This window comes from Harmonia axyridis, chromosome X (assembly GCF_914767665.1).
Source record: "Harmonia axyridis chromosome X, icHarAxyr1.1, whole genome shotgun sequence".
Lineage (NCBI taxonomy): Eukaryota > Metazoa > Arthropoda > Insecta > Coleoptera > Coccinellidae > Harmonia > Harmonia axyridis.
Genome location: NC_059508.1, coordinates 18,244,773 through 18,309,643, shown reverse-complemented (window position 1 = coordinate 18,309,643; position 64,871 = coordinate 18,244,773). Strand labels below are relative to the sequence as shown.

Sequence of the window (64,871 nt, the reverse complement as noted above, 5' to 3'; positions counted from 1 at the left end):
TGTCTCCTTACAGTGCCAGACTAGAGTCAAGCTCAACAGGGTCTTCTTTCCCCGCTAATTTTTCCAAGCCCGTTCCCTTGGCAGTGGTTTCGCTAGATAGAAGGTAGGGACAGTGAGAATCTCGTTAATCCATTCATGCGCGTCACTCATTAGATGACGAGGTATTTGGCTAATAAATCTCTTTATTCATTCAAAAGTACAAATGCTGGGCTTAACATTTTACATAAGGGCCGCCCTGCTCCGCCCATAAAGAGAACATATAAATAGAAAAATATGTAATACAGAAATATAAGCGATTGTAGAAGAAATACTCGCTCTGCTCGCCGAAGGGGCTCCGCCCCTTGGACCCCGTCACTATGCCGGTAGATCCTTCACTGGGTATCCCTCTAGAAAATAAAATATTTTTTTCGGAAACCTTGTATCGTTAGCTGATTTTAGACGATTCACTCGGTATCCTATGCTGATTCTAGGGTAGAATTCTATATGACTTCTTTCCTAGAACATACCATTTCGCCCTTGCTCACATGAAAATATTTGATGCAAATAACTTTCCATGACGACAAATCAAGGGCGGTCCTAGCCTTAAGTTTGAGGGGGTTCGCCGTTAAGGGTTTCGAGTTTTTCTATGGTACCAAATCCCAGATTACACCGATATCGAGCTTAACCTCTCAAAAATATTTATATTTAGATATTTATATGAATATTTATACAGGGTGTTTCAAGTTCGAAGGCCTATTAGACGTTTCTGGAGAACGGGGCCGATTTGAATTCTGAAAATTCAGAATATGACATTGTTCATGATGCCCTATTCAGCTAAAATATTTTAGAAGTTCTGGCACTTCCGGTTATACAAGAAAGATTTCCATTCTCAATTACTCTCTGCTAAAATTATTGCGTTAGTTCTCATAGTTTTCAAAATATTAAGAAAAAACCGTAAAAAAGAGAGAATTTCCATAGTCACTATCACGTGAATTATTTTCACTGTGAATATCCTATGCGTATACTCAATTCACTTTCACAAACTAGAATGATGTTGGAATATCGTGCATATCTTGAATTTGAAAAATATCATCACAGGGTGTTTCAAATATTGTGCCAAAAATTGTGAACAAAATTTGATCATAACTTTCGATTTTCAAATCAGAACCCTATTTTTTTTGTGATTTCGTTGAATTCTACGGTAAAAATAAGGGTAGTGTTCAAACATAATTATGCTCTCAAATTCAAATAATTGACAGGATCATTAGGACTACAAGCCATTTCAAAACGCCTGAAAGTCATAGGAATGATTCAGAAACAAGAAAAGTGGGTGCCGTACGAGTTGAAGCCGGGAGGTGTTTGAACGGAGTTTGTTTGTTTGTGAACAGCTGCTTTCGAGGCAAAGACGGAAGGAATTTCTGCATCGGATTGGGACTGGAGACGAAAAACGGGTTCATTACGATAATCCCAAGCACATAAAATCATGTGGATATCCCGGCCATGCTTCCACGTCGACTGCTAAACCGAATTTTCTCGGTTCTAAGGTCATGCTCAGTATTTGGTGGGAACAGCTCGGCGTAGTGTATTATGAGTTGTTAACTGAAACGATCACAGGCGATCGTTATCGAACGCAATCAATGCGTTTGTGTCGAGCATTGAGAGACAAACCGCCGCAATACGACGAGAGAGTAGATGAATGGATTTTACTGCATGACAATGCTCGACTCCATGTTGCGAAAGTCAAGATATACTTGAAAAAGTTGAAATGGGAATTCCTACCCCACCCGACGTATTCACCAGACGTTGCTCCCTCGGACTATCACTTGTTTCGATCAATAGCACACAGCCTGGCTGACCAGCACTTCCTATCTTATGAAGAATTAAAAACTTGGATCGATTCGTGGATCGCTTCAAAAGATGACCAGTTTTTTCAATTCGTACGCTGCCCGAAAGATGTGAGAAAGTATAATGACCAGCGATGGGCAATATTTCGAATCATAAATGTATAACCAGTGTTTTACAATAAAGCCTCAAATTTCGGTAAAACAATTTGTACGCTTATGTATTTGTTATATTATAATATATTTATTTACTTATCACGGTTTTAGCCATTCAGGTAGAAATTAAAAAAAAAATAGTAAATCTATTGTTTCATATGAAAAAAAAAGAAGACAATTGGCAAGTATAACACAAAATCTAATTTGGTCTGTGAACCCTTTGAAAACCTTGTAATCACAGCGTCCTCGTCAACATCAATGTCCCTGTATATGTTCAGGAGGACTAAACTGAATCCTATGCCAATATCGAAAAAACCAGAATAACACCATATGAACTACCATTTATTCATTTCGAAAATAAATTTGCCGAATTTTCTGCTCGAATAGCTGTGCGAAAATTATGAGTTTCCATACAGTTTTATAATACGTCATAATCTCAAACAATCTATTAATATGAATTTCCACCAAGTAAAAAACCGATCCCATCAAGAAGATCTGGCATACAGGCAACGTCGCAGATTATTTCGCATCTGACCATAGACCTAATATCCGTATTAGGATATTAGGTCTATGCATCTGACAAACGTTACGTATTAAACATGATGGCCGCCGCCATATATAAACAATCGATAAAACCATCGATTTTGACGAAAAAAAGGCATTTTTATGTCAGGGAAAGCTTGAAATGTGATTAATTAATCATTTCTAACGAGAATCAGTTAATAAAATACAAGAAAACTAGCTATTAATGTGGATAACCTCACCTTCATTAGGCCAATTTCACAATTAAAAAAAAAAAAATCACAATAAAAAAAAAAACTAGCTGGATTAAGGAATTTATGACAGCGGATTCGTGATCTAAGACCCGAAATAAGTAAGTCTACAAAATTTCAGCACTTTTGAATCATTATTAAAATTAATTCTATATAGTAAACATTGTTTTTCCTTTCAGAAGATGGATTATTTTCGTTTGTATGGATAATTATACAGGATACTTATTTGTCGAATATCAATTAGAAGTATCGAGAGATGTTGGACCAATTCAAGTCTGAAAATTGAGATTAAAACTTCAAATTATTAACTAATTTGTAAAGAAATACACAATATTTGATCAACAATTATATAAGGTGTATATATATTTGAAGTAGTAATTAGACATTTTGAAATCTGAAATTCTCATTTCTCTAGAAATGGCAATTTCTTTCTTCTTTAAAAAATTTGGGAAAAATGCATAATCAAAATGTGAGAGTTATTATCAGTCAATAGAAATACCACCTGAAATAAAGAAACTGCATTCAATGTTTATTTTCAGTTTTGACAAATATAAGATAAGATCTATGAAAAGACCTACAGTGAAATTTTGTTTTAGGAATATTCAGTATAGCTCTAATGAACTAAAAAGAGGCAGAATGAATAGATCTCCTTTCAAAAACCCATGGCTTATGTTGCCTTACAAGCAATCATATTTTTTAGGTGTAACATCTTTGAGAAATCAGGTTATAAGAAGTCCCTCATTTCCAAGGTTCATCAATACTTTTTTCAGTTGAGCAACAAATTATTCTTCTATTCCATAATTTATTAAGAAATACAATATATGATCAACAATTATATAGGGTGTATATATTTAGAATATAAGGAAGGACACCTTTTGAAATCTAAAAATTTGGTTAATAGTAGGTTATTTTCAATAATTTATAATATCGAAAGACCAATTGGACATTCCTGAAGAACTAAGGCGTTTTTAGAATCTGATTATTGTATCGATGAATTTTGCATACTTTTCTGTTGCATATTTCTTGAAGGTATAGGGACAAAAATGATTTTTATGGGTTCTGGTGAATGATCAAAGGGATACAGGTAACAACTTCATTAATACCAGTCGAGATGTAGTTATCATAGATAAGGTATGATATAGAAATTTCACTAGATAATTCTGATTTAGTGGAGGACATCTGAATGATGGTTCGCTACGTTATAGAGTAAGCTTGTAGCTCTGGGTTTTACTCAGAAGTAAATTGAACAGGGCAATATATGTAGTAAATAAAATTTTGATAGATATTAGTTAAAAAAGATCAACAATTGAGCATTGTATCTACATAAAATCAAAAAATAACTTGCTAACTGTTGTTGCATTGTACGTGGATGACTTTTTCATTTTAACTAATGTTAATTCTGAATGAATATAATATCTGATAGAAAATTCAAATGATAATTTTATCATAAAGAATTTATGGAAAGCTAAAAAATGTTTAGTGCTGAATATCACTCCTTTGAAAACTCAATTGAAATTTGATTCAACAAAAGAGAGTTGTAATGATGAACCATATAAGAAATTAATAGGTTTATTAACGTCTTTAGCAGTATCAACTAATCCTGATAAAGCATACTGTTAATTTCTTGAGTCAATTTGATAATTATCTCATTATTGAACACTGAAAAAGTGCAAAATTCATTTCAAGTTGCAAGTAAAAAAAGGTCATTGTTCAAGTTTTACTTCAGTCAGAAGATGTGTTCAGTATTTGAAATGACTGCCTCGGTACTAAAATTGTATCAGCCAATACTATTGACCCATGTTAGTGGGTTGATTTTTTTCAAATGTTAACTTAGGATCTGAATCAATTAATAATTTAATTTTTACCAAAATCAAAAGCAATGAATAAATCAGTAGGATAGCATTTTCGAACTGGCCATAGAGCAACTATTCCTATAACGATTGAAAACTTTAGTGAAATAGGTATCTACATGTTTAATCATTCATTAATGAAATGGAAAGTTTTGATGAATAGTTACTTTTTAAAGTATTTTATACCTACATTGAATTGCTGGAAAATTGATACCAATTTCAAAAGTAACTGCCATGTTGAAATTCTTCATATACTGAATGATCCTTTAAATTTTATTTCTGTCGTAACATTTTGACTAGTATTTCAACTGATTTTTTATATGTATATCCTAGTATAGCTTTAATAAACAAACTAAAAAGAGACAGAATGAATAGACTTGCCTTTCAAATACCCATGACTTATGTTACCTCATAAGAAATTTTAATTTCTTATCTTGGTGGAACCTTTTTGAGAAATCAGGTAAAAAGTTTGAGTCTCTAATTTCCAAGGTTTATTAATACATGTTTCAGTTGAGCAGCAAATAATATAATAGATAATATATAGTTGAAATTATTCGTATGGAAGATTTCAAAACGACTTGACTTATTCATTATAAATTCAACAGCACTGCACTCAAATTCTTCAAAAACGGATGAGTCATTTATATTTTTGCACTCTCCTGTCGTAAAATTTTTGAATGTCATCTGACTAACTTGGCTCTTTTTCCAGTAATAAAGCCAATTGTGAATTATCTATAAGGAGTTTTTCTATCTGTTTAATACATGATCAGATGAAACTTCTGTTCTCTTTTGTAGTTCCATCTTCTGTCGCAATAGATTCAAATTCTCACGAAAGAGAATGTAGTTTTATAGTTTGTGGAAAATAAACGAAAAATTCCTGAAATGAAGTAACATTCATATCCAATTGAATGATACAAACACTTAAAACAAACCTGAATTGAGGAAAATGCATTCGATGATATAAATGTTCATTTCTAAATTTTGACAAATATCTATCGAATTTTTGATTCGCCGAAGACTTTGCATTTTATCTGTCGGCATTTATTTAAATATTGAATAACAATTTTGGAAACTGCAAACTTTTTCAAGAACTTTCATATATGGAAATGGAATATTTATTATTAACATGACACTGACAGTCAAATTGTCCACAGATACCACAGAAATATGGGACTTGAAATGTCAAAATGATCCGAAACACCCCGTATACTCGAAAACCGCGAGGAGAATCGAAGGTTTGGGATTTTTCCCGGGATCTCCAGACGATTTTGAGGGGGGTCTTATTCTTGTCATTTTTGCTCTAGATGGTCCCGTTTGGGCTGTGATTTTACGTTTAAAGTTTGACGTATATGTGCAAGCGGTTTTATATATACTTAGATACAGACGTAAACAAACAGTGAAATATAAAAAAATATATAATCATACAGGGCATTTGTATAAGGTGGAAAAGACATCTATTATTATCAATATAAAATGTTATCATACATGTTTTCAAAATTAAACACAGTACCAGCATGGAGATATTTCCTCTGTGACGTTGGCCAGAGGTAGCGTTCGAAAAAAAAACTACTGCCATGCGCGAGGCGAGAAATCACCATGAATGTGCCAGCCACCGCGCAAGGCTGTGTACACCAACTCGCACCTATTGCTCTTGATATTAATACCGAGCGCATCCAAGACCGCACTACTGTCGCGGCACCACATACCACGTGCTCCAATTATGAACGGCAGCACTTTCACGTTCTTACCCGCGTACCGAACCGCAAGCACTGATGTAAATTCTGGTTGGTCATAGACGAGTCGCTTGCATTCATATGTCTCCGTTAGATCCCTCGGGTGCTCCCAACTGACCCCAACATCTAACACTACCACCTGATCGTCGTTGGAAATAATCAGGTCTGGCTTTTTAATCAGCCCACGGGCATCTCTGATGTTAGGTTGTTCTTATACTTGCCAAATTTTCTTGAGAGCCATCTTTTTAAGGCGCTTGACGATGTAGTCATGTCGGTTCCTTCTTAGAGTGTGTCCTATCGGGCGCATTTCTGCAGGACATGGGAGAGGCCCTCCACTCTATCACATCCTGCTCTACATCTCCTTTCTTTCTGGGAGTTGTAAGGAAGACCCTTAGTAGGAAGGCAGTTTAGTCTAAGTTGTATGGCCTTCACGTTTTCTTCCCCCTTCCAAAAACGAGGTGGATTATTGATGTAACTATTGGCTGCAGAGTCGTTGACAAAATGCATCGTGCCACCCCATGGAAAGAGCCAGCCAGCATTAATCCATTTAATCTATCCACCTGTTCTTTGGTGGATGTATCAGGTCCAATCAATCTTTGTACTCTACATGCCCAGTCGCCAGCCTCATTTAGCAGCCTCTGGAACATGGGGCAGGCCGCAGAAAGATTTTTGCATCTGCTTTGTATTATGATGAAAGAGAAGACCCCGATGCCACCCATTTTGGCTGGTGCGTATATGGCCTCATTTTTTATATGACTTGGCATATGTAATATCTTTTTAACGCTAATTCTGATATTCTTATCAACCTCTCGAAGAATTTTCTTGTTCATTGATGGGCTCTGCATGCTGATTTCCAGCTTTTGTTGTGGCTTCAATGGGGCTCTCTCTATTCTTCTTAGCTGATCGGGCAAATTCCTGGTTGAGCATTCTACAACACCAGTGGACGAAAAACGGAGTCCCAGATATTTGAAGGTGCCATCGATGTCTATCGGCTTAATAGGTCTACCTCCGATATAGAAGAGAGGGGTGGAGACAACAAAGATCTTCTTTTTAGATGGAAGGGTCCTGGCAGTGAGTGAACCGCATTTGCCGATGTTCAAAGCTAGACCTCTCTGCTCGAATAATTCAGCAGCTATTTTCAAGAGGTTCTGTGCACTCTCAACCGTGTCAGCCATCAGAATGAGGTCGTCCGCGTATGCCAGCACTGACGATCTATAGTCTCCCAACGTGAGACCTCTAACCTGCTGCAGCTTCACCAACAACTCATCCATAACGATGTTAAATATTATGGGGGATAAGGGATCGCCCTGTTTAAGACCTCTCTTTATATTTACCGAAGCCATCTCTTCTCCAAGGCAGGATATCGTTGTGTGGCATTCTGTCAGGTTGTTCATGACATAATTTATCGTTTTTCATCAACGTTGAATCTTTTTAGTGCTCGTTTCACAGACTCGTGTGAGACGGTATCAAATGCCCTACGGTAATTCTTGATTTTTTGAGACAGACCGGGACGTATTGCGTATATAGCATGATGTTGAAAAGCAGTTCAATCTTCACTGCAGGTATCTTTATTATGTCTCTCCTGGTCATACCGTCTGGTCCTGGGGAGGTACGAGGACAGTTGTCAATCAGCCTTCCCACTTCCTCTGCTGTTATAGGACTATAGATGTTCATTATTTCCTGGAATCTGCATTGAGCTGGTTTTTCATCAGTTCTTGACTCTGTTCCCATTATGTTGTCATAGGATCCTTTTATTAAAGCATCAGGTGGTCTTTTGATATTCTCCTCCGTTAATTCCGGGATTCCTGATATTATCTCCTGTGCAAGTTCTCTTTTGTTGGTCATATAGCGTCTTTGTGTGACCACATAGTCGTGGATCCTTTGTTCCTTCTTTGACATTGGTGGAGTTTGACCTTTCTTGGTAATGGAATGCTTTTTCTTCAATGGTTTTGCGAATTTTGAGATTAGGTCTCCAGTCCATTGGTTGAGTGTATTTTTATAACCCGGCTCCATCAAACAAATACTCTTTGCTAGCTCAATGTCTTCTATATCTTCCAGATTGGGGCTTATTTCAATTATGTGTCGTTTTACTGGGTCTAGCTCTTCCAATTCTATGTCTTCCAGTATAGTCTCTTCGAGGTTTACATCATATTGTGGGATGGAAGAATGCGCATCTCGAGAGCAGCCAGCGACTTGGATGTTGTCATCGCGGCATGGAGTGGAAGTTTGCGGCTGAGCAAGGGTGACTGCCAAGGATGATCTATTCATAATCCTTTCATCTCTCTCTTTCACATATTTCTCGACTGGGGTAGTATATTCTGGGAGTTGCCTTCTCTTTTTGATGGCCTCTTTAGTTCGTCCAGTCACCTGCATCAGTCTCTCCATTAGTTCTGTTCCTCGGTGCTCCGCCTCTTCTTTCGCCATCTGCTCCATCTCTTCACCAGTCCAGCGTCTGTATCTTGGTCTCGACTCATATTCTTCTTCTGCCTCATGATTGTAATCTGCCGGGTGGGCAAGTCGCATGTGCTGGCGCATACCTGGGTGGGTCTCAAAGTCCCTTGGGCATATAGGGCAAGGATTCTGTCTATTGTCATCATCTTCGGTATCCGTTGTTAGTGGAACTCCTGTGCAGTATCTTCGTTGGTGGGATTTCAGATTCGGGATTGAGGAGAACTGCTTCCCACACACGCACAAGGACGGGTTCTCTGGAGGCGTTGATGGTCTGCCTCTACAGTTTCTTCTCTGGTGGTCTCTGAGATTTTTCTGACTCGCGAACGCTTTACCGCACACGCAAGGAAGAGTCATTGTTTATGGCACGCGCCCGATGGAATTCACACCGAGGTTTAATTAAAAGTTCACACGTGTCACTATAAGTTCGCCCACAGCGCGTCTCCAATGGTGTAACCGTCAAGAGTTTCCGATTAGAAGGGAAGGGTGTATAGTCCCGGGGGATCGGGGGCGCGGCATGACGAACCTGGTCAGCATACGGTGGCAGGACGCATCAAGAATTCAGTCAAAGTCCCTCTCACCTTGCATTCATCATTTTCCATATTGAGGCACTTCCTGGCAGCATTTTAATCTCCCTCCATTTGAATGCGCTACTACGACATGAGTTAGATGTTCAACTGTTGATTACTCCTTGCGCCGTCCAAATCGTGTCATCCCTCGAGGAGCAACTTCGAAATTCCCTTGGGAGCTACATGTGCGCATGCGCATTAGCATCATTCGATAGAGCCTTTCTTTAGCTTCACATCGATGTGCAGATCATCAAAATCGGACCAGCCATTCAGGAGTAATAATAGTTTTAGTTTGCGCATGCGTGTTGTGATTTGACGATGCTAAGAGTTAGAGATTTTTCCCAGCTATCCAATGACACCATTGCGGTCGAAATCTGACCATCCGTTCCGAAGATATTAAAGATTTTGTCCACGCATGCGCAATCCGAAAACGGGATATGTGGGTCTGCGTCATTCCAAAAGTGTTCGCTAACGCCCATAGAATATATTTCTCACCTTCATCCCTTGAAATTCGATGTTTGCTGGTCCTCCGCTTCCGGATAGCGATCCCAATTTGGTCGATAATGACATATGTCATAAAGGGCTTCCTGAGGATGTTAAAATCTCCATAGGCCTTTTGGATACGATGTTATGAGTTGTTGAATTTGGACATTTTTATGCTAGTGTATTGAAATAAACAACGATTTGGACGATGCAGTATATACTTCGCGTAGACTCCAGAGCTCGAAGAAGTTCATGAAAAAGTTGTTGTCTTGCAGTTTTTATGATTTTCATGTTTATAATTTCGAGAAATTTCCATTCTGAATGTAATTGAGTGTTTTAATTTCACCTGATATCTCGGCTTCTATTAGGCCGTTTTCCATGAGATAAACACCATCTTGAAGAGGAGATCCTGATGTAAATTTTGATGTTTGTTTCAGCTGTCCAGGAGGTCCAAATTGGCACTAAAGGACACTGAATATTCAGGTATTTCATGTATGAATCGAATTCAACGGAAATTTAACTGTTTTGTTCATATTTTCCGCATTTTTGAACCGATTTTCATGATTCGAACGTTGATGTGATGAGCACTTTTTCCCGATCGTTCAAGCCATGACACACACCTCAAAACCCCCGTGAACCAACTGAATTTACGCAGACATCCGGGAGCGATGTCCCGCACATCTGCTCTCTTTGACGACACTTAAGAGAGTCAGAATGTTATCAGAACAAATCCTCTGCCTGATCTTCTTTTCCTCTTTATAATCGTTTGGACAGTCAGGTTGTTAGCCAAGCAACCATCAACCTCCGAGAAGCCACGCTGTGCATCATTGAGTCTTATGGACTTCAATCTCTCTGCCATCAGTCGGTTTATTAATCGAAGAAGAATAGAGGAGATGGTTATCGGTCTCCAGTTGTCAACATTTTCTCTCTCTGATGAACTCTTTGGAATCAAGGTGGTCCTTGATTCTTTAAGGCAGGTGGGTACATATTGGGCATATAGCATCACGTTGAAAATAAATTCGATTTTAATGATAGGAATTCTTCTTACGGCAGACACGGAGAGCCCATCTGGACCAGGGGATGTCTTCGAACCTCTGTTAGTCAGATCTTCGACTTCTTGAGTGGTAATTGGTCTATAAAGGTCATAGTTAAGCTAAGTCTGATCGGCAACAGGATGTTGGTCGCTGCAAGATGATATGCCGAGTATATTCTGGTAGGCTTCGTTGACAGAACTCTTAGAGGGTTTGGGCGCATTGCTATCATCTCTGAGCGGTACCCCGGAAATAATTGACTCAGCCAATCTTTTCCTATTATTCTGGAAGACATATTGGGTCCTTTTGTAATCAAATGACCTTTTCTTTTTATGTGGCATATTGCCTGGTGGTGATATTGTCGGCCTAGCTGTCCTGGCCTTCAGAGGGCGTCCATATTTCTGGAGGAGGTCACTGGTCCACGTGTCTATAGAGGATTTATATCCGGGCCTCAGCAGGCATACATCCTTCGCCAGTCTAATATCCTCTAGGTCTAATTGTGGGCTCAGCTCTATGAGATGTTTTTTGATTGGATCCATCTCTTCGAGGTCTAGTAATTCTAATCCAGATTCTTCCATAGCTTGTGATAGGGGCGAGGAGCTCACCAAGGGATCAAGATCTCGGTCTATAGGTGTCCGAAAGAGATGTGCAGAACGTGCAGCAGATATATGATGTGAGGGGGTTCTGTTGATGCTTCCGCCACTTTGGCTAGAGAGGTTAGAAATGAAGTGAGTATATCCTCCTCTGCTGTTATCTATCTGGCTTGTTGTTTGTAAACTCTCAAAAACTTCTTCTTCTATGGTGATGCCAGGTGTTCTCATGGGTGAAGCACCCCATAAGCTTTGTCTTCTCCAACCAAGATATTCGGAGGAGATGTTATACGTTTTCTTTCAAACTTCTCTCTTTGATATTTCGAAACCATCCTTATATAATGGTAACTGTCTTTTCTTCTTAAGACCTTCCCTTGGCCTGCCTGCGAAACTCATCAGCCTCTCAACGAGTTCAGTTCCTCCGTATTCTGCCTCTTCCTTAGCCATGTTATCCAACTCTTCCTCGGTCTATCTTGTTCCATGGGGCTTAGATGCGTACTCAATTTCCATTTCCTCGTTATATTCCGTAGGATGGGCTTGCTTGAGATGTTGACGCATTACGGGATAGGTTTCAAACCCCCTATCACATTCAGTGCACTTGATCGTCTCATCTTGTCTCGGTTGTCCAGAACAGAATCTTCTCTGGTGGGAATTTAGATTTTTAACGGAGCTATAAGTCTTCCCGCATACGCAGGTGGTATTGGTATCCGGAGGAGAAGGCGGCTCTTCGCGACAGTACCTAGTTTGGTGGTCTCTAAGATTCTTCCTGGATGCATAGGATCTCCCGCACACGCATGGGTAGTCCATGTTATTGACGGCACTCACCAAGTGGTAAGACTCACTGGTAATCAAAATAAAAAAGTTCCACAAATGCCGTATTATGGGTCACTCTGAAAGTGTGGCTTCTCTTAAAGTTGTATAGGAAATTCGCCGAGGTGGTATACACGAGCTCAAGGAAATCCGACTGGGCGTGAAGCGTCATCAGGTTTATGGTGGAGCAGTCAGCGAGTTGAAATAGTATTTGGTGGTCCAAAGGGTGCAGTAGCTAATTTCGTTCCTAGGCGAGTATTAATGCTGATTTGTAGTTATGAATCAGTGGATGATATCGGGAAATATGGATATGTTTCTCAATCCAGCATTGAAATCTCCGAAATCATGATTTTCTCGCCTAACCCAGCATTGAAGTCACCAAGGAACCAGTTTCGTTCTTAACGCTGCATTGAAGTCTGCGGGGATGTTGTTCCTTAGTATAACTCAGCGTTTAAATCTCTGATGGTCGAGTAATTTAGTGGAACGGTTCATCTTGGTACTAAAGCTCAATAGGTCGAAAGCTCAAAGCTCCAACCTAGCGGGGGACGAAAAAGCCCCGTGAGCTTTGAAAGCTCAAAGCCCAACTGTGGCGAGGGACAAAAAGCTAGGTGAGCTTTGAAAGCTCAAAGCCCCTTTTAGGCTATTAATTGGGGATGTTGCGTTGGTTATGCCCTTTTGGCACCTGGAAATACTCAGCCTTCACCATAGGATGATGTGTAGGCATTTATTCTTCTAGAAAAGGGGGCCCTAATGGGGGCCCCCATTTCAAAGTCAATTCCATCTGAATTTAGTGTCTTGAGGAATATTATTATATTTTACGCATAGGCACTAACAGAAGAAAAAAACAGGTAAACACGCCGAAGATGTAGTTTTTATGATTTCAACTGAATTCTGATGACTGAAATCGACACGAAAATTGTGAAGAATGCATTGATTTAGTATGGAAAAACGGGTCAAAACGACAAATTTTTGAATATCTTCGTTAATCCAGGATGGATTTTCACCGTTTTTTTACCATTTTATAGAACACCAAAAACTCCTCTAGATAGCACACAGCACAAAATTTCCCGAGCCCGCGAACCCGTCAAAAATTAACTCAGACGGCGGAACATCGTCTCCTACGTCTGTACTCCTCGACGACCGCGCTTTTTTGAATTTCTTCACGTTGACATTCAGACCACTGGGGAGAAATCACATTGCGTCAACACTCGCTGCGGCCATCGCAATGCTTTGTTTTAATTAGACAGTCGGATTCTCCCAGTCCGTGCCAGTTCTGAGTTGATTGTTAGATGACGGCCGCAGAGATTAATATACAGGGTGGCCATTTGAAAACGAAACAGACGAGATTACAGACGAAATTAAGTTTTTCGATAGAAATGCTCGGACAGGTCGATTTCTGTTTCGAGGGGGACAACTTAAGATGTAGGTTACGGACGCATAGCGCTTCAACCCTTGCTGCTACAACCCCCACCCCCAATTTTTGAAAAGGGAAGATGGGGTGAGTGATACCTCAATTTAAAGGTATTTTTATAGTGATTTCAGCACAGTAATTGTTTTTTCATTTTATGCATTAGTTCTCGAAATATTCATGCGTTAGTTAGTTAGGAAGGAAGCCACAGTCATGGTTGTTTTCAATTCAATTCAATTCTTTATTGATCCCTAAGACACAGAATAATGTATAGGACAAGTCAACATCAGGAAAAAAAAATAGCATAGTTACAAACTTTGAGATGCAAAATTTGACATTAAGAAACAATATAGAGGATTAAATCAATGAGTCAGAAAGAAACTCCTGAGTGCTGTAAAAGCATTTATCAGCTAATATACATCTGATCTTTTTTTTGAAAGTTTTGATATCTAGCGATTTCAGCTCGTTCGGAAGATGATTGTTAAACTTGATTCCCGCAAAAGTAGGCGAGGTCTCATATTTGCTTGTGTTATGTCGTGGTATGCAGACGATGCTACTATGTCTTGTCTGATATTCGTGAAAGTCAGAACATTTCATAAGGTTATTAATGTTACATTTTACATGCAGGAGACAGTTCAAGATGTAAAGAGATGGAAATGTCAGGATTCCAAAATTCTTAAATGTCGGTCTACAGGACTCTTGAGGACGCAGATTGAAAATTAATCTAATTATTTTCTTCTGGGCAATGAAAACTCGGTCGCTACCAGAAGACCCTCCCCATAAAACTATATTATAGCAAAGGTGACAGTTTACCATACCGTAGTAAATATTTATTAATGCATCCATGGGTAGTGAGTGTTTTAGACGATGAATGGCGTAAAAAGACCGGTTCAATTTTTTTGCTAGATGTTCAATATGGAAATTCCATCTCAGAAACTCGTCTACATACAACCCAAGGAATCTGATGCATTCGAGAGATCTCAGAGCTCCCCCCTGAGTACTGAGAACCAACGGCGAAGCTGATGACGAATCCCGTAAGCGGAATCGGATCACTTGAGTCTTATCCACATTCATGATGAGTGAATTAGTTCTGCACCACTTATTGAAGAGATGGATCACCATCTCACATTTCGATATTAATTCGATTTGGCTATTAGCCTTGATAGCAAAAGAGGTGTCATCTGCGAAGAGAATCAGAATGCACTCTACAAGATATTCAGGCAAGTCATTCATGAACAGAATAAAAATAAGTGGCCCAAGAATTGATCCCTGAGGGACACCTAGATTGTTCTCATACTCGGTAGAAACGTGTTCCCCTACATGGACATATATGGAACGATTAGAGAGGTAGCTCAGAATCCAATCCAGGATTATGCCTCTAAAACCTATTTGGTATAATTTATCAGTGATGAATTTATGTTGAAGACAGTCGAACGCACGTGAAAGATCAAAAAAGATCCCTGCGACATGAGCACCCCCATCCAGACTACCGTACACAAATTCCACGAATTCAGTGCATGCCGTCTGAGTGGACCTACCAACTCTAAAGCCATGTTGTCTCTCAGATAGCACTGTAAATCTGGTCAGGAATTCACTCATACGATGGTGCATTATTCTTTCAAAAACTTTCGATAATTGACTCAAGATGGATATAGGTCGATAGTTAGCAATGTTGTCCTCGGCGTTTTTCTTGTGCACAGGAATGACCTTGGCCTGCTTCAGTATAGATGGGAAAATTCCAGCCGACACAGACGAATTTATAAGATGTGCGACATGTTCTGAGATGGAATGCGCCACTGATTTGAGAACTCTCGCCGAGATATAATCTAGCCCTGGGCTTTTGCTGTTCTTGAGACTTCTTATAATTGACAGTACCTCATCCGCTGTCACCGGGAAGAAATAAAAGCTACAGTTGAGCAATTTCTGAGTGGTACAATTTTTCGAGATATCGTTCCCGTAGAAGTCAAGAATGGACTGTTTATTAACTTTTGTGAAAAATTTTCCAAATGCTTCTGCCAGAAGCTTTGGGCACGAAACGCGTTCTCCATTCTGAATGATGGATAAAGATTTGAATTTTCCACTATCTTTTCCAAGCTCATGACCAACCATATGCCAAACAGTTCTGTTTAAATTCTCGGATGTGAGAATGATGTTTTTGTTAAAATTCGATTTAGTTCTTCTTATTAACTGGGAATATTCGGATTTTGCAGTTTTGTAGACTTCTCTCGAATCTGATGTTCTCAAATTTTTAGTGAGCCAGTGAAGGTTTTTCAGGCGCTCCCTGGCCTCCAGAACATCGAGATTTATCCATGTGGGTCTCTTACAAACTGAATAACGATTCCTCCTTGAAGGACAAGCTAAGTCAATAAGCGTTTTAAGTATATAAATGAAATGTTCAAACTTAGTGTCAATCGATTGGTGACCATATATGATCCCAAAATCTGCCTGCCCAACAAGCAAAGAAAGGTATTCTAGGTTGTCCGGCGAGACACATCTGGAGACCCTGGCATAGTCATTATCAAGGTCGAACCCACTTTGTGAGCAATAATCAAGAATCACAGCTCTGTGGTCACTGATAAACGATTCCCTGACATCTACACAGACATTTTCCTGTAAAGAATTATTAACAATGTAGTCCACCTTAGTGGACGATGTATTACCCCATTTATCAGTAAATACCCTTGTGGGCTCAAGAGATTCTACATTTAAATTAAAGCTTAAAAACAAATCTTTCAAGAGCTTCTTCCTGGTATCATCAACAAGATAATCTACATTCAGATCGCCACAAAGAAAGATAACATCAGAGATAGTAGCACAGTAATTTAGAACATACTCTATAGTTCTCAGAAATAAATGGTAGTCACCTGAAGGTGGTCTATATACACTGAGCACAATGAAGAGGAGCTCACCAGATCTTATCTTGATTCCGCACACCTCGCAATGCATTTCGACGGAGAAGCGGTCCACATTTAGGGGTAGTATCTGGAGACTGGATAGCACAAACAAAGCACTTCCACCATGCTCTCGCTTGGGCCTGCAGTAATGGGCAGCAATTCGATATCCAACCGGAGCCATAAAACCTATCCTCTCACTCGAACACCAATGCTCCACTAAACTTACACAATCCGGCCGAATAGAATCAACAAAGACCTCAAGACGAGCCACTTTATTAGCAATGCTTTGGGCATTTATTTGGATGATCTTCAGATTTGTACTAACACTAAGGCCAGATTTAACGTTGTTTTTCGTCAATTTTAACTGCTGTTTGGTTGGATCGACGAAAAAACTTGTTCACCATGATACCTTCCGGCCAAAAGGATGGTGCCATAATCTGTGTTAGGAATTCAGCCGGAAATGACAGCTTGAATGATGCATAAATTTCGGGCTGCTTAGAATTCAATTTTTCACACGACAGATCAGGAATACCATTATTGAAAAATTTTATCAAGTTCTCAACTGTCGTTGAGGGACTCAGCCGGGAGACATGAATATGGGACAATCTCCTCTTCGGAACACCTACAAGTGCACTCGAATTCAAGGAGCCTATAATTGGTTTGTTCAATTTTTTTGATGTTCGATCTTTCAGTTCTGTTTTAGCAGCAGTTCTCTCCTTACTTTTTATTTTAGAATTAGATTTCCTTACATAATTGACGATCTTCCAATCTCCTGCACCAGAAGAGGCTTGATTTGACTCTAGTCCCCCATCGACGTGTACAACCGGAATTGGTCCGGCCGATACAGAAACGTAAGAAGTTACCCGCTCTGTAGGTTGGATCATTGGAGATACTCGGTCTATAGCATCTTTTCTCGAGTCATCGGTTGACTCAGGAACGTCAGAAATTTCCCGTACTGTAGGTGGGATCACTGGAGATACTCGGTCTATAGAATAATCCGTACGGTGTTCATTCGAATCGTTGACGGTATTCCCTTCAGATGTTTCATTTACCAGATAATTGTTTTTATATTCCTTCAATATGTGGATTTCCTCGATGAAATCGTTTATTTGTTTATTTTGAGAAATAATCAAACTTTTCAACTCAACAATTTCGGAATACAAGGGAGAAACTATTCTTTCCAAAGCCTCCAGAACAGCATTCTCAATCGGATTTTTTGCTTTCCCAATTTCATCCCGGTCACCAGTCAAGGAAGAGCTCGAATTACTCGGCAGTGAACACTTTTCACAGATCCAACTTCCACCAGATCCATTTTCACGCATTACATTGAATACTTCGATAGAAATATTCACACATTTGATATGAAAACTATTTTCACATTTCTGGCACAAAATTGTATCGTCATATCGATCAATTTTATTTAAACAACGGAAGCAACTTATACCACGTACTCTCGACATCTTCGACGGTGGTACGTTTTGAAGCTCAAAATGTCGATTTTTCACAAAACACTACAAGTGCCATGAAAACACCACTTCATTTTCAAATACTTAGTTAAGAATATTTCGAGAACTAATGCATAAAATGAAAAAACAATTACTGTGCTGAAATCAGTATAAAAATACCTTTCAAATGAGGTATCACTCACCCCATCTTCCTTATTCAAAATTTGGGGGTGAGGGTTGTAGTAGCAAGGGTTGAAGCGGTATGCGTCCGTAACCTACATCTTAAGTTATCCCTCTCGAAACAGAAATCGACCTGTCCGAGCATTTCTATCGAAAAACTTTATTTCGTCTGTAATCTCGTCTGTTTCGTTTTCAAATGGCCACCCTGTATATATATATATTTTTTTTTTTCACCATTCTAGGGTTAGGCCATTGAGAGTGCCGGGTAAGTAAGTTTTACCAAGGCATTTCTCAGTTGCTCGTAAGAAACCTACGCACGATCCGTGTGGTCCACAGGATAAACTCCTTCTGTGCATCGCCAATTATGCTCTCATCGAGGCCGAGCTTCGTTGTGTTCTCCAGCAAATGTGTTTTGACTAGACCGTTAGTTGTGATGACGAGTGGAAGGATTGTCGAGCAGGTAAATCCATAAATTTCTTTCAACTCGAAGGACAGATCATGATACTTTATGATTTTCTCGGTGTATGCTCTCTCAACATTGTCATCAGCTGGAATGGTAACATCAGCTATAATTAGTTTCTTGAGTGTTTTTTCGAAGAGAACAATGTCGGGACGATTGTGTGGAATGGATCTATCTGTTACGAGTGGATGGTCCCAATAAATCTTTACCTCTTCGTTTTCCAGGATCTCTTTTGGTGAGTATTCATATATCGGCCGTATTGTTTCGATTAATCCATGTTTCTTGGCAAGTGCTTGATGGTATGCCTTTGCCATGGTGTTGTGGCGATCAGTGTATTCTCTAGGTGCGAGGATGGAACAGGACGACGTGACATGCTGTATTGTCTCAGGTGATATTGAGCATTTGCGGCATCTATCTGTGGTCAGATTTTTCCCTATTATGTTTTTTAGATATGCTCTGGTGGCCACAACCTGATCTTGTATGGCTGTTAATCTGCCTTCCGTTTCCGGGAAAAGGTAACCAGCCTCGGATAACTCCTGGATGGTGGGGGGTGCGATTGGATCACTTCGATAACAGGTTCAATGCTGTTATATTGTCATCCTCCTATATATATATATATATATATATATATATATATATATATATATATATAATTCGTAAGAAAATTATTGATCGCAATATATCTAATAGAAAACAATGTCAGGATGTTTCGATCTAGGAAATTCAGTGATACACTTTTATATCATCCAAGCTTTCGGTAAGACTTCTTACCTTCCTCAAGGATCTGCAATATATATTAAATATAAACATTACAAATAGCAAGTTCACAAAACTAACGTACATATATTGTGGTTTTATTCCTTCCTTATTTCAAAATATTCAAAAAACAAAATAGTTCAACCCAACTACTCTCTCACAGTAATAAAGATTAAACAAGTAAATAATATCATTGATAACACTCATATATTCTGTCAGACATCAATTCATGTAAGGTAAACAAACCATGACACCATCCGCCAAAGAGAGATATAAATGACAACTGTTTGGTTCCACAGAATTATATTCACTTTCTTAATTTTGTTTATTATTTTAAGGTGTTTAAACTACGAAATGGTGGATGCGAAATTTTTTGATAATTCTATCAAGTAGGAGTAGATGTTATTAAGATTGTTAGTATCTTGTTTTGTATTCATAGTATTGTCAGTCACTGCTATTGATAACATCTCTAAGAATAATCTTTTATGGTAATGGGGTTCCTTAAAGAGTATTTTTGTGTTAGAATAATCTATTACATGGTCATTGTTGTTCGCATGTATAGCTAAGGCACAAGTTCTTAAATTTCTTCTTGCATCACTTTTATGAGATGTTATTCTTTCTTTGATCCATCTGGAAGTCTGTCCTATGTATGTTCTCTCACAACTGCCACAAGGTATACTATACACGACTCCAGATTCATATTCTTCTTTTTCTTTGTCTTTCAAGCGGCTGAATACTAACTTAAATAATGGATGTTCCATAGTTTTAACAATCTTGATATTTTTGTAGTCTTTGAAAATCAGGGAAATCTTATTAGAGAGTACTGGTATGTAAGGTATAGTGGCGTAAACGATGTCAGCTCGGTCTATCATGGCATCAGTGTTTAATGACATGGTGACTTCGACTGGGGGTGAAGATGATGTATTGCAAAGTAACTTATTGAGTAATTTTATCGGGTATCCATTCATTACAAATAGCTTTTTCAGTTTGACAATACATTGACTATGAAAAGTTGGATGTGTCAACCTTAAGACTCTAGTTTTCATCTGTGTGACTAGATTTAGCTTCATATTTTGAGGATGGCAAGATCTATAATGCAAATATCTGCCAGAGCTACTAGGCTTGTTATACCAATCAGTCCTCAACACTTCTCCCATTCTTATCACCCTGATGTCTAAAAAAGTTATGGAGTTGTCAACCTCTTCTTCTGCCGTGAATTGTAGGTGGGTGTTATAACTGTTAAAATGTTCCAGAACTGTAGCAAGTGATCCCTCTGGAATCATACATATCAGATCGTCGACATACTTCTTTAAAAAGGGCATAACAAAAGGCAAACCGGGCAGTACCGAAGTCAAAAGATCATCTAGCACATATTGTGCCAAAATAGGGGAAAGTTTACCTCCCATTGGAGCACCTAAGGTCTGCCTGTAATATCTTCCTTGATATGTGAAATAGGTGTTGTCGAAGATGAACCTTACTAATTCCAACAGGTCGTTCTGTGACATCTGAGTATGCCGAGAAATTTCATTCCAATGTCTGACAACGCTCAGCTCTACTAATTCAAAAGGTATGTTGGTAAACAAGGAGACCACATCTAAGCTGACCAGCACAAAATCAGGGGGGCATTTGAAGTTTTTTATGAAGTCTGAAAATGAAAAGGAATCAGGAACATAAAATTCATTATCTCTGTTGTACGAGATTGTTAGTAGATCTGTCACATATTGGGAAATGCAGCTAGTTGGAGCATCTAATGACGATATTATAGGTCGTAAAGCAAGTTGAGGCTTATGTACCTTAGGTAATCCATAAAATTTTGGTACTTTTGAATTGTATATAGTGTGTTTCTTAATAATACCTGAATCATCTCCTTTTTTACGTCTTACTTTAATCATTAATTTATTTGACTTTTGTTGGATTGTGCTTGTTGGATCTCTGGTCAAAACCTGATAATGTTCTTCATCTGTCAAAAGCTCCCTTGACAAATCAATGTAATCGCTTTTCTTCATTATTACTGAGACATTGCCCTTATCTGATCTCGTCACAAGTAGCTCCTGATGTGCCCTTAAAAAACTTTTGGTGTTCATCATCATTATTCTAATTGGGTCATAGGTGGTGTCTCGAGAATGTACATAATTGGTGACTACGTTAACTACTTTTGATGTGAGAATGTTTCTCATCTCTGGTGGGCTAACCGATACCAAACCTTCAACATCAGCCAACAAACTCCCCAGGTCACGGAATAATTAGAAACCAAGTTAATAGATACAACAACAGACTAGTGGATAATCTGTTGAACCTTGAAATATCGATAACTGTTGACAACATTCGTAGGTCTGAGAGTGAAATTGTTAAGATCAAACAACAGTTGACAAATATAATGAGTGAAATTGTCGTAGAAAATTTTCAGAGAAAGATGGAGATAAACTAAAAAAAGAAATTTTATCGTATCAAAGAGACTAATATAAGTAAGTTCAGGAGATTGGAGAGTGCAAGGAAAGATCTAATTAAGGTACAAGAAAATTGGTTCAAAAATATATCTGGAATAAGTATACCAGAAGATGTGAGGACTTTCTTGTCATTGGGCCCTAAATTCAACATAACACCTAAGAAATGTGATCTAAACCTGGGGAGTTCGTTGGCTGATGTTGAAGGTTTGGTATCGGTTAGCCCACCAGAGATGAGAAACATTCTCACATCAAAAGTAGTTAACGTAGTCACCAATTATGTACATTCTCGAGACACCACCTATGACCCAATTAGAATAATGATGATGAACACCAAAAGTTTTTTAAGGGCACATCAGGAGCTACTTGTGACGAGATCAGATAAGGGCAATGTCTCAGTAATAATGAAGAAAAGCGATTACATTGATTTGTCAAGGGAGCTTTTGACAGATGAAGAACATTATCAGGTTTTGACCAGAGATCCAACAAGCACAATCCAACAAAAGTCAAATAAATTAATGATTAAAGTAAGACGTAAAATAGGAGATGATTCAGGTATTATTAAGAAACACACTATATACAATTCAAAAGTACCAAAATTTTATGGATTACCTAAGGTACATAAGCCTCAACTTGCTTTACGACCTATAATATCGTCATTAGATGCTCCAACTAGCTGCATTTCCCAATATGTGACAGATCTACTAACAATCTCGTACAACAGAGATAATGAATTTTATGTTCCTGATTCCTTTTCATTTTCAGACTTCATAAAAAACTTCAAATGCCCCCCTGATTTTGTGCTGGTCAGCTTAGATGTGGTCTCCTTGTTTACCAACATACCTTTTGAATTAGTAGAGCTGAGCGTTGTCAGACATTGGAATGAAATTTCTCGGCATACTCAGATGTCACAGAACGACCTGTTGGAATTAGTAAGGTTCATCTTCGACAACACCTATTTCACATATCAAGGAAGATATTACAGGCAGACCTTAGGTGCTCCAATGGGAGGTAAACTTTCCCCTATTTTGGCACAATATGTGCTAGATGATCTTTTGACTTCGGTACTGCCCGGTTTGCCTTTTGTTATGCCCTTTTTAAAGAAGTATGTCGACGATCTGATATGTATGATTCCAGAGGGATCACTTGCTACAGTTCTGGAACATTTTAACAGTTATAACACCCACCTACAATTCACGGCAGAAGAAGAGGTTGACAACTCCATACCTTTTTTAGACATCAGGGTGATAAGAATGGAAGAAGTGTTGAGGACTGATTGGTATAACAAGCCTAGTAGCTCTGGCAGATATTTGCATTATAGATCTTGCCATCCTCAAAATATGAAGCTAAATCTAGTCACACAGATGAAAACTAGAGTCTTAAGGTTGACACATCCAACTTTTCATAGTCAATGTATTGTCAAACTGAAAAAGCTATTTGTAATGAATGGATACCCGATAAAATTACTCAATAAGTTACTTTGCAATACATCATCTTCACCCCCAGTCGAAGTCACCATGTCATTAAACACTGATGCCATGATAGACCGAGCTGACATCGTTTACGCCACTATACCTTACATACCAGTACTCTCTAATAAGATTTCCCTGATTTTCAAAGACTACAAAAATATCAAGATTGTTAAAACTATGGAACATCCATTATTTAAGTTAGTATTCAGCCGCTTGAAAGACAAAGAAAAAGAAGAATATGAATCTGGAGTCGTGTATAGTATACCTTGTGGCAGTTGTGAGAGAACATACATAGGACAGACTTCCAGATGGATCAAAGAAAGAATAACATCTCATAAAAGTGATGCAAGAAGAAATTTAAGAACTTGTGCCTTAGCTATACATGCGAACAACAATGACCATGTAATAGATTATTCTAACACAAAAATACTCTTTAAGGAACCCCATTACCATAAAAGATTATTCTTAGAGATGTTATCAATAGCAGTGACTGACAATACTATGAATACAAAACAAGATACTAACAATCTTAATAACATCTACTCCTACTTGATAGAATTATCAAAAAATTTCGCATCCACCATTTCGTAGTTTAAACACTTTAAAATAATAAACAAAATTAAGAAAGTGAATATAATTCTGTGGAACCAAACAGTTGTCATTTATATCTCTCTTTGGCGGATGGTGTCATGGTTTGTTTACCTTACATGAATTGATGTCTGACAGAATATATGAGTGTTATCAATGATATAATTTACTTGTTTAATCTTTATTACTGTGAGAGAGTAGTTGGGTTGAACTATTTATTTTTCTGAATATTTTGAAATAAGGAAGGAATAAAACCACAATATATGTACGTTAGTTTTGTGAACTTGCTATTTGTAATGTTTATATTTAATATATATTGCAGATCCTTGAGGAAGGTAAGAAGTCCTACCGAAAGCTTGGATGATATAAAAGTGTATCACTGAATTTCCTAGATCGAAACATCCTAACATTGTTTTCTATTAGATATATTGCGATCAATAATTTTCTTACGAATTTTATATATATATATATATATATATATATATATATATATATATATATATATATATATATATATAGGAGGATGACAATATAACAGCATTGAACCTGTTATCGAAGTGATCCAATCGCACCCCCCACCATCCAGGAGTTATCCGAGGCTGGTTACCTTTTCCCGGAAACGGAAGGCAGATTAACAGCCATACAAGATCAGGTTGTGGCCACCAGAGCATATCTAAAAAACATAATAGGGAAAATCTGACCACAGATAGATGCCGCAAATGCACAATATCACCTGAGACAATACAGCATGTCACGTCGTCCTGTTCCATCCTCGCACCTAGAGAATACACTGATCGCCACAACACCATGGCAAAGGCATACCATCAAGCACTTGCCAAGAAACATGGATTAATCGAAACAATACGGCCGATATATGAATACTCACCAAAAGAGATCCTGGAAAACGAAGAGGTAAAGATTTATTGGGACCATCCACTCGTAACAGATAGATCCATTCCACACAATCGTCCCGACATTGTTCTCTTCGAAAAAACACTCAAGAAACTAATTATAGCTGATGTTACCATTCCAGCTGATGACAATGTTGAGAGAGCTTACACCGAGAAAATCATAAAGTATCATGATCTGTCCTTCGAGTTGAAAGAAATTTATGGATTTACCTGCTCGACAATCCTTCCACTCGTCATCACAACTAACGGTCTAGTCAAAACACATTTGCTGGAGAACACAACGAAGCTCGGCCTCGATGAGAGCATAATTGGCGATGCACAGAAGGAGTTTATCCTGTGGACCACACGGATCGTGCGTAGGTTTCTTACGAGCAACTGAGAAATGCCTTGGTAAAACTTACTTACCCGGCACTCTCAATGGCCTAACCCTAGAATGGTGAAAAAAAAATATATATATATATATACAGGGTGGCCATTTGAAAACGAAACAGACGAGATTACAGACGAAATAAAGTTTTTCGATAGAAATGCTCGGACAGGTCGATTTCTGTTTCGAGAGGGACAACTTAAGATGTAGGTTACGGACGCATACCGCTTCAACCCTTGCTACTACAACCCTCACCCCCAAATTTTGAATAGGGAAGATGGGGTGAGTGATACCTCATTTGAAAGGTATTTTTATACTGATTTCAGCACAGTAATTGTTTTTTCCTTGAGGAAGGTAAGAAGTCTTACCGAAAGCTTGGATGATATAAAAGTGTATCACTGAATTTCCTAGATCGAAACATCCTAACATTGTTATCTATTATATATATATATATATATATATATATATATATATATATATATATATATATATATATATATATATATATATATATATATATATATATATATATATATATATATATATATATATATATATATATATATATATATATATATATATATAAAAATATATATAAATATATACAGGGTGGCCATTTGAAAACGAAACAGACGAGATTACAGACGAAATAAAGTTTTTCGATAGAAATGCTCGGACAGGTCGATTTCTGTTTCGAGAGGGACAACTTAAGATGTAGGTTACGGACGCATACCGCTTCAACCCTTGCTACTACAACCCTCACCCCCAAATTTTGAATAGGGAAGATGGGGTGAGTGATACCTCATTTGAAAGGTATTTTTATACTGATTTCAGCACAGTAATTGTTTTTTCCTTGAGGAAGGTAAGAAGTCTTACCGAAAGCTTGGATGATATAAAAGTGTATCACTGAATTTCCTAGATCGAAACATCCTAACATTGTTATCTATTATATATATATATATATATATATATATATATATATATATATATATATATATATATATATATATATATATATATATATATATATATATATATATATATATATATATATATATATATATATATATATATATATATATATATATATATATATATATATATATATATATATATATATATATATATATATATATATATATATATATATATATATATATATAATATATATATATAACCAGGGCGGTAGAGGGCAGCGGGCTGGCCCTCTTCGGAGCCGTCCAGAGGAAGAGCCTGATGGGGTAAGCTGTGGGGCGAGCGGCGCAGCCCCCCGAGATGGTACCGTAAGCCAAATCTCGAATGCTCCCAGAAGGGAAAGAAGGAGCTTAAGCTTGGACGGGATCAGAAACCCTCCCGCTGAAGTTCCAAGACGAGATGGACGAGCACGATGGAATGAAGAGGAAAACATCCTACTTTTACGTGTTCATTACATCGCAAAGGATCTGGAACTCAACACAAACGCCAACTACAGAAAATCTTTAGCAGACATCTGGAATGACTTAAACCCACGCAAGCAATCATACGCCAACCTGTTGGCCAACAGAGTCAAATGGCTCTTGACTAACGAAAAGTTCACAAACACCGAACTAAACCACATAAAACTCAGCTGCTATCCGCGTGGAGCTACAGTGGGATGCGACGATGAAATTGAGGAAGAAATTGCCACCCCAACACCCGAAACACCCAGATCTGGCAAAATAGAGCAGGAACTACTGAAAAACTATTTACTATACGCCGGCGTGTTACCTGAAAGCAGACCAAGAATACCAAGGTTAAAAGGCTCAAAGATCATGCAACAGAAAGTAAAAGAAGTCAATGAAATCATACAGAATAACTTACCGGCCACCTGGGAGTTAAGAAATGTGGTAGACTACGTGTATGCAGGAGCAATCACTGTATGCTCAGAGCTAGGCATGAAAATAAAAGATACTCCACCTAAAAAGAGGGACACACTACCACCCTGGAAACACCGCCTAGAAAAAAAGATCACTGCAATAAGGAAAAACATTGGCATACTTCATACTTACCTGAACGCAGAAACACCATCCAGCAGGGTCGCAAAGCTGACACGCCGAATAGCTTCTGAATTTAAAATCAAGGCCCGGAACAACCGCTACAGGGAGAGCATAGCAGAAATATCTGACAAGCTGAAACAAAAAATTAAAGCTTTAGGTAGTAGGATGCAAAGATACAACGACAGGGTGAAAAGATACCAGAACAACCATCTCTATTACAAAAATAAACAGCAATTCTTCCGCCGCCTAGAGCAGAGCAGTCCCAAAAATGAAAACGCGCCTACGGAGGAATCCATTCACTCTTTCTGGAAGGAAATATGGGAAGAAGAAAGAACGCACAACAACCGAGCACACTGGATTGGGGATGTGGAAGCGGAATCTGGCAAATACAGTATGGATAACATAAAAATCACTGAAGAGGACATAAAAGCGACACTGAAAAAGGCAAACAACTGGTCTTCCCCAGGTGTAGACCAAATACAGAACTACTGGTGGAAACACTTCACGGCAATACACAACCACCTGGCAAAACTTCTCCAAGAAGCGCTCAGTAACCCCACCAAAATACCTGATTTTTTCACACTGGGAGTCACGCACATGATTCCAAAGGGAGAAAACACCTCAGACCCCAAAGAATACCGGCCGATAACCTGTCTCCCGACTGTGTACAAAATTCTAACGGGAGTACTAACCCACCATATCTGGAAGCATGTTAACAAGAACAAAATACTAGCACCAGAACAAAATGGATGCCGTGGAAGTACCAGAGGATGCAAAGAACTCCTAATCTCCGACCTAATAATAACCAAGAAAGTCAAGAAAAGGCAAAGAAATATTTCGGTTGCGTGGTTAGATTATCGCAAGGCCTTTGATTCCGTACCGCACACATGGTTAATAAAGACACTCCAATTTTACGGAATATCGAAGCCGGTCATTGATCTTTTAAAGCACCTTATGGAGACATGGCGCACACAATTGGTGGTGAATACGGGGAAAGTGAACTACAAAACCTCCCTCATAAGAATCAAGAGAGGCATCTTTCAGGGAGACACCCTCAGCACCCTCTGGTTTTGTCTCGCCCTAAATCCCTTAAGTAAACTGCTAAAGGATCAAATCTACGGATACGTCATCCAAAAGACTCCGAGTACCAAGATCAGTCACCAGCTGTACATAGATGACCTCAAACTCTATGCTGCCAACGAAGACCAGTTGAAGAAACAATTAAAAATAGTGGCATCCTTCTCACAAGACATAGGACTGGAACTGGGAATTGACAAATGTGCCGTTGTCCATGTAAAGAGAGGCCGTGTGCAAGAGGGAGCAGGCCTGGCCGTGATGGAGGACCTCACAATACCACAACTGGGAACCCGTGAATCCTATAAATACCTCGGTGTACAACAGGCACTAGACATCAAAACAACCGAGATGAAAACTATCTTCAAAGAAAAGTTCTTAAGCAGACTGAAAAAGATACTTCAGAGCAAGCTTAATTCGAAGGCCATGTTCGAAGCTATAAATATATGGGCAGTACCCTGTATAAGCTACTCGTTTGGAGTCATCAAATGGTTCAACACGGAACTAAAAGATATTGATCAGAAAGTTAGGGCACTACTCACCAAACACGGCATTCACCATCCGCATGCATCCGTCAATAGGTTATATGTTCCAAGGCATGAAGGGGGGAGAGGGCTGCAGAACCTGGAAATGATACATGACAGAACAGTTCGCGACACAAGAGAATATTTTCTGAATAAAAACTTACCGTTTCACCGAACCATATGTCGAGAAGATGACCGCTTGAGTCCGCTGAACCTGGCAGGACAAATCGAACCACAACAACTTACCATCGAAAAATTGACTCAGGAGTGGCACAGCAAAGCGCTACATGGAAGGTATCCCGGGACCCTAAAAAACGATCACGTCAATAAAGAATACTCACTTACTTACCTTAAATCCGGATACCTATTTCCTGAAACTGAAGGAAGATTGATCGCCATTCAGGACCAAGTGGTCCCAACAAGATCATACATTAAGAACATTACTAGACGCAACATACCCACGGATAAATGTCGAAAGTGCTCCCAGGTGACTGAATCCATTCAGCACGTCACCTCATCTTGCTCCATCCTGGCTCCAACTGACTATACGCAGCGACATGACGCGATGGCCAGAGTTTACCATCAGGCGATAGCCAAAAAGTGCGGACTAATAAAGAAAACAGTAAGACCGTTTGAATACCGACCCAGTAACATATTAGAAAACGAGCACTACAAATTATACTGGGATAATTTTATCACAACGGACCAGACAATCAAACACAACCGACCCGACATCCTGCTCCACAATAAAATAGAGAGAACGATGGAAATCCTGGACGTTGCTATCCCGGCCGATGACAACATAGCTAAAGCTTTCACGGAAAAACTAACGAAGTATCAGGACCTGGCATTTGAGATGAAGACAATCTATGGCCTCAAATCAACAACCATACTGCCACTAGTCATGTCCACCAATGGGCTAGTGGAGAAACACCTAGTTGACAACACCCTAAGACTAGGTTTAGAAAAAGAGCTCGTGAGCACAGCTCAAAAAGAAGTAATCCTCGCCAATACTAGACTGGTGAGGAAGTTCCTTACATCCCTCTGAGCAGCCTTGGCACAAACTGTCCGGCTGTTCAGGGTTTACCTACCCTTTATGGTGATATTAAAAAAAAAAAAAAAAAAAAAAAAAAAAAAAAAAAAAAAAAAAAAAAAATATATATATATATATACTTCGAAAATGTGATTACGAGATCCCTGTAAAATTTCAACGCTACGAGGTCCATGTCTTATAAACCAACAATCCGAGATCCCCTCCTATATACCCTATATACATGGTATACCGCGAGGCAACGAGATCCGTTCGACGTTGCCACACAGACGGATCTCGTGAGATGCGAGATGAGTATCAAAATCTTTGTATATCAATAAGGGTCAAAATCGCATATTCGTCGGATCTCGCAAGATGCAGAACATGTCGTGTACTTGGAATATGTATTTATGCCAACGTCATTAATTCCGATAATGTTTTTTCCTGAAATGATTAGTTTTGAGTGGTTGTTCCTACGAATGATCGCTCTATCATTTCGTATTGATGTCTGTATTTTCAGAATTATTCTTCTTCCAAATTTTTTCAAAAGTGATCTCTCAATTCAGTTTTTCCTGATGACGAATTCGTATTTGAATTCAATGGTGTTCCTCCTGCCGTGTTTACGATCTTTTGAACCAGATACTTGAAATTTTCAGGGTAGATTCAGATGGCAATAATCTCAGTCAAGTTCGTTAACGCGCAAAATCTGATCAGTGGTTCCGGAAATATTTCCTTTCGAAATGTTATGTTCTCAATAATTCAAAACAGCAGCTTTCATTTCGATGAAATTTTGCATTTAGTTTAGATGAACATTCAACCAGAGCCAGAGAAAAATCATGGAGAATATCGAAAAAATATTGGCGAATATCTCGGAAACCACTAAAATGACAGAATTAAGATTTCAAATGCTCATATGAAATCGCAGCATCAAGAAGTACTTCACGAAATTTCGAACGGATGACATCATCAGAAACATCTAAATCAGACCATGGAAAAATATCGAAAATACTCAATAATTCGATCATTGAACATACCACCCGGATGGAATTTTACACACATATGGGGAATGATCATGCCAAGCCCCATCCACAATTTCGTATGGATAGCTTAACTGGAACCATAGAAAATTCAAGAAGAATTACTGAATATCACCGCAATCAAAAACCGACAACGTTGAGATTGCGAGTGCCTGAATAGAAAAATAATTTCAAGCTCTGCCCGAAATTTCAAGCTGATCACACCATCACAACCATCAAAAACATACTATAAAAAATTTCAATGATTACAAATTCGATCGACTTGAAAATATGCGTGTGAATAGCCATCTTCTCGCGAAGTTTAGTTCAGGTTGCTCATCTAGAACCACAGAAAATGCGAAAGGAATATCGAGAAATAAAATCCTGATATATGTCAATGAGGTATGATGATGCTATTGGCTATTCGTGGATTTTGGCACGTATGTATAAAAAAAAAGCAGTTCCAAACCCCGTGCAAAATTAAGATCTGATAACATAACCAGAAATATAAAATTCCTAAGAATATTGAAAAATAAACGATTTATATTTCGTTGATTAGGAGTGAATCGTGAAGAAAACTTGCGCGAGGATAAAAAATCACCATTTTAAGCTTCCTTCAGAATTTTCCATGGATATCAAATCCAGAACCATAGAAAATTTGAAAAAAATAGGAAACTATAGAAAAACAAAATCTCGATGCTTCAGTTTGGTGTGGATAGCTTCACCATCAGAATAATAAAAATGAAGTTAAATATAAAAAATCGTGATATGTTAGTGACGAAAGATCGGACCAAGTTTTTTCGTGTGCATAATAATAGCAATTCTAAGCTTCGTCCAAAATTTTGAGCTGACAACAACCAGAGATGCAATCGGTTCATGGATAAAGAATAAAAAAGCTCCTGACCGTCAGTGCTTTTCCCAATTTTTTCTCGACATTTGTTCATGGACATCACATGCTATGTAATTTCAACTCAATTCTTATTCTAAATTCCATCAATTTCGGTTTCATTTTTTCATTTGAAATGCAGGATTTCAATTAAACCTCCTTTGAAATGTCATTCCTTCTTTAATTATACTTTCAAAAATTCAGATACCTTCTTCGTATTGATTTCTTGAACTAAACAATCTCTTCTTTATGATTTTTCATATTTGAGTTATAACATGTTTTAATAATATATTGCTTAGTTTCTTCATTACAAATTCAGTTTAGGAAATGATCAGGAGATAAATGAGGGAAATATTCTCAAAAAAAAATGTATGAAGAATATAATTTACAAATCATTTTAGATTGAAAGAAATTAAAAAAAAAAGGAATAAGAACTTGATTTTCAAAAAAAGGGTATAACCATACACAAATACAGGCAAACATTTATCATTTGTTTCGATATGCGTTGAAAACAAACTGAGAAACAAACGCTTTTATTTGTTTCCAAGTTTTATTGTTCATGAATAGATGAACAGATTTTAACTCCTTGATTTTCCCTTCTGTGGCCGTTTTTTTCCTCTAGATATTTCTCTGAAAATATCTCACAGTTAAACATGCGTACAACAGTAGTGAGTAGATTATTATTTGTATTACAATAGATTTTCAAACTGTCGTTCTTCAGCAGCAATGCAAGCTGATGGTCCCAGTTTAGCAGACTTTATACTTTGCTCCATCTAATTTGAGAACATTCTATTGCATTCTTTTGTTGTTTTGTCCATCTTATTTTCGGATGTTTCACTTTTGGTGTTTCTGAGATAAAATAAGAAGTTTCCATATCATTTCCCAATAAAATGCAATTTATAAAATGGCTTTCAATTAAACGAATGAAAACTACAATTATTTGTTGATTAATTACCCTTCTCCTCAGAATCGCTTGAATTATTCGACTCTCTTTTTCTCTTGACCTTTTGCGTGTCTAGTAGCCGTTCTTCCTCTAAAATTAAATCAATGAGGTCATTAAATCAATAAGGTCAATCTATTGCAATTTTTCAAACGGAATCACAAAAAAAATTTGTCTTTTACCTAGAATGAGTTCCCTATCAAATTTCCTTGATATCGAATGACATTTCAGTTATTTTCAGTTGATTTAACATATTATGAGATCTTTGATGCTACTTGATATAGAGGAAATATTCTGGAAACAACAAGTGCAATTCGATGGAATCAAACGGAATGAAAAAAAATTTTGTTTTCCACCTAGAATAAGTTTTCTATAAAATTTTTTGGACAACGAATGATTTTGTTTTTTTTTTTGGTCAATTTCTCGTATGAAATCTTTGATGTCCTTTGAACGCTATTTGAAATAAAGGGAATATTCTGGAAACGACAGGTGCAGTAACAAGTGCATGAATAAAAATATACTTTTTCGTTTAGAATAAATTCCCCATCAAATTTCCCCTATTAACGAATGACTTTTTTTCAATTTTCGGTAAATTTCACATATGAAATCTTTGATGTCCCTCGACCACTACGTGTTTCAAAAGAAATATTCTAGAAACAAGTTGTGCAGTGCAATTTGATGGAAATAATTATAAACGGAATCATAAAACGGAGCATTAACTTATATAGGGTGAGTACTCCTTTGAAATCGAATATAAACGAGTGAAATCTGAATTTATCCGAACGCTTCGTGATTTAAAGTGGAATATTGTAAGAAGCAGACGTGCAGAAGCAAATGCAATTTCATTAAAGTATTCCACAATTTAAATTTAACTTAATCTACCTGCAGTTAGATGCGAAATAATCAGAAAAACGCTTCGCTTGGCTTTTCTTCAGAGACATAGGTAGATTTCATCATACGTCAACTTCAATTCCATATTCAATTTGAAGGTAGCTTCAAAAGCCAGTTAAAAATCAAATTGTTCGGAATTGAAATGTAGTTTATGAAAAAAAAATCAGCTTTCTGTATTGGTTCAAAACAGGCCTGCCGCTAACTCTTTTGGCGCCGAGAGCATTAAGTATCGTATAGTCCAAATACAAGTTTGTTATGTCAATTGTTTAAAAGATTGTTATAGACAAATGCGTTGTTTGCAACTTAATTAAAATGATTCTGAAACATATTAAGATTAAGAAGCATATTTGTTGATAAACAAAAGTTTTATTCGACTTATTTTTATTTTCGAATAACTACCTAACCCTTTCATAGTTTATCCTGCTCTTTCATATGAAAAATATTAATTACATTCAAACTTGAATTGTTCATTCAATAAATAATTCGTTATGAACAATTGGTTTTCTTCCTTATGTTTGTTTTACTTAATGAAGCAGAAACAACCAGAGGCCGTATTTTAAAAAAATATTTAAATTATATAATGGAGAATTATTGCAACGATATTTTGATGAGTATCCTTTATTTCAATATGTACGCGCGTTGAGTTCTATTTTAAGGATTTCAAATACAGACTTTCCTTATTTTATTAAGATACGAGCGACCAATGTTTATTCAAAGAAACTTTTAATCATAATCATAATAATGTTTATTGACTAAATCCTACATGATGTCAGGTCAGTCAAAAGGAATAGAGTTCATGGTGAACATTTGCCTCCATTATTCAACAGGAACTAATGAACGAATAGTTGTAACTGTATAAGTAAACGAAATAATAATGTGAATTTTTCGAGAAATTTTAATTATTTTTTGATTTCGAACATATGACAGAACCATTACATTGGAGGAAAAAAATTTGAATTGAAAAAAATTTTACAAGAATTTCAAATTCTCAAAAAAAGTTCGACTCAGCAACATAGTTGACTTGAACGTTTTATGTCGAATGGTGTTCACAATTCAGATTATTTTGGAACTATATATTTTATAACAATGTCCTGGAAGCAGAGGTTATATGAGAAAATATTTTGATTGAATCTTCATTATACAGTTGGTGTAAAAAAGGCATGAAAACCTAGTGAACCCGTTTTTTGTAATGATAATATAATAGAGAAGAAAATTTGAATAACTTTCGTTTTCCGAGAAATGATCTGCGGAGACTCAGACATGTGCACAATATTTCAGTACAAATAATGACTAAAAACAAGGAAGAGAGTGGATAGTAGATAGTTTTGATTTCATCAGATGTCAATTATCATTTCTGAATTTTCAAATTTTCATTATGTTCAACTCAAATATCAATCATTATCGCAGTTTATTATTACAACTACAAACCTTATTGTGAAAAATAATGGACACTCTTTAGATGATTTGAATGCACGTGAGTGGCTCGTTAGAAATAGGTATCACCTATATAAACGGGTGAGCTATTATCTGAATTGTAGTTTTGATTATTTTAATAATTTTGGTTTGAATCTAGTTTTAGAATTGAATTTAGGTGAAAATATTTTAAGTTTTCAAAAGGTCATTAAAGATCGAATAGTTTCATTTATTTATAAATTAGAACTAAAAATGTCTTCAAAAAGTAGAAGTGGCTCTTCACTAGGCCATATTTGAAACATAATCAAAAACATATCTTTCAGTAACAAAAACATTTATTTTATGGTGATAAAAGAGATAAGAACCTAAAACAGTATCAGTTAGTACTTGAATGAATATATTCAAAATTCCAAAGAAAAATACTGTCAACTTCGTTATGAATTTTTTCCTCAACATTTTAGTCACCGAATCTATTGAATCGTTCTGAATGGTTTTCTATAATTCACACCAAACAGATGGAACGAAAATATATACTTCTCAAAATCTTCGTATAACGTCACGGCGAATTGAGCAAGCTCCTAAAAATTCTCCGAATTAACACTTTCATTGTTTCCCCTAAAAGTTCTTGTGTCGATAGTAGAATGAACATGTTCATTAAATACTTTATCATTTTACGCTTTTCCCTTTACCCATTATTAACACTGTTGATGAATTCGAGTTGAGCACGGTACAATGTATTTACATTATTCTGAACAATTTCGATTTCATAGCCGGATGAATATGTTCTTTGGAAATTTCTGGTTTACCCGTAGCGCGAGAAACTACAAGTTATCTTATCCAGTCGAAACGAAAGGCCTTTTTTGATAGGAATGTAGCAGGCAGTATCAACAGAAAAGTTTGATTAGAATTTTGCTACCGGTTAACCAACTGAATTTTTCGTGAATAGTTTTTGAAAAAGTACGATTCTGACTCATGCGCTGAACCAGTTTTGACATTGAGGGTCCTAGAAAATGGTAACTCTGTCACAAAATTTTTGTCGTCGTATGAAAATTATGGAATTGTATTCTCCATTATGAAAACCTTACAAAGTCACCGTTACTTGACACTTTCCACCATATGTTCATAATTCGATAACCGAAGAAATTCAGAATTCACTTAGATTAACGAAATGAAGCAAAGAAATAAAAAAATATGTGCACCCCTGACTTTCTCGCATTTTATCGCTTAATTCTAATGAGCGATTCGATTCTAGATTGTCCCACCCTCTTGATCGGCTGACCGATGAATCCAAGAATTCCAAATAACCCGCATCGACTTCACTCAACCCAGTGTACAATTTTTGCATATTCTCTCAAGAATTATATTTTCAGAGCTGAGTTTTCATATTAACATATTTTCTCGATAACACAGAAATATTTCTTACGAGATAGATTTCATGGCAGTGATTTCTTATTGCTTTCTTATTCATGTGATGAATGAAAATGTTGTATGAAAATAAGTGTTACCTACCATTAAAAATGATGGTTCGATAATCACCCAATATCTTTGAACGGTACGAATGCATTATTCAGTGAACCTGATATTTTATAATTAACCATTAATTTCATACATTATTGTACATAGGTCCCAGAAGATTTCACTGAAACATCAGAGATTCGATAATATTATTCCTATTATTCAATAATTAAATAATGTCACAACAATACAAAACTGTGAAAACATAATCATTCCCGCGCAAACAAAATGCTTAGGGGGTCTCAAATTGCTTCGGTTGACTGTGTATGTATCAAGAAAAGAACGAATGTCAGGTATTCCTTCTTTCTACACAGTCGCTAACACCGTGAGCCGTAGGTCGTGTATAGTATCATGACTGAAGTTTCCTATCGGCTGGCCGACCAAGTGTTGATAGTGTTAAGTTAAAAAACCGATATGAATGCGTTAAAAGTTATCTTGGTCTGGGCAAATTGGGTTATACCTGCCAACGCTTGAAGTGTCCCCCTGCATATCGGCCTTTCTTCGAGATGTTACGTCACCACTTAAGGCCGATGTGTTAGAATGGAGACACGTCAATATTATTCATAACTCTAACTATTGCTTCTTTTCCTAAAACGTTCATATACAGAGTGTCCATCAATTTTTCAGAATAGGCCGTCAAACGTTTTGTTAATTCTCTGCATGATATTTTCCGGAAAATACGAAAATATTCAAGCGCCATAACTTTCGAGCCACAGAATAATTATTATGGTTTGATATTCTGTTACGTAACCTTCAAGTCCTAATAAATATTCATGACATAATTCAAACGTAGTGTTAATAAACCTTTTTGGTATATACGGAACATATTTCTAAGATAATAATAAAAAAATGTTTTTATCAATTAATCGTGAAGAATAGGAACATGTTTCATTTCGAGTAGAACAAATTCACATGAAACTTGGATTGTTTGAATACACAGGGTGTCCCTAAACAATGGTTCCAAATTGAAATAGAATATTCCCATTGAAAAATAAATAAGACTTTTTTAATGTTTTTTCCTCAAAAACCATTCGTTGCAGAGAATATAATAAATTATAAGTAATTTCATTTGGTTAATTGTGAAATTTCCATAATTTTTCAATCATCTTCTGAACGGTTAGTTTTTCCGGATCCGAACAAATATATATATTTTACCAAAAATTGAATAAAGAAAGCGAAATTGTTCTGATTTTACCAGTGGATTGAAAAATAGAGAAGAAAAGGAACCATGATGTCCTTCTTGTGAGCCACTGGTGGCATCTGAAAATGTGATTATTTGTTCAAAATGAAGCACCTTTTGAACACAAACGTACTTTCAAATTCAATTGAAAAATTTTGAGAATTGTGAAAGTAATGTGTAAAATTAACGTCGTTGACGACCTCCCTGGGTTTCTATGAATGAGTAGGGTAGTGAACAAAAGATCTGCATGGTCGCAGTTCCCGGAAGGCTCACCGAAGCAAAACGACCCCAGTTCAAATAATAATAATGTGTAAAATTACTTTCAATTTTTTATATTCTCTGCAATGATCGATTTCTGGAAAAAAAATTAGGAGTCTCATTTATTTCAAGGAATTTTTTTTTTCTGAATTTGGCACCATAGTTTCCGGACACCCTGTATGTACTGGGTGTCCTAAATTCGATGCTCATTGAAAATATCTCGAGACTCATAAGACTTAAAAAAATCTTCAAGGACCTCCGTCCCTGATTTCTATTTTCGAAATAATCAGATGATATCAGAAAGCTGATCATAGATATCTTGCTTCGTTCTGAAGTTAATGTTACAAATATTTCGCAATATTTTGGTTTCTGTTGGAGATATTAAAAACATTCTAAAATATTTTTTTCAGTAATTTTTATGGTTTATATGATACTGGTAACAGATCATAATAATTATGATGCTGATAACATATCATTATATATATAATTAATTTTAGAGACACAGAGCAAAGTTGATGTTTCTCAATGGGACACCTTATATTTTTCAACGCAGTTTTTTGTCCGCAGATTTGTCTTGAAGAATCCAGTTATTTTTCAAAAAATGTCATCCGTTTCAAAAGATATTGAGTTTTTTGTTTTCACTGTTTTGATAGAACACCCTTCATATGAATAACTTTCACTTATTTCGAGATTTAATTCATTTTGTGTTATTTCAGTGATATTATGGTTCATATTTTATGCATGAAACATCATAGAAATTAATAACCGTTTCAGAGATATAGAGGATAGTAGGTCTTTTTCAAATGAATACCCTACATAAGACTTGACTAAAACCATACAATGAACAAAATATGAATTAGATCTCTGTTGGAGAAACTCTGTATCTAAGATATCTATGAAACATAATTTTTTTGACGTTGTCAATATTTCGAAGAAATTGAATTTTTGATGTTGTCAGTTTTATGAATATATTTTACGAGACAATAGTCATTTGAAGCCTCCTTTGGAATCATATTCATTTACCATTCTCCATATTAGACGTCTTTGTTCACCGGGTAGGTGTTCTTTGGAGACGAAACAATTTGGCGACCGTGACAGGACACCTTCAGATTATGGAGAAGGTGAAGAAGATGCTTGAGGCTCAGAGAGTATCATTTACTCGAATTTATGATGCGGTGATCACACTGCTTGGTGAGAAGAATATTAATTTAATTGAAATTCGAGGAAATGTTCGAATATTGGACCAGAAAATTGAGTTGATTGCTGATTTGGGCAGACAATTGCTGGATCATATCCTAGAGTCAGAAAGCAGCGAAGAAAGTGCTTTGCTATCCGAAATTGAAGCAGCAGATAATTTTTTGAAAAAATATCATGAACTCAAGTTGATTATTGAGAGTCATTCACCGAATCATTCCGATGAAACAAGTAACGTATGTTCCACCCACACGAAGCGTAAACTGAAGCTACCTACTATAGAATTCAAGAAATTTGGAGGTGAAATCAGAGACTGGCTTCCATTCTGGAGTCAGTTTAAGCGAATTCACAATGATGAAGATCTTCCCGTTGAAGACAAGTTTCAATATCTTTTACAAGCTATGATTCCGAACTCTCGTGCTCGTCAATTGGTTGAGAGTTATCCACCTAGCGGAGACAATTATCCCAAAGTTATTGAAAGCCTTGAGAGTCGATTTGGCCGAAAAGATCTTGTTGTTGAAGTTTATGTTCGAGAGCTGTTGAAATTGGTCCTGACTAGTATTGGGAATAGAAATAAGCTTAGTTTTCTCTATGATATGCTAGAATCCCAGTTGCGATCATTGGAAACTCTAGATGTGACATCAGATACATGCGCAGCAATGTTGTACCCACTGGTGGAATCTTGCCTCCCCGAAGATTTGATAAGGGTATGGCAAAGGAGTAGTCATTATGATGTTGAATCCACTTTGAAAATACGTTTGGATAACCTGATGATCTTTCTTAGAAAGGAAGTTGAAAATGAAGAACGCATTACTTTGGCGGTTGCTGGTTTCGACATGCAATCTAAAACAAAAAAGATTGTGGATTGTCCTCCTGTAAAAAATGCTCTTCCAACAGCATCTGGACTGATGAATAATAAATTCCAGAAGAAATGCCACTTTTGCAACGGAAGTCATTGCAGTGGAGATTGTTCAGATGCCAGAAATTGGACACTAGCTGATCGTAAGAAGAAATTGATTAAACGGGGGTGCTGCTTTCTATGTCTTAAATATGGTCACATTGCAAGAAAATGCAGAGTAAATTCGGTGTGTTCAATCTGTAATGGAAGACATGTTGATATCATGTGTACAAAGACTGATGAAACAACTACGAAATTTGTACCTGCTCCAAAACAGTCAAATGTAGAGAATTCCTTTTCGAATAATACATATGCAGAGGTGTTTCTACAAACTCTGAGAGTGAGGCTTAATGGATTGAATAAATCACGAATGGCACGAGTAATCATTGACACCGGTTCTCAAAGATCATACATAAAACAATCCGTTGCTTCTGAGATGTTATATGAATCTATTCGACGAGAAGAAATGGTGCATGCCCTCTTTGGTGGCACGAATACTGACGTTTGCAACCATCATTGTTATCGAATACGATTGAGTAGTATCCACGACGACTATGCGTGTAACTTCGAAGCTCTAGACCAAACAGTCATCTGTAATAATGTTACTTCTGTAAGGCAAGGACCTTGGATGGATGAACTAAGTTCATTGGGAATAGAAATTTCAGATAAAAAAGATGGTCCCGTTGATATTTTAATTGGAGCTGATATTGCTGGAAAGTTACTCACTGGAAAACGTCATGAACTTAAATGTGGACTTGTGGCATTGCATACGCTATTGGGATGGACAATCACGGGCAAAGTTACTTCGAATGAGCAATCTATAAATTCTTCAATGCTGGTTGTTACTTCTATGTTGAGTAGAGACTTGGGCCCTACCGACTTATGGAGACTTGATGTCCTTGGAATCACCGAACCATTACAACAGAAATCAGAAAAAGACACGGAGAAAGCTGTAATGGAACATTTCTTGGAAACTGTTCTGAGAAAGGAAGATGGAAGATATGAGGTGCACATGCCGTGGATTGAAGGCCATCCTCCATTACCCAACAATTTTTCAATAGCACAGAGACGACTCGAAAATTTGATGAAAAAGTTGAACAATGATGGATATCTCCAGGAATATTCTCAAGTTTTCAAAGAATGGTTGGACGAAGGAATTATTGAAGAAGTTCCAGTATCAGATCTCCAATACCAGGGACACTACCTACCTCATCGTCATGTAGTCAGGGAAAGCAGTACTACAACAAAAATCAGGCCTGTTTTCGATGCTTCTGCCAAAGAAAAATCTCAACCATCATTAAATCAGTGCTTGGAAAAAGGTATCAACCTAATAGAACTCATTCCTTCAATTCTGATCAAATTTCGATTAGGCAAGATTGGAGTAATTGCTGACATAAAGAAAGCATTCCTTCAAATCAGTTTGACATCTACTGACAGAGACTTTTTGCGATTTCTCTGGTACAATGAAAATGGAGAATTGAAAACTTACCGTCATACTAGAGTTGTTTTTGGTGTAACGTGCAGCCCTTTCTTGCTGGGAGCCGTTATTGAGTATCATTTAAAAATATGTTTTGAAACAAAGAAAAATTCTTCCATAAAATCGATCATTCCGAAACTATTGAAGAGTTTTTATGTAGACAACTGTGTTTCCAGTGTAGACAGCAAAGAGGAACTTCAAATGTTCATTGACGAATCTTCAATGATATTTGCTGATGCTAAATTTGAATTACGAGGATGGGAGCACACAGTTATCGATAACTCTGAAGTGGCATCTGTTTTATCACCAGTTTTAGGCTTGAATTGGAATCGAAATTTGGATACCCTAGAATTGAATTCTGAATGGTACCGAGATATCAACATTGAATTGATAACCAAAAGAATAATTTTATCAACCGCTCAAAGGATCTTTGATCCAATAGGATTTTCTTGTCCAGTTTCATTGTATCCCAAAATATTGCTGCAGAAAACGTGGAATTTGAAATTAGGATGGGATACTGAAGTACCTGATGATATCAAAATCTGTTTCCTGAGCTGGATAAAAGATATTCCGTTCCTTTTGGATCTCAAGATTCCACGATGGTTAGTTACATCTGACGCAGTCCATGAACGATGGACTCTTCACGTATTTTGCGATGCCTCAGGAAATTCGTATGCAACTGCAATTTTTCTAAGATCTGAATCGAGTAGGGGAGTGGAAGTACAGTTGATTCAAGCAAAATCCCGAGTTGCTCCTATTAAACAAATGACAATCCCTCGATTGGAACTTTTAGCTGCTACGATTGGAGCAAGATTGTCAAAAATGGTATCTGAAAACCTTCCGGTCGATATACCTGTTTACTGGTGGTCTGATTCATCTACGGTTCTAGCTTGGATCAAGAGAGATGATAACTGGAAACCCTTCATATGGAATCGAGTGAAAGAAATTCGTAATTTAACGAATAAGGAAGCGTGGTTTCACGTTCCAGGTCATTTCAACCCAGCCGACCTTCCTTCTCGTGGATGTTCTCCGAAGCAATTAGTTGAGTCGAGATGGTGGGAGGGTCCGGAATGGCTAAAAAAATCCCCTGAACAATGGCCTTCTCAAAATTATTCTGTCGAAGAAGATGTTATCAATACTGAAAAAAGAAAGTGTGTGACTTCTTCAATGTTGTCTTCAAACCAATGTTTTTCCTGGTTTTACGAGCGTTTTTCAGGATTCGAAAAAATCGTGAGGATATTGAGTTGGATACGAAGATTCATTTTCAACTCTCTTAACCGAAATGAAAAGAAAATAGGTCCATTGTCACTGGCAGAGCTGATTTCGTCCGAAAACTGCATCATAAAGTTTATTCAAGAAGAGGCATTTGAGGGACTGAATGATCCCAAACTGAAAACTTTATGTCCTTTTATTGATAATGATGGAATAATACGACTTTCAACGAAAATTTCTGCACGAGAAGATTCGCGAGATTTCCGTTTCCCAGCCGTTTTACCCAGCAAGCATCCAGTAGTCGATAAAATTGCTCATGAACAACATGTGAAAGCTTCCCATGTTGGTGTACAGGGCCTGCTGAGTCTATTGAGAGAAAGATTTTGGATACTTAAAGGAAGAAAAACACTTAGATCAATCGTTACAAAATGTGTTGTATGCAGACGATACAATGGAAAATCATCCGAAGTTTCACCGATACCTTTGCCAAGAGATAGAGTGAGAGATGCAAATGTATTCGAAGTCGCAGGTGTAGATCTTGCCGGTCCACTCTATATTCGATCAGGTGAAAAGGTTTGGATTTGTCTTTTCACATGTGCGGTATACAGGGCTGTACATTTGGAACTATTATCCTCACTCTCCACTGACATATTTCTTCAGTCTTTCCGAAGATTTGTAGCCAGGCGAGGAAGACCTTCCATTATTTATAGTGATAACGGAACAAATTTTGTCGGAACTGATAATGCTTTCAGACATTTGGACTGGAATGAGATAATTACCTATAGTTCAGCCCAACGAATCGAATGGAAATTCAATCCTCCAACTGCTGCATGGTGGGGCGGTTGGTGGGAGAGATTAATAAGAATCGTCAAAGATCTTTTACGTAAAGTCCTAGGTAAGTCATCTTTAACATACGAAGAGCTTTATACAATTGTTTGTGACACCGAATCAGTGGTTAATTCCCGACCATTGACTTATTTCCATGAAGATAGTAGAGATTTGGTTCCGTTGACACCTGCTATGTTCTTACGTGAAATTCAAGAAGTTGGTGTACCAGATGTGGATGCAACTGAAGCCACTGATCTCAGGAAACATTTGAAGTATAGACTCAAACTGAAAGAAGATTTGCGAAGAAGATTTCGAACAGAATATCTAGGAGAATTAAAATTATTTTCGAAGGGTAACAATGTCAAAGAGATCAAATTGGGAGATATAGTTTTAGTTGGATTGGACAACATAAAACGATTGGATTGGCCACTGGCTCGAATAGAAGAAATGATTCCAGGGCGAGATGGTAAAATTCGAGTAGTTCGCTTGAAAACAGCTACGGGGTCATTATTGAGACCAGTGCAAAGAATTTATCCCCTAGAAATCAATAGTCGGGATAACGAAATAGATTTCCATGCTCTAAACAAAATAGGACAAGAAAAAGTGAAAGAAGAGAAAGAAACGAAAAGGGACAGAGAACCAGAAGAACAGAAAAATGAAAAAGATGACAAACCCGCACATGAGAAAAAACCTGTGGTCACAAGATATGGGAGAATTGTCAAACCCCCATCGAAGTATACAGGGTGATTTGGAATTGAGTTACTCCTCTGATGTTTTGTAACTCAAGGTGGGAGTATGTTGGAGAAACTCTGTATCTAAGATATCTATGAAACATAATTTTTTTGACGTTGTCAATATTTCGAAGAAATTGAATTTTTGATGTTGTCAGTTTTATGAATATATTTTACGAGACAATAGTCATTTGAAGCCTCCTTTGGAATCATATTCATTTACCATTCTCCATATTAGACGTCTTTGTTCACCGGGTAGGTGTTCTTTGGAGACGAAACAATCTCGAAATAAATTAAACATATTGAAATATATTCAATCGAAAAAATTAAGTTATCCATTTCAAACATGGGACTCCGTTCTGATGGGACACCTCATTCAAGGTGAGTCCATAGTGCTCGATCGGTCGATAACTCCTGTTAATTTTGGGCTAGGAAAATTATTCAAACTTTGACGGAATCGACAGCACTCATCGCATAAGCTTAAATTATTTTTGACTCTCTAGGCCGGTCTGAAAGTGGTGAAACGCGATACTTCCTTATTTTTCAAATGGGAATGCCAATTTTTATATAATACCCCATTTGCAATCATTCATCCATGGTACTTTTTGACAAAGGTCATTTTCTTCGAAAAATTTCATGGTTTTGATGGTTTCAATTGAATATCATCTTGGGAAGCGTTCGACTTAATTGAAGGATTTATTTTTTATTGAATTCCCAAAAAATATTTAAGTCTTCTGCAAATTTATGGACGCCCCATACATTTGTCATTCATTTGGAGATTTAATTCATTTCGTGTTCATCGTAGAATTGTAATCCAGTCAATAGGGTGTCCAATTTTAAAAATACCAACAAACCTTGATTTATTTAACAATATTTCATTTCTAATTGAATGAGAACACCCTATATATTACATAATAACAATTATATGATGGATACAAAATAAATTGAAACTCGAAATAAATGAAAAATTTTTACAGGGTGAGTCAAAAGTGCTCGATCGGTCGACAACTCAAATCGAAGAAATCATCAAAATATTTAAAACATTCATTCAGAGAAAATGAAATGGAGACTATGTGAACAAACAGAAATATAGGTTATGAAATTTTTGCCTGTCGAATAGCCCAGTGAGTAGTATTCGAATTTTATCTGGACAATTTGTGCCTAAAATGAATTAATTTCAAAATGCTTCGCATTTCGTGTTCTGTACTGATATTCGGACAATATGAAATGGAGACCACATCAACAAACAGAAATATAGTCAGAATTCTCTTAGGGAGTTTGGAATGACTGCATATTTTCAGCTGAAAAAGTGTCATCAATACTTATCGCTCATATGATCTGCTCAGATGTCTGCAAACTTTTTTAATAATTGCAGTTCAAATTGAAAAAAGATTTAAGACATCTGAGCAGTTCACATAAGCGATAAATAATTTCGATGACACTTTTTCAGCTGAAAATATGAAGTCATTGCGAACTCCCTAAGATAATTGTGTTTGTTTCTGTTAGTTCAAGTGGTCTATTTTGCTGATTTCTTTGATTTGGCTTATCTTCAATTGATATTATTATTTGGTGTGATATAGAGTTAAGTAATCTTATACCTTGAAATTGTATGCGGAAAAAGCATACTGCCAGTCCCAGTACAAAACATGAAATGCGAAGCATTTTGAAAATATTTCATTTTAGGCACAAATTTTCCAGATAAAATTTGAATACTACTCACAAGGCTAAAATTTCATGAACTATATTTCTGTTTGTTCACATGGTCTCCATTTCATTTTGCCTGAATATGTTTTAAATATTTCGATGATTTCTTTGATTTGTTCCAAAATTTACCGGAATTATCGACCGATCGAGCATTTTTGACTCACCCTGTAAATATTTTTCATTTATTTCGAGATTCAATTTACTTTCTACCCATCGTGTTATTGTTATTATGTAATATATAGGGTTTTCCCATTTAATTTAAAATGAAATATTGTTAAATAAATGAAGGAGTGTTGGTATTTTTAAAATAGGACACCCTATATGACTGGATTACAATTTTACGATGAACACGAAATGAATTACATCTCCAAATGAATGACATATATAGGGTGTCCCATGAAAAAATTCAGACGAAAATTTCAATTTCTTCCAAACAGTTGACTTTTTTGGAAAAACGATAACGGAATAATTTTCGACAAATCTGGGGCTAAAGAACTGCGTTTTTGAATGGAAATTTTTAGGAAACACCAACTTTTTCTATGTACTCTACCATGTACAAAACGATAATTAATTTCTATGATTTGTTATGAGTATCATATAATAAATAATAAAAATACGTTTCAGAATTTTTTGAACATCTGGAACAGAAACCAAGATATACCGAAATATTCAAAACAATTATTTTTCAGAAACGCCCTGTAACTCGAGAATCGAGATATCTATGATTCTTGAATATTTTTCTCTGTCTTATAGTTTTCGAGATGCTTTCAGTGAGGATCAAATTTAGGACACCTCGTAGATATATGATAGAACTTAAAGTTATTAGTTCCTTAATAATTTTTTCATATAACTATATTTATAGGTAAGGACAATCCCGTTGCGAATGATATAATTACAAGACATTCTCTTCATACAACGAGAATTTCCGAAGTGTATAGAGTTCCAAGACATTTTGATACAAAGCACAGAGTTCCAAGACATTCTTGTCATATATGTATTAAGCCTACTTTCATCTATCACCATCAAATTTCCTTGATGACGAATGAATTTTATTTGTCCTCCAACCACTACGTGATTTAAAGGAAATATTCTAGAAATAACATATGAGATGGAAAAAAACGAAATAATAGAAAAACTATACCTTTGTATAAGGTGGGTACTCAGTTAAACATGCCCGCCGCTAACTATTTTAGCGCCGCGTTCAATAAGTACGAATTAGTAGTCCTAGTACAAATTTTTTATTCGTTGTTTAAAAAATTGTTAAAGACAAATGTGGTCACAACATTATTTGATTGTTTTTGAAAAATAATCTTGATACATAAACTTGGTGATAATCGGATAACAGAATTTTAAGATTTGATTCTTTTGAAATTGGAATTCAAGCAATTCGATGAAGATGTTCTAATAAAAACTAATGTTTTCGATACAATTATTGGGCTCAAATTTGTAGTAACTTGTTAGAAATATTTTCATCTTCAACACCCTGTATATCGGAAGTGAAAAGATTTAGCACCTATATTTGCATTAAATTCATTTTAATTGTCATTCGTCTTCTAGAGAAAAATCAATTCTTCAAAAAAGAAGAGAAGGTTCTTGGGGAACACCAAGTGAGAAGGAATGTTCTTCCCTTACAATTTACTTATTGAAAATTACAACAAAGCAATGGAAATTGAATTCAACAATCCCAAATTTTTCCCAAAAAAACATACACGAATATTGGTTATATATGAGAAATTATATTGAAGCTTTTTAACGATATCTACAATCTGCCTTGTGTTATTCGAAATCGTTTAGTACCTGTCCAAGTTATGATATTTTACGTTCTACCTACATTTATTTTCAGTAGGTACTTCCGTTCGTTGTTGAAAACATAATCCGCTTCAGTAGGCTAATGTAACATTTCAATTTTCATGGAAAATATTTCTTGAGAAAATGTAACACAACTTTTCCTTAAAAAAAAAATCACCGATTTCATTTTTGGTCTCAAACAAATTGGCATGCCATCCGTAATGATGATATCCATTCTTACAATTATAAATTAACAATAACAAAATCCAAGACAAACATCTATTGACTCACACCTACAGGTTTTCAAAGAGTCGTAAACTTTCGGCGAATCGAGTGTGTTTTATTTCATAAAATCAATTCAACATTTAATCTCCTCAATTTGAGCTCTACCAATAATTTTTTTTTTGCGCAAAGTCTACCACAATTTTATGCAGATGTATGAACACTCAATATTTTTCTTTTTTATGGAAAAGAATGGTACGTCTTGAAGGATTTCATTTATATTATTAATTCTGAAAAAAAGTGATATTTCTTCTTATAAAGATGAAGCACTTCAATACATATCTTTCAAAAAGTGTTAGTTTTCGGTTTCTAGATATGAACTTCTCTTTATTAATTTCGGTGAATTTCACTTTTATGATGTATGTGAACATGTACATTCAGAAGTTAGAAATTCCCAATGAAAACCTTCTGGTAGAAACTCATTTCAAATACACTTATCGGAAAAACAGCTCAAACTGCGCTAGTAAGACTATCAAGCGTCGTCGAGAATTCGAATCCCAAGGAGCGAAATATACCTGTGTCTCTTCAAACCCTTCTCGGAAACATTCACGTACGTGAATCAACCCGACATGCATAATAGGTATGTATTTAATTCTTCAAAGTGATAAAAAATTTCGACTTTCCGAGATCCACACAGTGTTGCATTTTACGGATCTCTCAAAGTTCGTATGACACCTCTACCACGATATACATTTTCGATGACAGCGCCAATTCTCTCGAACTTCATTTATACAATTTGCATGTAATTAGTGACCGCTATGAGCTCCATCTCAAACTTCGCCAGAATGATATATACTACCTTAGGATACCGAAAATGAACGAAATACGTTACGAGATCCGGCCATCGGATCTCATGATCTCGTAGCGTTGATAACTTGGTTGTATACGGATCTCGTATTCCTACACCAGACATATATATATATATATATATATATATATATATATATATATATATATATATATATATATATATATATATATATACAAAATGTGATAATTTCCTAAAGTAATTAACAAACAATGGTTTAAGGGGTGTTGGAAAACTTCAATTGTTACTAACTTCTTTATTTCATCAGTCGACGTTTCGATCCTTGGTTGGGATCGTCTTCAGGACTTCTATAAAACAAACAACATACAAATATAACAAACATTGCAGAAAAGACAACATGTTAAAACGCACCGAAATGCGAAGAGTTACCAGATCTTAAGTTGCACTGAATCTTATACAGATTTGGAGGAAAAATTATTAATTAACTTGAACACAAAATAGTCTCTAATACAATAACGTCTCTTTTTTATATCACACACTTCCTTATTCTCTTGAAAACTTATTTTTGACCTAACCCCTTTCGTTTTTTACGCAGTTGTCAGATGGATGAAGAAAGTTTTTCAAAAATAAGTTTTCAAGAGAATAAGGAAGTGTGTGATATAAAAAAGAGACGTTATTGTATTAGAGACTATTTTGTGTTCAAGTTAATTAATAATTTTTCCTCCAAATCTGTATAAGATTCAGTGCAACTTAAGATCTGGTAACTCTTCGCATTTCGGTGCGTTTTAACATGTTGTCTTTTCTGCAATGTTTGTTATATTTGTATGTTGTTTGTTTTATAGAAGTCCTGAAGAAGATCCCAACCAAGGATCGAAACGTCGACTGATGAAATAAAGAAGTTAGTAACAATTGAAGTTTTCCAACACCCCTTAAACCATTGTTTGTTTTATATATATATATATATATATATATATATATATATATATATATATATATATATATATATATCAACGCTACGAGATCATGAGATCCGATGGCCGGATCTCGTAACGTATTTCGTTCATTTTCGGTATCCTGAGGTAGTATATATCATTCTGGCGAAGTTTGAGATGGAGCTCATAGCGGTCACTAATTACATGCAAATTGTACAAATGAAGTTCGGGAAAATTGGCGCTGGCATCGAAAATGTATATCGTCCTAGAGGCGTCGTGCGTACTTTGAGAGATCCTTGAATTGCAACACTGTGTGGATCTCGGAAAGTCGAAACTCTTTATCAATTTGATGAATTAAATACATACCTATTATTCATGTCATGACTCGTGGTGATTTACCTAAGTGGAATGACGAGAAGGGTTTGGGAATGCATTTATTTCGCTTCCTGATACTTGAATTCCTGACAACGCTTGAAAGTCTAGCTAGGGCAGTTTGAACTGTTATTCCGATAAGTGTATAGGATGGTCTTTGTTGGAAATTTTCAACTTTTTAATGTAGGTGTTCGAATATACATAAGTTAAATTGAACGAAATGAATAAGAGCGAGTTTTATCTAATGAATAAATGATATTCATCGAAGTACTTCATATTTATGAGGAAAAAATTATCTCTTCTTCAATACTATAAATGAAATCATTCGAGACGTACGTTTCCTTTCCTAATTTAATGTACTCGAGACAGAAAAATATTGAGTACTCGTACCTTTGCATAATGTTGTTCTAGGCTTTGATCATAAAATATTTATTGATAGAGCTCAAATTCAAGAGCCAATATGTTGAATTGATTTTATAAACCATAATTCAATCCATGGAAACTTTTGGAGTATCTTTTTGAAAATCTGTCAATAGATATTTCTTTGGAATTTTGTTATTGTCAATTTATAATTCTAAGAACGGATATCATTATGTCGGATCGCAGATCAATTATTTTTAGGCTGAAAGTGACGTCGCTGAATAATTTAAAAAAAAAATTGTTGGAGGAAATGTTTCGTTACATTTTCCCAAGAAAAATTTTCTATGAAAATTGATATGCTACACCAGCCTACTGAATAATAATAATAATAATGTTTATTTATTCCATAAAATTACACTTAAAGAAGTAAAGATGAATCAAGTCAAAATACAAAAAACGTAACTATCTAATCAACTAAATTTTACAAAACTGTTTGAATTCATCAATATTGTAAGGCTCACAACTTAAAATTAAGACATATAAAGCTTTCCTGAATTTTATGTGACAGGAGAGATTTCTTATTTGTGAGGGCAATATGTTGAATAAGTTTACTGCCATACATTCAACACTTTTTTCCCTTAGCGTGGTCTTATGAACTGGTACATAGAAAGGGAACATTCTTCTTGTATTATTTAAATTTTTAAACGATTCAAAATAATGATTTTGTTTACTGAAAAAAATCAACAATCTATAAATGTACAAACCAGAGATGGTAAGTATATTATTGCTTCTGAAAAAACCCCTACAAGACTGTCTATAGCCTAAATTTAATATAGTTCTCAATGCCCGTTTTTGAATCACAAACAAATCACAAACATGAGAAGCATTACCCCAAAAGATTATCCCATATGATAGAATTGACTGGAAATTAGAAAAGTATACAAGTTTCAACAAATCAAAATCAACCTGATTTCTCAACATAAAAAGCATGTAACATACAGAATTTAGTCTTCCTCTAAGTTGTTCAATGTGAGGTCCCCACTTCAAGTGTTTATCTATTACAATTCCCAAAAAAACAATACTATCCTTGACCATGAGATTATTACCTGAAATATTTATAGACAAGGGATGGTGCAGCTCAGATCTTTCACTATAAAAGAACATACATTGTGTCTTGTCGATGTTCAAGATGAGATTGTGGTTACGAAACCAGTCTCCCACCGACTTCAGTACATTATTGGAGTCTTCAATAGCTGTTGAAATATTAGAGGATTTTAGCCTATAGTTGGTATCATCTGCAAACATCCCCATTGAGTGCCTTGCTGAAACTTTGGCCTTTGGTAGCCGATTGATGTAAACAATAAACAGGATCGGTCCAGGAATACTTCCCTGCGGTACGCCTATAGTAACCTCTCTCTCCTCCGACGTCAATACTTCACCATCCACCTCCATAGCAACCATTTGCTTCCTGGATGACAAGTAGCTCTCCATTAGTTTTAATTGATTATCTCTTATTCCACAATCTTCAAGAATTTCCAGCAATCTTCCGTGCTCCACACAATCGAATGCCTTGGAGAGATCTGAAAATAATCCCATAGGTACCTCACCTTGCTCCATGGTAACTAAAACTTCATTAATTAATTCGTATATGGCAGTTTCAATATTTCTGTTCCTCACGAAACCATGCTGATGAATCGAAATGACATTAAATTTGTGGAAAAAATTCAGCAATCTGTTAGACAAAATTTTTTCGAAGATTTTAGAGAACGAAGACAAAATGCTAATAGGTTTATAGCTGTTTGGATGCTCAACAGGACCTTTCTCATATAAGGGTTTCACAATGGCAATTTTCAGCAGGTCAGGAAAAATTCCCTCTCTGAAAGAACGGTTGATAATAAAACATAGAGGGGAAAGAATAACTTCTACTGACAGTTTGAGAACTTTCCTTGGTATCTCATCATAACCACATGACTGTTTACTTTTCAAAGATTTTACGGTTTTCAGAACTTCCTCGTGTGAAACGTCAAACATGTTCAAAGAATTACCAAGCCTATCCCGCTCCTCACTGGGAGATTTACTCAAGCCTTGGGTGAGTATAGATGGATAATCAATGAAAAAATTATTGAAATCATCTGGCATCAAAGAAGAATTGTCATGACTATTAGATACTGACGAAGACATCTTGCCTGTTGTGAGACTATTTATGACCCTCCAGGAAGCCTTTGACTTATTATCCGAGTTCCTTATGAAGCTGTTGAAGTAATCTTTCTTAGTTCTGGATAATAGAAGATCATATTGTTTCTTGGTGGATTTATATGTGGCATTGAATTCAGGTCTAGAAAAAGAAATTATGTAGAGTAAATCCAGCTGTTTCTTAATATTAACCAATTCAGGTGTTAGTTTGAAGTTTCTCCTTGCTGATGATACATTGATATTGACTTTAGGAAAACACTGTTCGAAAGTCCGAGAAAATCTTTCATGAAATATATTCCAAAGTTGACCGGGATCTACCTGATTAGTGAAAATGTCATCCCATTTCAACAAAGACAATTCTTCCAGGAAAAGCTTCGTGGACTCATCATTAATAATTCTTCTCTTGACTGTTCTGTCTTTTTGTTTATGATTAAATGCAGTAGTGAACTTCAGTGCTGAGTGATCGGAAATATGGTACTCGATCACACTCGTTTGTCCTGCAAGGGGAGTAATAATATTGTCCAAACAGGTGCCTGAAACAAGGCGTGTCGGCTGAAAATTTTTAAATTTCAGGTTGAAACTTTCCAGGAGAGATATAAATTCTTGGACGTCAGGGGAGCTCGAGAGGATGTCTAAATTAAAATCTCCAACTAAAATTAGTTCAGCCTTTTCCAGAGTACATCTTTCTAAAATTGTTCTCAGTTTTTCCAAAAATTGATCCACATCAGCTAAGGGCTGAGAATTAGGCCTATAAATACATACAATCAATATTTTGTGATTTTCCAGGGAAATTTGAGCAGCAGAATACTCAATGACATTTGATATACTAAGCAAATTATAGTCCAACCTTTCAGTACAGTTTAGCTCTTCTCTACTGTAGATTGCAGACCCTCCATGACTCCCTTTCGAGCGGCAATAACTTGAAACCAGTTTATAGCTGACCATTTTACACATCTGAAGTTCATCTCTACACTTCCAGTGTTCTGTGATAGCAATTATATCAGCATTTTCTTCTTGAGCCATCAACTGTAGTGAATTCAAAGCTGTACCTAGGGACCGGACATTCTGGAGGATAAGGTTAAAGTTTTTTGTTGACTCAGATTTCTTGAATTTATGAATAGGAATTACGTTTTCTGGGTTACTCTGTACTTCTGGGAAAAATTTCTGTCGAAAGAAAACTCTCTCAAAATTACACCTCGAGGCCAAAATGTCTGACAAAATACTCTTTTGTATGCCTCATCACTGGGTAAACCAATACTAAACGCAGAGTTTTGTCCAAGAGTATTAAGTTTTTTTACTGTAATAAGTTCATTACCTTCGATGTTTTTCAAGAAAGAATGTACATCCTGTTCAGAAATGTTTTTACCTGCGATTTTTCCAACATACATCCATCGTCTACGGATTGCTCCTTTTATTGCATTATCTGTGCTATCCATATTCGTTCCATAACAAACTTTCTTATTAGTTCTTGATTGGCGATTCCCTTTTTTCTTTTCAACTGTAATCCATTCTCTCTTGTCATCTAATTCCTTTATACTAGAGCTTGATGCAGACTCATTTACATTTGAAACGTTCTTTTTGATATTTATTCCATATTCGACATTAACGGGCTTGTTTCCAATTATTTCCGGACCTTCGAATGACATTAGTGGTCGGAGAGCATGCGCCTTAATGGAATTTTCCTTCACCACAGAACTGTATGCGTTCGCGAACGATGCGTCGACAGTGGCGGGTGCAGTTATCTTATCTTGAGATCTGTTATTCTGTGCTTGAGATGTTGTGTTTACAGATTTTTTTGCTGGAGTTTTACCAGTTTTTATTTGAGTGTCAAGGCTGGATATTTTGTCTTTCAAAAGATTGTTATTATCAATCAAAATTATATTCTTACTTTTGATTTCTTCTAATAAGGACTTCAAATAACCAATTTCGATATGCAATATCTTATTCTCCGTCCTAGCAGAGATTTCCTCATTCCCTTCCTCACTTGTTACATGCTGACAGGTGGTGGTTTTCCTGCTTGCTGCTTTAATTAAGCAAGAGGGGTGAAAAATATCATCGCACTTTATGCATTTCACATATTCACCCACTTTGCGATTGCAGTAATTGCAAATTTTATCTGTATTTTCCGTTGTAATACTTGGACTCGCTGCGCGATCATATGGCACATCTTCACACGTTGACATTCTGAATACGAATCTAAATCTAACTCTGAATCGGATTTTGTATCCAACAATAAACAGAAGTACCTACTGAAGATTAATGTAGGGTGGAATGCAAAATATCATATCTGGGACACGTACCAAATGATTTCGAATTATACTAGGCGGATTGTAGGTATCATTGACAAGCTTCAATATTTTTTACAATTTCTCGTATATACCGAATATTCGTCTATGGCTTTTTTTGGAAAAACTTAGGTATTGTTGAATGTAATTTCCATTGCTTTGTTGTATTTGTCAATCAGTAATATGTAAGAGAAGAAGATTTCTTCTTATTGGGTATTCCCCGAAAACTCTCGTTTTCTTTTGAAAAATGAATTTTTTGCTAGAAGACTAATGATAATATAACTTAATTCATTGCAACATAGGTGCTAACTCTTTTTACTAAATGAAAACATTTCTAACAAGTAACTATGAATTTGAGGTCAATACTCCTATCTAAAACATCATTTTTAATTAAAACATCTTCTTCGAATTGCTTGAATTCCAATTTCAGAAAGAATCAAATCTTAAAATTTTTGTTGATTATTCTCTCGAAAATGGATAAGTTCAGAGCCTTCGATGATGAGTACCGTTTTTTAAATTGTGATATAAACGAGGCGAAGCTATTTTGTTAACATAATACAAGAGCCCTTACATATTTTTGCGATTTAATAACTGTTAGTTATTTAAAAGGTAGCACCTGCTTGTAATTTTTCCAGTGGAAACAAACATGAGGAAGGTATCCAATTATTTATAACAAATTATTTATTAAATGAACAATTTGAGTTTCAATGCGAATATTATTCTTTAACATGAAAAAGCAGGATAAACTATGATAAATGAAAATTGGTTAGTACATATGAATAATAATTCGAATAAAATTATTGTATATACTTGTATATACTACACCTACAACTCAATTTCGAAAATTTCAAATCAAAACCGAATTGAATCTGCTGATTGAAGAGATTTATATTGGAATCTACTAAGAATGAAGTATTAAGAAATTTGCTTTGGCTTGTGTGTTTCTCACACCATTCCACTCTAAATCCCGTAGCTCTTAGCTGACATTAAATTCCACCTCAGATTCCACTAGTTAATATGCGAGTTTAACAAAAAGGTTTTTTACGATTTCAATTTATTTTCCATCAAATTGCACCGCACATTTGTGTTTTCTTGAATAGATCCTTTACAAAAAAGATTTTACACGAGGAATAAACCACAAAATTTCATTTAATATCAAGGAAATTTGATGTGGAAAGTTGACATAATATATAATAGGAATTCCTTCGGAATTCGAAAAATTCTCAAACGAATTTTTGCAGTAGTTTTTATGGTTTAAAGAATACTCTCAACAGATCATAGAAATTAATTAACGTGTCAGAGATATAAAGCAAAGTTGGTGTTTCATAAATGGGACACTCTAAATATGTAGAGTGCCATTTAAAAAACAAGAAACTGCGTTGAAAAGTTTTTCATCTGTTTAAAAGATTGAGTAATTTGTCTTTATTATTCGATGGGACGCCCTATATATAAATATTTCTCGATGATTAAAAAGTAAAATAACTTATTTCCGCTTTACATTATATAAAGCGGAAATAAGTTATTTTACTTTTCAATCATCAAGATGAATTGCCGACAAGTAAAGACTGAGACAATCAAACACTAAATATTTCTCATTTATCTGCACATTCAATTTATTTTGTGTCCATCGTAGAATTGTAATCCAGTCATTAAAGTGTCCAATTTTCAAAATACCAACACTCCTCTATATCTCTGAAACGATATTTAATTTCTAATTAAGTGGGAACACCCTATATCAATTACAATAATACGAAGAATACAAAATGAATTGATCTCGAAATCAATGAAAAATATGTATATATGAGGTGTGCCATCATAACGGTGTCCCATGTTTGAAACGGATAACAGACATTTTTTTTTGATTGGATAGATTTAAATATGTTTCATTTCTTTCGAGATCTAACTGATGAATTAGATCTCGAAATAAATGAAACATTTCTACACAAAATGTTGTGTCCATTGTATAATTTTAATCGAATCTTATGTAGGGTGTCCCATTTAAATAAGACCAATTCCCGTCTATATTTCTGAAACGATTATTAATTCCTATGCTGTGTTATTCTTAGAATTACTGGAATAACGGGAAATAAATGGAATCTCAAGATAAATGAAAAATATTTGAGAAACATCAATTTTACGCTTTATTGTTTTAGGTAATTGATTTCTATGATGTGTTATCAGTATCATATGAAACATAAAAATTACTGAAAAAAAACAAACTTCTTTGAACAATTTCGGAAATTGTGGAATTAACGAATAAAAATTACATTCAATTTTTTATAATCTCTGCAACGAATGATTTTTGGGAAAAAAATTAAGTCTTATTGATTTTTCAAGAGAAATGTTCTGTTTTGGCATCATAGTTTCGGGACACATTGTATATTAAAACCATCGTTGGTTTGGGTAATTAAATTTGTTCCACTCGAAATGAAAAATTTTCCTTGTCTTCACGACTAATTGATAAAAATATTTTTTCACATTATCTTAGAAATATGTTAGTTTCACATATACCAGAAAGGGTTATTGACAATAAGTTTGAATTACGTCTTGAACATTCATTAGAATTCGAAGGCATGTAATAGTAATAGAATATCAAACCATAATATTCATCCTGTGGCTTGAAAGTTATTGCTTTTCAATATTTTCGTATTTGCCGGAGAATATCCTGCATCTTCGGAACAAAAAATAAACAAAACATTTGATGGTTCGTTCGGAAGTAATATTAATTGTATTGGTTCCTAAGAGCTATTCTGTTATTTCAAGCGATACTGAAAAATTGATGAACGCTCTGTATATGACCGTTTCAGAAAAAGAAAAAAAAGTTAGAGTTATGCATAATATCGACGTTCCTTCATCCTACCACGGCGGCCCTAAGTAGGTGTCATCTGGAAGAGGAGACCGATATGCAAGGGGCACTTCAAGCGTTGACAGGTATAATTTGCCCAGACGAAGATAATTTTTAACGCATTCATATCAGTTTTCTAAACCAACACTGTATCAATATAAGTCTGTAAAATTTTTGTGTTCAACGCTGTCTTGACACATAATTTGAACTAAAAAGAAAATAGCGATGTTTAATCGAATTGCAGTAAATGTACTTTATGTTTTACGACCTCCTCATTTTTGAGCTATTGGACCACATAATTTGATCCATTTGCGTTACGTAATAGAATTCACTACACAACTCAAACTTCAATAAGTTACATTTTTTTCGGAAAAGAATTCACTCTAAAGAACTTAAACTCTACCAATAGCCGTAACTGCTTTTTTTATAAAGGGTGTTTCATTGGGCAACAGAAATATTTCACAGGTGCATAGGTGACACACACAACCAATGTAGAAATGAATTACAAAGTAATCTTGAAATAATTATGAATTCAATATTTTTCATGATTTATTGTTAGAAGTCATTTCAGACCACTTTCAGGTATCGAAGTTTAAAAACTTCACTTTTACGTTGAAAATTTGTGCAGTAAAACTGTCTGCGCTAAAATTTGAAGTACACCTCTCAGTTTAGTTTTTAGTGGTGTTTCCGAATATTGAAACAGATTTTCAAAATTCCGATCTACAGGGTGTTGTTACGAGGATTCAAACGATTCATAATTTTTTGTTAACCCAGACCTGGATTTTCAAGGCGGTTATTGCATGATTCGTTTGGGCTCTCAATCAGGAACATATTTGCCAAATATGAAGAAAATATACCGGGTGGTTCGTTCGATATGGCTTCAGAAAGAAACGGGTGAAATTCATAAAACACCCTGTATCTCGACTACGAAGACAGTAAGACCCAATAAATGGGGTATCCCCAGAACCGCCTTGGTGCCACCTATGCTCCTGTGAAGTATTTCCGTTTTCCAATAAAACACCCTGTATAATGTGGAAGTCATTTGAATAACTCATTTCAACCAAACACATTGAATACCAGCTGAATATTTTTCTAAAAAGGCGTTGTTTGCAAACCAACTTGATTGACGTCAAGTAGTCATCAATGTAATAAACATATTCTTATGATTTCGAGGGAAATGATATCAACAACAGTACAATGTTGTGTTATATTTTGTTCATTATAGGCAGTCGTAGATTAATCGTCGTACTATATGAATGTTTGATAATGCATCATTATTGATATATTCGTGTGCTTACATAACTCGTGCTACGCACTCGTTTTCAACATACACACTCATGTAATAATAATAATTTTATCCCACTTGTATAGTAAATAACTATCATCCACGACTGCTTGATTTTGAAGCTCTAATGCCAATAATTGTGGTTCATTTGCGTTGCACCAACTTTGCTTTATGTCTCTGACACGTTAATTAATTTCTATGATCTGTTAAGAGTATTCTTTAAACCATAAAAACTACTGAAAAAAATCGTTTAAGAATTTTTCGGATTCCGAGGGAATTCCTATTATATATTATGTCAACTTTCCACATCAAATTTCCTTGATATTGAATGAAATTTTGTGGTTTATTTCTCGTGCAAAATCTTTTTTGTAACGGTTTTATTCTAGAAAACACAAATGTGCGGTGCAATTTGATGGAAAATAACCTGGAATCATAAAAAACCTTTTTGTTAAACTCGCATATTAACTAGTGGAATCTGAGGTGGAATTTAATGTCAGCTTAGAGCTACGGGATTTAGAGTGGAATGGTGTGAGAAACACACAAGCAAAAGCATATTTCTTATTACATCATTCTTAGTAGATTCCAATATAAATCTCTTCAATCAGCAGATTCAATTTGAGATGTTTATTGCAAAAATCGGTTTTAATTTAAAATTTTCGAAATTGAGTTGGAGGTGTAGTATTTTTTGATATACAATAATTTTATTCAACTTATTATTTATATGTACTAACCAATTTTCATAGTTTATCCTGCTATTTCATGTTAAAGAATAATATTCGCATTGAAACTCAAATTGTTCATTCAATAAATAATTTGTTATAAATAATTGGATACCTTCCTCATGTTTGTTCCCACTGACAAAATAACAAGCAGGTGCTACCTTTTAAATAACCAACAGTTATTAAATCGCAAAAATATGTGAGCGCTCTTGTATTATGGTAACAAAATAGCTTCGTCTCTTTTATATCACAATTTAAAAAACGGTACTCATCATCGAAGGCTCTGAACTTATCCATTTTCGAGAGAATAATCAACAAAAATTTTAAGATTTGGTTCTTTCTGAAATTGGAATTCAAGCAATTCGAAGAAGATGTTCTAATTAAAAATGATGTTTAAGATAGGAGTATTGACCTCAAATTCATAGTTACTTGTTAGAAATGTTTTCATTTAGTAAAAAGAGTTAGCACCTATGTTTGCAATGAATTAAGTTATATTATCATTAGTCTTCTAGCAAAAAATTCATTTTTCAAAAGAAAACGAGAGTTTTCGGGGAATACCCAATAAGAAGAAATCTTCTTCTCTTACATATTACTGATTGACAAATACAACAGAGCAATGGAAATTACATTCAACAATACCTAAGTTTTTCCAAAAAAAGCCATAGACGAATATTCGGTATATACGAGAAATTGTAGAAAATATTGAAGCTTGTCAATGATACCTACAATCCGTCTAGTATAATTCGAAATCATTTGGTACGTGTCCCAGATATGATATTTTGCATTCCACCCTACATTAATCTTTAGTAGGTACTTCTGTTTATTGTTGGATACAAAATCCGATTCAGTAGGCTGGTGTAACATATCAATTCTCATAGAAAATTTTTCTTGGGAAAATGTAACGAAACTTTTCCTCCAACAATTTTTTTTTAAAATTATTCAGCGACGTCACTTTCAGCCTTAAACTAATTGATCTGCGATCCGACATAATGATATCCGTTCTTAGAATTATAAATTGACAATAACAAAATTCCAAAGAAATATCTATTGACAGATTTTCAAGAAGATACTCCAAAAATTTCCACGAATTGATTTATGGTTTATAAAATCAACTCAACATATTTGCTCTTGAATTTGAGCTCTATCAATAAATATTTTATGATCAAAGCCTAGAACAACATTATGCAAAGGTACGAGTACTCAATATTTTTCTGTCTCGAGTACATTAAATTAGGAAAGGAAACGTACGTCTCGAAAGATTTCATTTATAGTATTGAAGAAGAGATAATTTTTTTCCTCATAAATATGAAATACTTCGATGAATATCATTTATTCATTAGATAAAACTCGCTCTCATTCATTTCGTTTAATTTTACTTATGTATATTCGAACACCTACATTAAAAAGTTGAAAATTTCCAACAAAGACCATCCTATATACTTATCGAAATAACAGTCAAACTGCCCTAGCTAGACTTTCAAGCGTTGTCAGGAATTCGAGTATCAGGAAGCGAAATAAATGCATTCCCAAACCCTTCTCGTCATTCCACTTAGATAAATCACCACGAGTCATGACATGAATAATAGGTATGTATTTAATTCATCAAATTGATAAAGAGTTTCGACTTTCCGAGATCCACACAGTGTTGCAATTCAAGGATCTTCCAAAGTACGCACGACACCTCTAGGACGATATACATTTTCGATGCCAGCGCCAATTTTCCCGAACTTCATTTGTACAATTTGCATGTAATTAGTGACCGCTATGAGCTTCATCTCAAACTTCGCCAGAATGATATATACTACCTCAGGATACAGAAAATGAACGAAACACGTTACGAGATCCGGCCATCGGATCTCAGGATCTCGTAGCGTTGATAACTTGGCTGTATACGGATCTCGTATTCCTACATCATACATATATATATATATATATATATATATATATATATATATATATATATATATATATATATATACACATATTTCTATCCACACGAGATCCGTTACATATTCAGGCTCACCAGAGATCCAATGGTAAAAATTAACATATCGGAAAAAAATTTTCTGTAACATCATTGAAAAATTCAATTGAAGTTGGGAACACTTCGAGGGGTAGGCATATCTCATTTTTTTTACATACAAGAAATTTCGTAAACGGAACCAGATCCGATGATATATTCTGAATTGCTCGAGATCCAAGACTGTATAAAAAGATGTTTAATCAACTGGTAGAGATCCAGCGGCGTTGCACGATTTGCATGAATTCCTTTCATTAACGTATGAAAATCATTACGATTTCGCAGGGCTTATCGAGTGTGTAAAGTAAACAAATAATAAGCTGTTATGTAGTTGCGATCTAAGATATGTGATAAGAAATAAATGGATATCTGCATTCGAGTTGTTATTTGAGAATATAGTAGATATTATATGGAACGAAAATATAGGTTGAAAATATTTGACTAATAAAATTCTGTACTTATTTATTCACCATCAAATTTTACATGTTTCGTCAAAATCACAATCATTACAAATTGAAACATACAAATTCTTCTAGGTAATAAAATAATTTTAATCTATTCAAAAAATGGCATTCTAGAGATGAATTCGAACTATTCAATTGTATGAATCATTAAAAGCATTCAGCGAATCTTTCCATCAACAAAATCATATTTCAAAATAGAAAGTAAAATTTTGCCTTACTTTCTTATGGCAAATGAATGAATAATTATTAGATATTATTATTTTAACGAAAAATTCAAACTATTCAATATTGTATAAATCGTTATGAGCGTTTTGAAAATTACTTCAATAACTATAGAGTAATCGTGAGAAACAAAAATTAACGAGCGCTCGAAAGTTAATTCCTAAAAAAATTAAGAAGAAAGCAGTAACATAAAGACAGGAGTCTTTAGTTCTTTTGCCAATGGTTGAAAATATTATGAAAGAGGTAATTCGTTGTTTCACTTTGATAAATCAAGTTGAATCTTAGATGACTTTTTTTCTATAATTCCTAGTAAAATTCATGATCTGACTCACTTTCTTGTGCCAATGTTTCAGTAGTATAAAATGAAGGAGGTAATTTGTTGTTTCACTTCAATAAATTGTGAAACAACAAATTACTTTCTACTCAATTGAGTAGAAACGCATTAACATATATGAAAAAAAATTAAACCAGATGTTAAATTATGTATATTGCTAAATTTGAGTATTCTATATAAAAGGTAATCAAGTAACAATATCATTCAGAAAACGATATTCCAAGTTTCCAAGTATCAATAAACATTTTTAGGCATCCTCAACTTTGAGAATCATTTAGTAAATTCAGCTCTGAAATAACATATCTACATCTACGAATAAATCATCAAACCAAATGTTGAAGCAAATTCATATTGGCTCAATTATGAGTAATCAGAATATTTATTTCAATTTATTTTGCAGGGTCTTTCGAAAAACTTACTTGTATATTTTTCAATCTTGATTCAAAAACAAATGTCTGAGATAATGGAGAAGAAAATAAAAAAAATTATGTGATAAAATTTGAAGAACCAGTTGTATTTGTGAGGATTATTTTTTTCAACAATTTGAATGCTCAATATTTTATTGAGTGATGGCACTGAATCGGTTTGTGTTCATTTCTCAATAATGATTGGCTGGAATAGTGCATTGCTATTAGTTGAAAACACCAAAATGTCATATTTTGACATGTGGAAAAAATAATCAAGTAAATATGCTTCAATTCATGATTAATCATGAATTCGTTCAGAGTTTTGAGCGAATGTCATCCAAAGATGTTCTAGAAAGAGTTGGTACACCCATTTGAAATTTTATTCTGGCACATATTCCCAAAACTACACCGTCAACTGCGTTGAAATCGGTTACATGATGGTAAAAATGTTTTAAGGGGGCGTTAAAGTAAAGAATTACCCTGCTCACCAGGATCATATCACTTGAATATAAATTGGGCAAATCATAGTGGATGTTTCGATTAATTTTTAATTAATGGTTTAGTTCAGTTTAATTCATTCAGCAATGCAACATCAACAACAAAGGTCATCAACTGGAGAGGTGGGAACTCATTGCATCAAACAGAAAAGTGTAGGTATAAAATATGTAAATATTGAATAGATATTTTTGTTAAATTTAGCAATATTACTTGAGGTCCTTTTAAATGCAATGAACATACCTAAATTTCTTGTGAGAAAATATATGTCTGAAATGTTATATCATATAATTATTCAAGCGAATTCATATTGGCTTCATTAGAAACAATTGGATGATTATCTGCATTTTTCTAAAATCTGATCTGAATCTTTTTCAATTGTGATTTAAAAACTGAGTCTGAGATAATTGAATTTGGCTAGAGTTCTAGATATTCTAACAATCTATTCATCGTACAGTCCATTGGGAACAAGAGAATCTTTGTTCTACTCGATTGTGGCCATAAGGCAGTATTGGGTATTCGTCACTTACAGAGATCCGCGATCTCAACTTGTTGTAATTTGTCAGTGATCATTGGTTGGTGTAGGATCCCTATTCTTGACTAGTGAATTATTTGAATAAAAGGTAAGTGTAAGTTCAAACTTAGTCCTCTTTTAATATGATTCATTTATTTGAATAGAGATAGAGTGATATAACTGTGAGTGTAATTTTTATCTGCGTATTTTTTTACAACTTATAAGTCCAATATTTTCTCTATGGAATATACAGATAGCCACAGAAAATTAAAATCATATTGATGGGTTACCTCCCACTTCTGCTTTTCCTCAAGGAATAAGTCATGAAATCCAGTGATCTGCTCAGGTGGACCACATTGTACCAATCTGCTATCAGGAAATTTTTGCTATACGTTGGTATTTTACAGCTTCTCAAACAGACTAGAGAATATCGCTTTACTTCAATTTTCAATTCCTCATAATTCAATAGTTTTGCCGAATAGCTTGCTTTCTCTGATCATTCTATCTATTCAATTTTTCCCATATATAACATAAAAATATGAGAAGGCTATTTTTTGTTTGTTTTTCAATTCTGATTTGAAATTTAATGATTTTTCAGGTGGATTCTCTCT

The 64,871-nt window shown here is 35.5% G+C and overlaps 5 protein-coding genes and 2 long non-coding RNA genes across 7 annotated transcripts; 4 read left to right on the top strand and 3 right to left on the bottom strand.

Moving 5' to 3' along the window:
- Positions 1 to 18,535: 18,535 nt before the first annotated feature.
- Positions 18,536 to 19,129, top strand: LOC123686298. The gene is made up of 3 exons (XR_006748438.1): positions 18,536 to 18,650; positions 18,739 to 18,885; positions 18,941 to 19,129. It is a non-coding gene; the product is annotated as an uncharacterized LOC123686298 (long non-coding RNA).
- Positions 19,130 to 19,860: 731 nt separating this feature from the next.
- On the bottom strand, positions 19,861 to 21,583 carry LOC123686214. Its single transcript, XM_045626228.1, has 2 exons — positions 20,231 to 21,583; positions 19,861 to 19,875 (listed from the first exon to the last, which is right to left on the bottom strand). The coding sequence occupies exons 1-2, from the start codon at positions 21,581 to 21,583 to the stop codon at positions 19,861 to 19,863; spliced, it is 1,368 nt and encodes a 455-aa protein (XP_045482184.1).
- A 200-nt stretch (positions 21,584 to 21,783) lies between these two features.
- LOC123686213 lies at positions 21,784 to 24,610 on the top strand. Its single transcript, XM_045626227.1, has 3 exons — positions 21,784 to 21,787; positions 21,860 to 23,436; positions 24,497 to 24,610. Exons 1-3 carry the CDS (start codon positions 21,784 to 21,786, stop codon positions 24,608 to 24,610), a joined length of 1,695 nt encoding a protein of 564 aa, XP_045482183.1.
- A 30-nt stretch (positions 24,611 to 24,640) lies between these two features.
- On the bottom strand, positions 24,641 to 25,146 carry LOC123686381. Its single transcript, XR_006748462.1, has 3 exons — positions 25,032 to 25,146; positions 24,797 to 24,943; positions 24,641 to 24,741 (listed from the first exon to the last, which is right to left on the bottom strand). It is a non-coding gene; the product is annotated as an uncharacterized LOC123686381 (long non-coding RNA).
- A 1,278-nt stretch (positions 25,147 to 26,424) lies between these two features.
- On the top strand, positions 26,425 to 29,849 carry LOC123686212. Its single transcript, XM_045626225.1, has 2 exons — positions 26,425 to 26,429; positions 26,498 to 29,849. The coding sequence occupies exons 1-2, from the start codon at positions 26,425 to 26,427 to the stop codon at positions 29,847 to 29,849; spliced, it is 3,357 nt and encodes a 1,118-aa protein (XP_045482181.1).
- A 9,193-nt stretch (positions 29,850 to 39,042) lies between these two features.
- Positions 39,043 to 44,286, top strand: LOC123686211. The gene has a single exon (XM_045626224.1). The coding sequence runs from the start codon at positions 39,043 to 39,045 to the stop codon at positions 44,284 to 44,286; it is 5,244 nt and encodes a 1,747-aa protein (XP_045482180.1).
- Positions 44,287 to 44,457: 171 nt separating this feature from the next.
- LOC123686210 lies at positions 44,458 to 53,805 on the bottom strand. Its single transcript, XM_045626223.1, has 5 exons — positions 53,518 to 53,805; positions 52,989 to 53,418; positions 52,523 to 52,812; positions 51,584 to 52,057; positions 44,458 to 44,552 (listed from the first exon to the last, which is right to left on the bottom strand). The coding sequence occupies exons 2-5, from the start codon at positions 53,006 to 53,008 to the stop codon at positions 44,458 to 44,460; spliced, it is 879 nt and encodes a 292-aa protein (XP_045482179.1). The 5' UTR covers positions 53,009 to 53,418; positions 53,518 to 53,805.
- Positions 53,806 to 64,871: the final 11,066 nt, after the last annotated feature.

Bases quoted from the DNA above. Each gene is read 5' to 3' on its own strand.
- LOC123686214 (XM_045626228.1), bottom strand. From the start codon at position 21,583: ATGAGAAACATTCTCACATCAAAAGTAGTTAACGTAGTCACCAATTAT.
- LOC123686213 (XM_045626227.1), top strand. The intron at 23,437-24,496 runs GTACTCTCTAAT...CCCACCATCCAG, and splicing joins CCACTATACCTTACATACCA to GAGTTATCCGAGGCTGGTTA.
- LOC123686211 (XM_045626224.1), top strand. From the start codon at position 39,043: ATGGAGAAGGTGAAGAAGATGCTTGAGGCTCAGAGAGTATCATTTACT.
- LOC123686210 (XM_045626223.1), bottom strand. From the start codon at position 53,008: ATGACATTTTCACTAATCAG. The intron at 52,813-52,988 runs GTAGATCCCGGT...TTCTTTTTCTAG, and splicing joins ATGACATTTTCACTAATCAG to ACCTGAATTCAATGCCACAT. The intron at 52,058-52,522 runs GTAATTCTTTGA...GATTATTTTCAG, and splicing joins TGAGGAGCGGGATAGGCTTG to ATCTCTCCAAGGCATTCGAT.